At 41.9% G+C, this 71,822-nt stretch overlaps 1 protein-coding gene across 1 annotated transcript; it reads left to right on the forward strand.

Annotated features, from left to right (window-relative positions):
- Positions 1–10,415: 10,415 nt before the first annotated feature.
- Positions 10,416–51,511, forward strand: Smc3 (structural maintenance of chromosomes 3). The gene is made up of 29 exons (XM_006995130.4): positions 10,416–10,573; positions 11,446–11,521; positions 20,490–20,528; positions 21,932–21,999; positions 25,716–25,787; positions 26,128–26,207; positions 26,452–26,530; positions 29,438–29,555; positions 30,522–30,697; positions 31,239–31,319; positions 31,910–32,074; positions 32,309–32,430; positions 34,564–34,777; positions 35,007–35,110; positions 35,210–35,309; positions 35,807–35,967; positions 36,335–36,476; positions 37,871–38,021; positions 40,658–40,810; positions 42,436–42,587; positions 43,207–43,365; positions 45,105–45,212; positions 45,738–45,846; positions 46,326–46,573; positions 46,662–46,874; positions 47,133–47,324; positions 47,465–47,642; positions 49,269–49,375; positions 49,966–51,511. The coding sequence occupies exons 1-29, from the start codon at positions 10,559–10,561 to the stop codon at positions 50,035–50,037; spliced, it is 3,654 nt and encodes a 1,217-aa protein (XP_006995192.1). The 5' UTR covers positions 10,416–10,558; the 3' UTR covers positions 50,038–51,511.
- Positions 51,512–71,822: the final 20,311 nt, after the last annotated feature.

Genomic DNA, 71,822 nt, shown 5'->3' on the forward strand with positions numbered 1-71,822 from the left:
GGGAAAATAATCTCAAAATGGTAATGATCTATTGAATGTGTGTATTTTTAATTGATACAGAGAATTGCATTTCATGGTGCTCTGCTTTCATAACTAAATGAAAAATCATGAGTAAAATGGCATTTCCCTGCTTTTCGTGAACTTTTCCCTGCTTTTCAGTGGCTTTCAAGAGTAAAAACTGTTATGATTGCTTAAATGATCCGGTCCAGGAGGAGTGGACTCCAGTGATATATTGCAAGGTGTGATGTGTGTCAGAACTGTTTCCGTTCTGTTTGAGTAAGATTTTAGTAGAGGGCTACAGAGCTAGCTCAGCAGTTAAGAGCACTTGTTCCAGGTTTAATTTCTAGTGCCTATATGGTGGCTCACAACCTTCTGTAACTCCAGTTCCAGGGGCTCCAACACCCTCCTCTGACCTCAGCAGGTACCAAGCATGTAAGTATTACATACATGCATACATGCAAGCAAAGTACCCATACACATAAAACAAAATTTCAATTCAAAAAACTTAAAGAAGAGTGAGTTTAGTGGAAAGCCAGTCATGGGGCACAGGCCTCTAATTCCAGCAGCCAGGAGGCAGAGGCAAAAGGATCTCTGTTAGTTCGAGGCCAGCCTAGTTTACTTATAGAGTTCTAGAACAGCTAGGACTACATAGAGACACCTTGTCTGAAGAGAGAGGAGAGAGAGAGAAAGAGAGAGAGAGAGAGAGAGAGAGAGAGAGAGAGAGAGAAGAAGAAGAAGAAGAAGAAGAAGAAGAAGAAGAAGAAGAAGAGGGGGAGGGGAGGGGAGGGGAGTTGTGCTGTGGGATGGTCTGTATGTCAAGTTGCTCTGATTGGTCAATAAATAAAACATTGATTGGCCAGTGGCTAGGCAGGAAGTATAGGCGGGACTAACAGGAGAAAAGAAAGAACAGGAAGGCGAAGGCGGAAGGAGTCACTGCCAGCCGTTGCCATGACAAGCAGCATGTGAAGATGCTGGTAAGTTATGAGCCACGTGGCAAGGTATAGATTTATAGAAACGGATTAATTTAAGATATAAGAACAGTTAGCAAGAAGCCTAGCCACAGCCATACAGTTTGTAAGCAATATAAGTCTCTGTGTTTACTTGGTTGGGTCTGAGTGGCTGTGGGACTAGCCGGTGTAGATTTGTCCTGAGTGTGGGTCAGGCAAGAAAACTCTAGCTACAAATGGCACCCAACGTGTTGGCAAGAGTTTCCCCCTAAAACCTGAGAAAAAGATTTTAAAACGGAGCTAAAAACAGTTCCTAGTTGTTTCTCTCAAGTTAGTGGCAGCTTGCATGTTTGAGCTATTATGGTGGGTTTCTGGTGTGTGTGCTTGACCTGCAGTATGGCGGGAATGAGGCCTCTGCAAGTGGCACATTAAGCTGCATCTTTGTGGATTTAGCCTTTGCTAGTACAAAACAAAAAAAGAGGTTTCTGGGCTACATGCTGCTTTGATGGAAGCATAGACCCACTATTTCTGAGAGTTAATGGCTTCCAGAGCTGGCGGAAAACATTCCACCGCCATGTTGGAAAGCTGAACTGGGCAGAGCCAGCAGAAACAGCGCCGTTTCAGGCTTAGAAGGCTGCAGTTTAAAGCAATAGGCTCAAGGTAATATAAAAAATAAGCCATGTAAAAATGGCTACCACACAGAGAATCTGGATTATGTTCTTTGATATTTGTAACTGAAGAAAAACATTTGATTGCAAAAGCTGTTGAGTTATGCCAAAATGTATATTTTTAAAGGTACCTTGACTTCAAAATTTGAATATAAGGATATGTTGCTTTGGAAAAGAGGCTCTGCTTTTGTTTCCACAGAAAGCCAGAGGCTATGGGTTTGTTCCAGATTAAGATACATCAGGTTTGACCAGCCAAGACCCCCTGAAAGGTCTCCGATGACACCAAGGCCCAGATAATCCAAATTCCAGAACCATTTCAAGGCAACTGGCTCAGATGATACACCCTCATGGACTACTTCATAATCCTAAAATTTTCTTTGTGTCCCCATAAGATACATCGCCCCCCCTCCAACAGGAAGTAGTAAGAGAAGCTACACCCAAATTCCCAAATATACCAAGCTGGCTTTGGAGATGTGTAAAAGTTAAAACCTTCCTCTTTAAAAAAAAAGAAAAGAAAGAAAGAAAGAAAAAGGGAAGTGTTGTGGGATAGTTTGTATGTCAAATTATTCTGATTGGTTAATAGGTTAATAAATAAAACACTGATTGGCCAGTGACTAGGCAGGAAGTATAGGCGGGACTAACAGAGAGGAGAAAAGTAAGAACAGGAAGGCGGAAGGAGTCACTGCCAGCCGCTGCCATGACAAGTAGCATGTGAAGACACTGGTAAGCTACGAGCCACGTGGCAAGGTATAGATTTATAGAAATGGATTAATTTAAGATATAAGAACAGTTAGCAAGAAGCCTGCCACGGCCATACAGTTTGTAAGCAATATAAGTCTCTGTGTTTACTTGGTTGGGTCTGAGTGGCTGTGGGACTGGTGGGTGACATAGATTTGTCCTGACTGTGGGTCAGGCAGAAAAACTAGTTATAGAGGAGAGGAGAGGAGGAGAGTGTTTAGTAAAGGGTTGGTGTGGAGGTTTGAAGAAGAATGGTCCCCATAGGCTCATGCATTTGAGTGCTTAGTCACCAGAGAGTGGAATTGTTGGAAACGATTGGAAAGCATGGATTGTTGGAAGAAGTGTGTCACTGGTGGTGGGCTTTGAGGTTTCCAAAGCCTGCGCCAGGTCCAGCCCTCTCTGCCTCCTCTCTCCTACTGCCTGAGGATCAGGATGTAGAACTCGCAGCTGCTTGTCCAGTAGCAGGTCTGCTTTGTGCCACTGTGCTCCCTGCCATGATGATAATGGCCTAAGACCCTGAAACCATAGCAAGCCCAATTAAACACCTTCTTTTGTAAGAGTTGCCTTGGTCATGGTGTCTCATCACAGCAACAGAAACACTAACTTGTTAGTGGGAATCTAGTAGAGTCATTGTATCCAGGGCAAACATTAGAACGAAACAGTTGTTTCTCTCTGTATCTAGGGCAACACTAGAATGTGGTAGTTGTTTGCTGGAGGTACTTAGACTTTGGAGAAATCATAGTAGAGAACAGTGATTGTTTTCTGTGATTTATAGAGTTGTTTTTCTGAAGGGGTTCTCCATCCATTGCATTACTTTAGTCACAAGACTATGCTGGCACACTTGCATTATTGGGTACTGCAAACAGCACGTAATAAGGACTAATGGTTGCAGGAGTATAATGATTTCCTTCGGGGAACATATAGAATATATCAAAGGGTCTTTGGTATGAGGAACGTATTTTACCCAAAAAAATAACTTTTGTGTAATAATCAATAAATATGATTCTAAATGGCCATCCAAGCTTCAGTCCATCAGACGCTGGACTTTCCTGCTACTAGAGCCTACATTACATTCTGGAGCCTAAATTACATTCTTTGATCATCCGCACCACAGAGAACGACAACAGTCACTAAGACAGCTGGTGGGATGCTCAGAGAGTAAATAAATGTGCTTGTTGTGTAAGCCTGGTGACCTGCGTTCAGTCTCGGGACCCACCCCGAGGAGAGAACCAGTTCCATAAACTCGTCTTGTGACCTCCACGTGTGCACATACAAGCACACACAGACACAATAAATACATATATTTTAAAAGATTTGTTCGTTTTTATTTTGTGTTTATGGGTGGTTTGGCTGCACATATGTCTGTGGACCACACTGGTGCAGTGTCTGCAGAGTTCAGAAGAGGGTATGAGGTCCCTTGGAACTAGAGGTACAGATGGTTGTAAGCCTCCATGTGGGTGCTGGGAAGAGAACCCCAGTCCTCTACAAGAATAAGTGCTCTTAATGGCTAAGCCATCTCTCCACCCTCTTCCATCAATTTTTAGATCCTATGTCCTTTCTTTCGAAGTGTTTCTTCAGGGTTTGAACTTGCCTCTTTTACCTCCTATGTACTAGTTAGACAGTAGTGTTACTAGCTGTACTAGCTGGTACAACTCTACAAAAAGCATTTAGTTCTCGGAACCAATTCCTGCCTGCTTCCTGCAGTGGTCATTATGGGCTAAACCTCTACAACTGTAAGCAAGCCCCCAGTTAAATGCTTTCTTTTACAAGAGTTCCTTTGGTCATGGTGTCTCCTTACAGCAATTCAACAGTGACTAAGACAGAGACCAAGAGCATCTGCATTCATTAGTGCTCTCCTTTCTTGATGCTTTCATATTTGAGGATGTTTTTATTCAAAATCCTTATCTTCAGGTGTAGATGTAACCAACAGTCTTATTAAATAAGAAACACAGACCCAATGTAAAAGAGAAAGCCAAGAGGTCTCAGAGCTCAGAGCAAAAACCTTACCCTTCCTACGGTGCTCCTAGTTCTCTGAAAGAGACCTACTTCCTGTGTGTATGTCTTTAAATAGTCTTTCTGTTCTGCCTTCTCATTGGTTGTAAACCCAAGCACATGACTGCCTTGTCACTGCCTGTAAGTACAGCCCTCCAGGTCTTAAAGGCATATGTCTCCAATGCTGGCTGTATCCCCGAACACACAGAGATCTATGGGATTAAAGGCATGTGCCACCACTGCCACACTCTTTCTATGGCTCTAATAGCTCTGACCCCCGGGCAACTTTATTTATTAACATACAATTAAAATCACATTTCAGTACAAATAGAATACCACCATATTCAGGTCTTCACATTGCACTACTATGGGGATGGCATTCAGAAACTCTGCAGAGCACTCAACCCAGCTATATGTGGAGGCACTCTTTTGGCTGCCTAATTGTATGTGGTGGCTGTACAGGTGAGGGTCCTGTGTAGGATCAGGATCAGAGCATACAGAGTGAATGTACAATGGAAGAGGACTTCCAATTGGCTTACAGAGTAGTCCAACAATAGCTGTTCCACACTAGAGAGGCTGAGGACCTAGTAGTTGCTCAGCCTGTGAGGCTGGGTGTCTCAGCAGTCCCAATCTGGTGCCAAAGGCCTTGAGGAGTCCTAGAGAGTTACCTGGTCTTCAGTCCATGTTGGAAGCCCAAAGACACTGGTTCTAATATTAGGGAAGGACTCATCATCATCATCATCAACAACATCATCATTATCATCATCATCATCATCATCAGCAGCAGCAGCAGCAGCAGGAGAGATGAACTCACCAGTGACAGTGAAACCAAGCAAGCAAAAAAGCAAAGGTGTTCCTGCTTCCATGCCCTTTTAACTGGCCACTACTAGAAGGTGGCATCCACATTTATTGGGTGGGTCTTCCCATACAAATGACAGAGACTGATCCTCTGCAGGCATGCCATTAGGCTAACCTGATGTAGATAATAATTCACTGAGGCTCTCTGCCCAGGTGATTCAGGTTGTGTCAAGTTGACAATTTAGCCATCACAGTGGCATTGTCCTGGTAATCTAGTCATACAGGGGACATTGTCCTGGCTGTATGCTTGTATATGATGGCATTGTGTTACTTATTTAGGACAGAGGTTGGGCAGGAAGACACGGTCTTCCTCTCCAGATACCAGAATCACTAGCTTTCCTCTCCAGAAGCCATTATGGTGACTCTAAAACCATCTCAGATGACATAATATGACCAGGACTCCCAATGACTGCCTATTTTTCTTTTAATAAAGCAATCCCAAAGATAGCTGTGACCTCAGGCATGATCTGCAGACAGTAGGGATTTAATTTCATAACTTCTAGTTCTTTAGCTCAGTGTGTCTCTATAGCTGATGTTCACCTCAACATCTGGTCCAGAGATAATGCCACCTCTCTAGTTTCCTTCTCAAGGATGCACAAAATCAGAGGTGAGGGAAGGCCAGGTCAGCAGAGCATACATTTCAAAGTGTCTAAGTGTGCCTTTTTTTTCTTGCACAGCCATGATGGTCACATTTCTTGGTTAAAGATAAACTACTGACAAATGTGTAAGCTGCTGCTTAATTTCAAGAGATTATATGATACATTTTAGGTTGACCAACATTCTGCCTGTATAGAGGGTGACATCCAGGTTAGGCAACAAGTCAAAGGTGTGTAAACACTCACAATCAATGGAAGATTAAAGATACACAGCATAGTGGCTCTCTGTCTGTAATCCCAGTGCCCTAGAGGCGAGAGGATCAAGAGTTTCAGGCCACCTGGGCTGCACAGCAAGTTTCAGGCTAACTTGGTTGCATATGTTAAAAAAAAAAAATCCCACCCCAAACACAGGTCCTTAGAACAGCAAGCTGCAGATAGCTCCTTGCGTGTAAACTCCATCCGTAAGTGCTGTACCAATACAGCTCAATTCTCTGCTTCTCCTCTTTCTCTGAGGCGAAGGGGAGGCTGCACAGCCAAGTAGAGTTGAAATTCTGTTGGGAAGTCAAGCTTTCTGAAGGCAATTTTCAAGTTGCCCTGTGCTTTGCTATGACAATTTTAAGACACACTGTACTGATTTCCCCTGAGTTTCCCAGTGGGATTGACCCCAGAGGACCTACTGCTGGTGTTCTCTTTTCTCTGTCTCATCTCCCCTACCCCATTACTCTGCTGGCTGAGAGCACCTTTTGTATGAACTACCTGTACCCTTACTTTTCAGCTACTGTGACTGAGGTGCTATAAATGTTCACGTACAATTTTGTTCAACTTTTTGCACCAAAAACCCTACAACCTTCTTATTCCATATGCTTTGTAGACCTTGTGTTGTTTTCTTCTGTTAGCATTAAAAAGAAAAGTAATTCAGGGCCTGGAGAGATGGCTCAGAGGTTAAGAGTGCTGATTGCTCTCCCAGAGGTCATGAGTTCTGTTCCCAGCAACCACATCGGGGCTCACAACCACCTGTATTGAGATCTGGTGCCCTCTTCTGGCATGCAGGCATACATGCAGACAGAACACCATATACATAATAAATGAATAAATTTTAAAAACAGAACAAAAATCATTCATCTTTGTAGCATGCCTCAGTATTCTTTTTTATTGCTTAATGTCCACTTCACATCACTTGACATTAGGTGTCCTGTGTATTGTCAGAGCAGTCAGACATGAGCAGGCACTGTGGCAAGGACTGTGCTGTGCATTTTCATTTATAAGTTTTGGCTACTCTGTGCAAACGAATTGCTGAAGGAAACAACAGGGACAAAATTAAATTTTCCATCTCTTGGATTGTATTGTCATGGAGAGAGACAATAACTACATATAAACAAGGCAACAGATACATTTCTAAAATCACTATTTGATATTTTAGGGTTAAAAAATCTTTTCTTCCTACTTTTACAATCACACTAGCTAACTGTATAAAATGTGTAAAGGCCTAAGAAAGGAAGCAAAGTAGCATTGCCGTGGAAGCCATTGCGCAAGTTCTCTGGTTTCATTTTATTTTCAGATAGATAGAGTCTCATTCGAATCTGCTAGGTGGTAGAAGATGAACTTTTGATCACACCTCCACCTCCTGAGAGTTCTGGGGTCACAGATGTGTGCCACAGGCTAGTCCACACAATGCTGGGGAAGGGGCCGAGGACTTCTAAAGTGGCAATCCACGGAAGTCTTGGATCAGGACTTATTTATTAAAGGATGAATAGATATAACACAAGAATACAGAATGAAGTGGTGCAGCTACCTCTTCGTCCACCGGGGGGATGGGAAAAGGTCCAGATCAGGTCACCGAGCAGTGTCTGGGGGTCAGGGAGCCTTCCACCATCATAGAGAGTGTGCAAGCCTCCTCCTCAATTCTTATCTGGCCCTGTACCCAGAGAAGATCACGCCCATAGGGCTAGTCACCCCAATACTGTTGGCTAAACGGATAGAATTCCCACAATGCTTCCCCTCTTTTGTCTAATTAAGAAGGTTCTAATCTTAATATAAAACTATATATAAGAATAATTACCAAGTATTGTCCAGAAGAAAGAAAAGGTAATAAACAAAAATGGAACTATAACCAACAAGAACAAGATCAAGCAAGAAATACATTCTTGATGTCCAGACCACAGGTAGTTGGCAAATTACAGAGATTACTCCAGTAGTTGTCCTGATGAGTCTAAGTCTTGTACCTAATGTGCATTTAGCTAAGATTCAAGAGGACTGTAACTGTAATTATCCAGTCTTCAACTCCATCGAAGACCTGAGAAGGAAAGTAATATTACCCGAGTAAGCAGAAAGTGCAAACAAGAGACTTCGGAAAAATGCAAGGAGTGACAGAGACAGCTGGCTGCCTGGACAGTCAATGTTTTCCTGCAACGTTGGGGCATCCAACTTTGGCTACAGGCCTCGAATATCTGACAGACCATTTTCAGAAGCAAGAAAATTTGAAGGACTGTCCTACCCCATCTTGGCAAGGTTCAGCAGTAGCTTTTCCTTGGGTCCTGCTTGTCTGGAGTGGACAGCATGCTTACTGTCAGCAGCCAAGGCAAGGGCATTTTTTTCCCCAATAGGCCAGTTTTGCCAAGAAGAAAACAAACTCCATATGGAGTGTCTTCAGTGCCAACACCCTCTCGGGAATAGATCGGTGCTGACAGAATTCTAAGTTATTAAAGCATTTAAATGCCATATTTTCTAGGCTAGGAAGTGTTTAGAGATTACCTATCTTTGTGGAATATATCTCTGCACACCTAGAAAACCTAACTAACATAACTATAAGTATGACAAACATGGATGACTATTAACCTATATAGCTTAAAGACTAAAGCTTCACATCATGAAAATAAACAATCTCTAAACAGAGGTACAGTATAGGAACAATGACCTCAAAATTGTGACAATATACAAAAATATCTTAACCAGAGACAGAAAAGTATAGTGCAATATGCCAAAAATAACCTTAATTTGCATCAATATACAAAATATTCTAAACAGAAGTAGAAACATACATACAGTATGACAAAAATATTTTTACATTTGTATCAATATACAAAAAATTTTAAACAGATGTAGAAACATATATACAACAAAAATAATTTTGAATTTGTACAGCAGACTTCCTAAATCACCAGTCCTCATCCCTAGGAATTGAAGGCTTAGAACTCTGTTCACGAAATACCTAAAACCTCACATTAATCCCCAAGGGAAATTTTTAAATAGAACCATTTCCTTTTTTAAAACATATTTTTTCTTTCTTTTTCTCAAACTTTGGGTGGAATTTGGCCAATGTTTCAGATAAAGGATTCCCAGTGGAGCACAAGACAAGACTGGCAGTTGAGTCTAGAAATTAGGAGGGTGAGAACCACCTCAGGCAGCAGGAACGGAGACCAGGACCAAACTAGGCAGTCCCAAATTTTAGAGTGGCCCAGAACTATACGTCCTACATCGATAAGACAGTGAACATTAGTTGGATGTGGTGGCACACTCCTTTAATCCCAGCACTGGGGAGGCAGAGGCAGGTGGATCTCTGAGTTCAAGGCTAGTCTGCTCTACAGAGTGAGTTCCAGGAAAACCTAGGTCTGAAAGATCCTATACATTTAAGGATACCTACCACATTTCAAGAAATTGCTTTGTGGCATTGTGCAATCCTTTCTAGACTTGGAGATGTTATGGCTCACGGGATATTACCACATTATCATCATCATTATTATTATCATTATTATTATTTTCGAGACAGGGTTTCTGTGTAATAGCCCCAGCTGTCCTGGAATTCACTCTGTAGACCAGGATGGCCTCGAACTCACAGAGATCCGCCTGCCTCTGCCTCCCGAGCGCTGGGATTAAAGGCATTTTTGTGCCACCACGCCTAGCACATCATTAAATTTTAAGACTGATGTGGCGGTGCGGGCACATCTATTATCTCAGCACTTAAAGAGGAAGGATAAAGATAACGAGTTCAAGGCTATCCTCCGCTACAAGGCGAAGTCAAGGCCAGCCCTAGAGCTGGCCCCGGAAAAACAAAACAAAAACAATCTCCCCAGTCAAACACAAAACCTTCCAATTTTCTAGCGCGCTCCAGTCCTCTCGGAGCTGTCCGGAGGCTCAGAACCAGCAGGCGGCGCTCTAAGGTAATGAAGAGAATAATGGAGCCGCGGAGATTCCGAGCACCGAATTCCGGCCGTCTCAATGAGACCCACATTCAAGTCGGGCGCTAGCCCGCTAGGCCACCCTTATTAAGCAGCCGGGCGAGCGCGTGACCCCTGGCGCGCTCGGCGATTGGCTCCGCTCGGCTCCCTTCAGGCTTTGGCGCCGAGCAGGCCCCGCCCCCGGCGAGCGCGACCATAGTCCGCGCGGGCGGAGGTGGTTCGGGCCAGCCTTCCCGGCAAGGCTCCTCCGAGCCGGCGCCCCGGCTGGTTCTCAGCCGACCGTACGCTCCCAGACGGGTTATCCCGCGAAACCCGCCAGGGAGGGCCGCGGGAGAGCGGTCTTCGCTAGCCGACAGAGCGGGGCTGGCCCCGACCCCCCCCTGCGATCTGTGGCGATCCCGGAGTGGTTCCGCCCGGCCGCGGGCTCCGCCCCCGCGGCGGCCGCCATTTTGTTCGGCCGCAGGAGAGCGAGCGGGAGCGAGCGGAGCCCAGTGGGAGGGGGCTGGCCTGCGGCGCTCGGGTCTCTGCGGCCGCGCCGTCGCTGCTCTGAGGGGAAGCCTCTCCCTGCCGGGGGTCGCGGAGCCATGTACATCAAGCAGGTAGGGGCTGGCGCCCTGCGTCCTCACGGGCCGCGGGAGGCGGGGTGTCCCGGCGCGACCCGCGGGTGGGGGGGAGCGGGCCCCGGGCGGGCCGAGGGTCCCCGGCGGGCCGAGGGTCCCTCCGCAGCCCGAGCCTCCCCTCAGGGCGCGGGGCTGTGGAGCGGAGCAGCGCCGGGGGCGGCGGCTGGCGTGCAGAGGCCCGGCCTTCGCGGGCGCCGCGGGCTGCGAGCTCGTGAGGGGCTGCGGCGGGCCGCGTCCCGGTGCAGGGATGGCGGGCACAGGCCGCCGCGGGGGAGGGCGGCCTCGGGGCCGGGCTGCGCCGCAGGCTGTCACCACCCCGCCTTTGCCGGCCGGCCCCGCGAAGGGCGGACCCTCGTTGCAGAACGCGTCGCGCCCGATCGCTCAGTTGTTTACTTCTGTCAAAATGGTCTTCCCGCGCAGGAGCCCGCCGCAGGGGTGAGCCCGTGCGCACGCGTCTGGCCGTGCTTTTTCTGCCGGACGTGTCAGACTCTGAGCACCCCCTCCCTTTTTTTTTTCCCTGGTCTGACTGAAGGGTGCCCCCTCTGAGCTTGGAGTCGGGCAGGCTGGGACCCCCTCGCCGGCTTGCTACACCTTTAGATAGCGCTGCAGAGTTCGGTGTCGCAGGTTACCCTGCACAGCTCTTCATTTTGAGAGCTGCTTCTCCTCCCCCGTCCACGCTGCACCAGCCGTGGTTGCGGATAATCGGAAGGGCTTTGGCAGATCTTTAACGTGCACGCTCCAAAACGAAATGGAATGTTTCTGTCTGGTGTTAAACGAGAAGTGAGAAATGGAAAGAATGTTGCCATGGAAGTTCTTCTATGCGTGTTCTGAAGGCTGTCTCTCTTTACTAGGTGATTATCCAGGGTTTCCGAAGTTACCGAGATCAAACAATTGTAGATCCCTTCAGTTCTAAACATAATGTTATTGGTAAGTGTTCTTGGTTTTAATGTCAGATTTAGAGTTGATAGACAAGTGTACTCTGTCTCTAGGCCTAAGACGGAAATGTCTTTGAACATTAAGCATTTCTCTACGAAATTTCTTTCTCTTTTCTGCACCGATGAATTGCTTATTTTATAGAATAAAATGTTTAGATCACTCAGTCAGAGGTAAATCATTTTGGGGGCTGGTGGTGTGGGCTCAGTAGTAGAAGTGCTTGCCCAGCATGTGTGGGGGATGTTGATTGAGAGCCCTTTATGAGTGAGAGGGTGTTTTTGAAGCTTTGAGTTGTGATGACTGGGAGTTAGACGTTTGGCCTACTTTGTTCTGTTCAAGTGCTCACTATTGCTTTCTTTGAAAGGTGGCTTAGGCACAGGTTGTCCTCAGTCATTCCCTTGCCAATTTCTTTGTGAATGTGAGTTTTCATGGTAGACCCGAGTAGACATCATTCCTGTCTTGTAAGGCTGTTGGAAAGATTAAGAGAAGGTTGTTGTCATTAACAGTGCTTAGTTATTAAGATTTTTGTTTGTTTAAAGTCTCTATTTTGCTGTTAGAGCTGTTAACACATTCTGCTGAATTTTTAAAGGATGGATGAAATGAGTGCTTTTAGACATCAGAAACAGATTGTAGTATTGACAGTTTGGCTATTACAGGATCCTTGTTGCAGTTTGCTAGGTTGATGACTTAGACAGTTCTGGAGGATAGAAGTCTGTGTGTGTGTGTGTGTGTGTGTGTGTGTGTGTGTGTGTGTGTGTGGTGCGAGCATGATTGAGTTCTGATGAGGCCTCATTTCTGCCCAGTTGACAGCTAAGATATACATCAGGACCTCATCCAGCCTTAGTCACCTCCTAATTCAGTCCATGGGATAGATGAGGTTTGCATGCAGAATCAGTTGAGGGGAAATGATGAATGCCAGTGTTCATAGAAGGTCTTTAGAGAGTCAGACATTGTGTAAAATAATAAAGGAAAGCCAGATGTGGCCCAGACGATGTTCCAGCTACTTAGGAGGCTAAAGTGAGAGGATCGCTTGAGTTCAGGGATTCAGGACCAACCCAGTCAGTATAGCAGGACCTTGATATTAAAAAAGTAAAAACAAAAATTGGAGAGTAGGCTTTTTCTGCCCTCGGTACATGAGCTGCAACCCTTTGTGGGAATAGAGGAAACTGTTCTGTGTTCTAGCTACAAAAGATTATTAATTGAATCAATATGCTGTGGAAGTAGCAAGATTGTGCTAACATTTTGTTGCATTTTGATGTTTGCCAGTCTGAAAATATTTAGAAATGGGGAAAAAGAAACATTACTAGATTTTACATTATTTCTTTTCCTTCTAAGATGAAAAACACCTTAATGTTTCAGTTATATGGTTTTCTAGGTGATCTGTGAGATAGTGGTCCTTATCTAGAATTATGTGTCTTAAGGTCTGTTAAATATCTTTGTGTTAGTTGCTATCGGGCTTTGCTCAAAACATAACAGTTTCTTTTGAGAGGAAAATAAGAATTCTTTAATGTTTTAACTAAGATGTACTTGAAGTGGTTTTATTGGTACTTTTTTTTTTAATTAAAAAGATACTTTAATGTGAGAAACATGAAAAGTTTTTATTATGTGAATAAAGTAGAAAATAATTATGTAGTAAATTTGACTTTAAAAATAGTTAGGATCTAGAGAGATGGCTCAGCAGTTAAGATCACTTGTGGAGGACCCATTTGGTTCCCAGCACCCAAGTGATGGTTTATAACCATCCGTAATTCCAGTTTGAGGCACCAGGCACACACACACATGATGTACATTCATACATACAGGTAAAATACTCATACACAAATGATGAAATAAGTAAATCTTTAAAAAAAAAAAAAAGCTACTTTGGTTTAATGATTTTGATAAAAAAAAAAAAAAAAAAAAGATTTGGGCTGGAGAGGTGGCTCAGAGGTTAAGAGCACTGGCTGCTCTTCCAAAGGTCCTGAGTTCAATTCCCAGCAACCACATGGTGGCTCACAACCGTCTGTAATGAGATCTGGTGCCCTCTTCTGGCCCTCAGGGGTGCATGCAAGCAGAACACTGTATATATAATAAAAAAAAAAAAAAAAAAGATTTGAAAGCAAATATCTCTTGTGCTGATGTTTGAATCTGTGATAGTCCAAATACCGTTTACCTTGCATCTCCTTGTCCCCAGTCTTCAGATATAACCAAGTACCCATTGAAGGTTAATTAGAAGGGAAAAAGTTGCCCTTCTTAGCCCGTACAAACACTGTTTTCTTGTCATTGTTCCCTAAAGCAGTATAGTATGGTGGTTATATAGCCTTTCCTGGCAGAGTACAACAAAAGGATCAGAGTTTTAATCTCTTATTTAACCATAGCATTGGATATATAAATAATCCAGAGAGGACCTGTGTGTTTGTATGTATGTGTTATCACATTTTATTAAAGGGATTTGAGTATACTCAGATTTTGGTATCTGTGGCTGGAGAGGAGAGCCCTCTTAGAATCAATCCCCTATGGATATTATGGATGATTTGTATATACTTTTTAGGGTCCCTTCTGCCAGCCTTTTAATAAGAAGTATCTGTTAATAAATTCCTTTCTTTCTTTCTTTCTTTCTTTCTTTCTTTCTTTCTTTCTTTCTTTCTTTCTTTCTTTCTTTCTTTCTTTCTTTCATTTTGAGGCAGAGTTGCACTGTATAGCACAAGCTTGGCCTTAAATTTTTGATCCTCTTGCCTCAGCCTCCCATGTGCTGGGATTACAGGAATATATCATGTTCTGCTCCATATTGTTAATAAGAAAAACTAGGGGCTGGCGTGATGACTCAGTTGTTAGGAGCATTTGCTGCTATTCCAGAGAACCTGCATTGGGTTGCCAACACCCACATCAGGAGGTTGAAAACCACCTGTAATCCAGCTTTGAGGATCTTTTGGCTTCCTTGTGCACGCACGCACGCACACATGCACATACCTGGCACATAGATACACATAAATAAGTGTTAAATGAGAAAGACTTGCCTTAACCCTGATTTTTCTAGAAGACAGAAAAGACAGGCTTTAATGGAAGGTGCAATCTAAGGGCAACAGTGATGTGGAAAAGCTGATACCAACCTTTTCTTTGATTTATTTTGTCTTTTCTGTTGCTGTGATAATAAGTACTATGACTAAGGCAACTTCTAGAAAGAGTTTATTTGGGATGTACAGTTTCAGAGGGCTAGAGTCCATGACCATGGTGGCGAGAAGCATGGCTGCAGGCAGGAGTGGGACAGGAACAGTAGCTGAGTCCTCACACCTTGATATACAAGCACAAGGTAGAGCTAAGTGGGAATGGCACTCTGTGGGCTTCTGAAACCTCAAAGCCTGTCCCCTGTAACATACTTCCTCCAACAAGGCCTCACTTCCTAATCCTTCCCAAACAGTTCCACCAACTGGAGACCATTCTCATTCGAACTACCACAATGTGTATGATTGTTTTGCCTGCATTTGTGTCAGTCTACTGTGTTCATGCTTTATGCCTACAAAGTCAGAAATCTCCTGAAATTGGAGTTAAGACATGGTTGTGAACCACCATGTGGGTGCTAAGAAGTGAACCCAGGTCCTCTGTAATAACAACAAGGGCTCTTAACAACTGAGCCATCTCTCAGTTTTTTAAAGAGGACACATTTGGTTTGTTGTCATGTTGAATAACTTCCAAACAGATTTTCTGGACCTGCTATGCCTTGGAAAGGTCAGAAGAGAGAAGGCTGGAGAGGGATTTGTCTATCAATGGCTGCCATTCATAGGTCATAGTTTACTACATAAGGCATTTATTCCTTCAGGCTTTTGGAATGTTTTGCTCTGCATACAAAACTCGGAAGGAGTTGTGGATTTACAACTTCCTTTAGTTATCCACAGGCCTGGCTTGAATGTATGTCTGGAATAGGCTGAAACAACCTATTGGTTGTTTCCCAGTTGGGAGTCTATAGAAACTGTCAACTTCAGGATTCCATAAGTGTGTAGACTTATTTAAGCTTTATTAAATGAAAATGGGTTCTTCTTTCAACATGTTGACAATCTGCTATTTTTTTCACCCAGAATAAAAGTTTGTTTTTGTTACTTGAGGCAGTTTTTTATTTGTTTGTTTTTACTTTGTATCCCTGGCTGGCCTGGAAGTCCCTCTCTAGATCAGGTTGGCCTCACACTTGGCTGTAATACTGCTTCTGCCTTTTAAGTGTTAGGATTATAGATGTATATCACCATACCCAGCTAGAGTAATTTTATTTTTCATATAGTCTTGTGTAGCCCAGTCTGACATCAAACTCAAGGTCCTGCTGCCTCAGTGCTGGAGATTGAGCTGATCTGAAACTTGCTGCAATCCTCCTTTCTCTGCCTTCTGAGTACGAGAACTACAGGAATGTGCCACTATGCCTAGCTCAGCATAGTTCTTGAATGTCTTTCCGTTATTAAATGTCTAGCATCCTTTAAGATTTTAGTGTTTTATTCTATGAATAAGAATAAATTTTATAGAGATACTTAATTTTTTCCAGTTATCAATGAGTTATGACTTATTTTTAAGGTGGGTGTGTGTGCGCGCGCACACACACAGAAAGCATTAGAATTCCTGCAGCTGGAGTTAGAGGTGGTTGTGAGCCACCTGATGTGGGTGCTAGGAAACGAACTTTAGGTCCTCTATAGGAGCACTGTGCTCTTAACCATCTCTCTAGCTTCAGTTGTCATTTTAAGTACTTATACTTACTTGATGATCTTCTCAGCTTTTATTTAGGAATAATTTTGACTTCACAGAAAAATTTCCCAATGGGAATGAATGCCTAGTTTCAATCATTGTACTTTTTTCTCATTATACTTTTTAAACCCCTCACCAGGTATGTGCATTTTTTGCCTCTTACTTCAATGGGTACTTTGCAAGATAGGGATGTTCTTGTAGTCATTATCTTAAATAAGCTTAATGATATCATTCTCCACAGGTTTTAGTTTTTTTAATAGACCTAGAAGTATTTACAGGAACATCCCCCCCCATACAAGATCCAGTTTATTATTAACTCTTAGGTTTAATTGTCATGTTTCTTTAAGAGCCTTTAATCTGGAACACTTCAACAACCTTCATTTTTTTCAAAATTTATTTGATAATTTCATACATGTATATAATGAGCTTTCACAAAACTCCCTATTTCCCTTACCGTTGTTCCCACCACAGACTGAAGCCCTGCTTCCTGACAAGCCCTCTCCTACCTATTTTTCTTTTCCAATCCATTGAATTGAATTATGGTTGCTTACAGAAGTACGAGTCTGGGGCTGTTTAGTTATTTATTGGAGCCTGGCAACTTATCAGTGGCAGTACCACTGAAGAAAATGACACTTTCTCCTCAGTACACATTAACTACCTCAGTGAGTGATGGGGACTCAGGAGCTTGTTAGCCAACTGTGATGAAGTGATGCTGGGTCTAATCTTGTGCGGGTGATCATAGCTGCGGTGAATTGATGACTAGTGGCCATGTCATGTCTATAAGACATGCTTCCACAGCACTCCTTCCCATCCTCTCTGGCTTTTGCATTGTTTCTGCCTCCTCTTCTGTGATGTTCCCTGAGCCTTGAAGGATGATAGAGATGATCCATTTAGGGACGAGCACTTCATAGTCTGCCTTGAGCTAATTGTGAGTCACTGCATTAACCACTGCCCTTTACAGAACGAAGCTTCTCTGAAGAAGTCTGAGAGCAGCACTAATCTACAGGCGCAAACATAATGTTTAGTAGGCAGTTTTATACTGTTCCCATTTAGGGGCCGAAGAAATGGCCCAGCAATTAAGGGCACTGACTACTCCTTCAGATGACTCTGGTCCTAGCAACCACATGGTAGTTAACAACTGTCCGTAACTCGAGTTCCAGAGAATCTGATGCCCTTTTCTGAATCCCACAGACACCAGGTATGCGTGTAGTATCCAGATATTCTTGCAGTCAAAATACCCATACACATAAAAAACAAAATCTTAAGAACAAAACCAAAAAAACGGTCATGTCCATTTAGCAGAACTATAGTAGATTCTTCCCTGGGGCCTGTGACTACCTCAACCACAGCTTTTGTCTAAGTTTACAGTCCCAGACCTAAAGTCTCCACCTGTGGAGGGAGCCTCGCATCCAGCCAGAAAGCTGTTGGTTACCCTACAGTAGTCATGCCACTCTTACACCACTGGGCATATCTTACCAGACTGGTCATCATTGTAGTTTATGAGGCCCACAGCTGGGTTAGGACCGTTGATGACTTTTCTCCCCCAACATCTACTGTAGTACTTGGCAGGACTATGAAACTTATCCAGTCGAAAGGAAACTTCAGCTCAGATACAACTTGATTTCTCATTGTCTTGCAACCCGAGTATGTGGTGTCTTCAGCAGTAGCATCTTACAGTATGTTTGTAGTGGACAGCCAATTATATTGACAGTAGCCTGTAATGTTGGGGGGACTTGGGGCTTCCCTGATCAACAGCTTGTATCCTATATTTGGTACTAGAGTCTTCTTTTAATAACATTTGGCTACTGGGAGGTAGGAGCATTATCCACCCATGGAAGGTGTTTTCTATTTAAATTTATTTATTTACTTTTAATTTATTTGGTTTTGAGATAGTGCCTTGCTGTGTCGCCCAGACTACTATTAACTGGAAATCCCCATCCTTTAGCCTTCAGAGTGTTTAGATTACAGGTGTGTACCACTGTGCTTGGTATTTTTTGTCTTTTATAATGTTATTTCTGAAAAGTACTATAGTGTCCTGTGTTCTCACAGTATCATTTTTGGAGACAGGAAGTCAGTTGACTGCTTATTGGTGCTGTTGATACACTGTTAACTAATCAGGGTCATAGCCAATGTTTTCACTACCTTGGTTCCCCCCTCCCCACACACACACACTAGTACAGGGAGATACTTTTAGATCATGAAACTACTCTATTTTTAAATTTATTTTATTCTATTCTATGTATATGGGTGTTTTGCCTGCATGTCTGTAACACATGCATGCATGGTGACTGGAGATTAGAAGAAAGTATCAGATTCCCTGGAACTGGAGTTACAGACAGATGTGGGTGTTTGGAACTGAATTCAGGACCTCTGGAAGAGGAGCCAGTGCTTTTAAAAATTGTCTTTATGCTTAGCATTTATAGATGAGTTTTGTCTTTAGTCTGAGAGTTACAAAATGATTTTTCTATTTCTAGTATTCTTTGGCTTTTTATCACTTGACAGTAGGTGCTTCCTTCTAAGCAAGAGATCTCCTTATTTTTCTTACTATTACTGCTATAAACTAATGGATTATTCTTTCTACTAATCATCAAGGTGGCAGTTTGGTACTCATATTTCCTAGGATTTGGCCCGTGAAAGCCAAATGTGTGGAATTTCTGTCATTCAAATTCAGGTAGTGAAAAAGTTCCTTACAGAACTGGAGAGGTAACTCAGCAGTTAAGAGCACATTCTGCTTTTGTAGAGAACCAGTCGTCAGTTCCTAGCACTCTTTGCTCAAACTTGTTGTCGAGAGTACGCACACACGCGCGCACGCACACACACACACACATACACACACTTATAAATAAGATTTCTGCTAGGTGTGGTGGCGCACTCTCAGGGGAGGCAGAGACAGGTGGATCTCTGTGAGTTATGAGGCCAGCCTGGTCTACAAAGCAAGGCCCAGGACAGCCAGGGCTACACAGAGAAATCCTGTCTCAGGGGAAAAAAAAAGTGAAATATCTTTTAAAAACACGCCTTATAGCGGGCATGGTGATGCACAACTTTATTCCTGGAACTGGGAGGCAGAGGATCTCTTTGAGTTTGAGACCAGCCAAACAAAACAAAACACACACAAAAGAAGTGCCTTATAATTGTCTCCACTTTTGTGATTTCATTAGGCTGCATCAGTGTGTAGGGTTGATCATAAGTAGATAGCATGAGACAGTTAACAATATGTGAATCCAAATTGCTAAAAATATCGTGTATAATTTACATACAGTTTTTCGTGCATTTTTATGTTACCAATGTCAGGTAGCATTGCTCCCATTTAAACTGTTAGGGGAGAGAGCAAAAGAATCAACTCTGAGGGGTGCCTTAGTGGGTAAAGTGCTTGCTGGGCAGGCCTGAGACTGGAGTTCAGGTTTCAGTGCACATAGAAGTGGGGCCTGTCAGTGTGCATCTGTGACCTTAACACGGCTAGAGTTCAGCTGTATGGGGCTGGTAGTCGGGCTAGCTGAAATGGTGAGTTCCAGGTTCAGTGAGAGGCCACCTCAAAAATTAGGATGAGCAAGAGAGGAAGACACCTGTGTTGACTTTTGTCTTCCATGTGATGGGTGTACACACACACAACACACACTGAAAACTAACAAAAAGAAAAACTTTACAGTCAGGTGTGGTAGTGCGTGCCTATAATCTCAGCACCTGGAAAGCTGAGGCAGCAGGATTACAAAATTAGAAGCTAGCCTGTACTACATAGTGAGTACCAGACCAACCAGGGCTGTGTAGGAAGACCTGGTTTCAAAACAGAACAAGCAAAAACTACCTAAAAATTATATAAAGATTAAATTTAGTAGGTAATTACTGCTCTGTTTCTTTCTTTTCTTTCTTTTTGGTTTTTCGAGACAGGGTTTCTCTGTGTAGTTTTGGAGCCTGTCCTGGATCTCGCTCTGTAGACCAGGCTGGCCTCAAACTCAGAGAGATCCACCTGGCTCTGCCTCCTGGGTGCTGGGATTAAAGGCGTGTGCCACTGCTGCCTGGCTACAGCTGTTTCTTTTACCCACCATTTTTTAATTTCAATATTAAAGTGTTAAGAAGTTGCATTTAAAATTTTAAAGTAGAGGGCGGGGCATACCTGGGAGGACTGGAAAGTGAATATGCTTGGGGTTCGTGATATGAAATTCCCAAATTAAAAAAAAAGTTATGGAAATTTTTAAAAATAGATTTAGTAATTTTAAATTGACTTTTTTATATGAACTAATCTGTACTTTTTGAAATTTTATAGTGGGCAGAAATGGATCTGGAAAAAGCAACTTTTTTTATGGTAAGTATAGATTTTTGGATTTTAATTATATGAAGACTCAAGTGTCTTTCCATTCATACACACACACACACACACACATACACACACACATACACACATACATATATATGCATTAGTGTTTTGCCATGGATGTTGGGTCCATGGAACTGGAATTAGAGACAGTTGTGAGCTGCCATATGGGTGCTGGGAATCGAACTGGAGTCCTCTGGAAGAGCAGTCTGTGCTCTTAACTGCTGAGCCATCTCTCCAGCCCTCAAGTGTCTTTAATAGTTTATTAAAATGATTGATTTTTGAGATTATATCTGCACGAAACCTAAGAAGTCATACATAGTTGTGGTTTAGTGTAGCCGGTTAGCGTATGTGGGTCTGAATTTTCTGTCTTCGGTCTGGCTTTGTGAGAAAGCAGAAACACTTGTTCGGGGTATATCTTGGATGGATTCTGAGAAGGATAGAGCAGTGTAGTAAAAATACTGATACCCGTTTGAAGATGATAAAAATGTATTAAAAATAACATGCCTTTAACAAGTCCTTTGAGGAGAAAAAAAAATCAGTGGACTTGGACTATATAAGGAGGGGTTAAAAATGTTAGCTTAGTTAATAGTGCTTGTGAAACGGTTTAGTAGGAGTAAAGGTTCTGTCCCTTTACACATGTTCCTGAAGGATACTGAAAGTCCTGTAATGGTTGTAATTTGGTGATGGTCAGAGAGCAGATTGAAGTAAAGCATGCATCTCAGATCCCAGGGAAAGGAGGACAGTGCGAATCCACCCATCCCAGGTGAGGGTGAGTTGCAACCAGTCTGTCAAAGCGCATAACATCATACATGAGTGTTCCTCCCTCGTTCTTACACTGATGGTATTTTAGAAGATCTCTTGGGTAGATCTGGACCAGAATAGCTAAAATAACCGTATCTTGGACAGTGAGTGGTCCATCGGTTAGGTATTTTGTATGGAATGTAGGGCTAGTTCTCACAGAAGTGTGGTATAAGCAGTGCAGCAGGAGCTGGAAATTTGAAACAGTTCCCTGTATTTCTTAGTTCACAGAAATGTGTTCAGCTTTAGCAGTACATCATTGTACTGTTATTAGGCAAGAGGACTTTTTTTTAAGGTGATTAAAACCTTGTGTAGCCTGTTTATGTAGTTTGTTATTCTATAGTGCATGGCTTTATAGTGTTGACCTAATGTCTTTTTGTATTTCAGTGAAAGCTTAGTTTCTTGATATATGCCCCCTACCAGATTAGTCTGATATACTGGAAAATTGTCTGCAGTCATTTTGTTTATATGTGAAACAGTTTATCTGCAATGTCTATTACCTGATACGTTACATTCTGTTAAGATACAGGGTTATGAATAAGCTGTAAATCCTCCTTTGGAATGTACTAATAGCCTTATTTTTGTGTTTTTAGCCATTCAGTTTGTTCTTAGTGATGAATTCAGTCATCTTCGCCCGGAGCAGCGATTGGCTTTGTTGCATGTGAGTGAGACTCTTTAAGACATTCCTTGTTAAGTATTTTTAAGCATACATTGTCAGTCCTTGCTTTGAAAAAAAATTGCTGGGCATGGCAGCTCACTGTAATTGCAGCTCTTGAAAGATACAGGATTGCCTTGAGTTTGAGGCCACCCAGGGCTTTCATAGTTCCAAGCCAGCTTGAGCTACAGTGTGAGATCCTGTTTTTAAAAAGGGAGTTGGGTGAGGAAGGACTGGAAAGATAGTTCAATAGTTAAGAGCACTGGCTGCTCTTCCAGGGGTCTTGGCTCTATTTCCAGCACCCACATGGTGGCTCACAAACGTCTATATCTCCTTCTGGCCTCCAGGCACCAGGCACACATATGGTGTGTGATGCATATGCAGGCAAAACACCTGTACATGCAAAGTAAAGATAAATACATCTTTTTTAAAAAGTTCAAGTTACAAATCCTTTGTGAGCATGATGTGTAGTATTAATTCCTTAAGTGTGCTATTCTCTTATAAAATTTATTGTTCTACATCAGTGCCAGATAAAGGCCTAATAATTTCATAATAGTTAGAAGAAAGTTATATATATTCCTTCCATATGAACTTTTTTAGATTTTGCTTTTTAAAAATTATTGTGTGTGTGAATGTGGGTACATGTGCCAAGGTGTATGTATTATTAAGGTCAGAGGACTTTGGGGAGTTGGTTTCCCTTCTTGTGGGTTCCTAAGATAGAACTCAGGTCAGCAAGCTTGTATAGCAAGCACTCTTTTTATTTGGTGACCCATCTTGCCAGCCCTTCTTTGTTGCTTTTTGAGACCGTTTTCACTTGGTTGCTCAGGTTGGCTTCATACTTGTAATTCTCTTGCCTTTGCCTCCCACGTGCTGGAATTAGAGGTGTGAACCACCATTCCTGGCTTTATAAGTTGTTGGGTTTTTTTAAATTTTTATTTGTGTGTATGTGTGTACATATGCATGTGCCTGCCTGCTTCTCTGTTATGTGTATCAAATGAGTGCAGGTTGCTTGAGAAACTAGAGAGGGCATTGTATTCGTTGAAAGTGGAATTTCAGGTGATTATAAGCCACGCTGTGTGGGTGCTGGGAACTAAACCTAGGTCCTCGGCAAGAACAGTAGGTGTTCTTAACCACTGATCTATTTCTTCAGCCCATTTACATTTCTGTAAGACTGTTGGTTCTATAGACAGGTTTGCTGAGGACAAAGAAGAATTGCAGATTGGGGAGCCTTAAGATACACAGCTGGAAGTTGAGGGCATAGAGAAATTACCATTGCAAACCTAATGAAGTTCAGATTTGTATTAGTACCTCCTCTTTTCAATGTGGGAAACAGTATATTTAGGGCTAGTAATGTAGTTCAGTGGTAGAATGCTTGCCTAGCATGTTTGAGGTCATAGATTGATTCCTGTAGTTGATTTTTTATTTTACTCTTTGGGGACCCTCCACCCAGCTCCCAAATAAATAACACAGAGACTTATTTTTACTTAAAAATGTCCAGCCTTATCTTGGCTTAATTCTAGCTAGTTTTTCTAACTTAAATTAACCCGTTTGTCTTCTACATTTTGCCTCTAGGCTTTTTAACCTTTATTATTCTATATGTCTTTCTTCCTTTCTTACTGCGTGGCTGGCTGTGTGGCTGGCCCCTGGCATCCTCTCTTTTTCTCTTTTTTTTTTGTCTCCCCCCCCCCCAGGACTGAACCCAGGGGTGCTCTACCACTGAGCTAAAATCCCCCCCCCCCCCTTTGCTCTTGTTTCCCTATTCTGCATGCCAGCCTTGCCTATCCTCTCTCCTCTCGAGCTATTGGCCGTTCAGCTTTGTTAGACCAATCAGGTGTTTTAGACAGGCAAAGTAAAACAGCTTTACAGAGTTAAACAAATACAACATAAAAGAATGCAACACGTCTTTGCATCATTGAACAAATATTCTACAGCATAAACAAATGTAACACATTTTAAGCTAATATTCCTCATCAGATCCCCAGCACTACAAAACAAAACCTATAAGGAAAGTTGTTATAAATTTTATTAGGATAAGAAATTATAAATGGCTGTAATGATACACCACAATTTAGCTTGTTTACATATTGTATATAATTAGTTTTAAGATCAGATAATAAGATTGCACAGTATATCTAAATGATGTTTCTTACATATAGGAAGTCCTTTTTAATCAATGATTTTTTTTTTCCTTTTTGTTTTGTGTTTGTAGCCCAATAATCAAAACTGATACAGTATAGAACACTCGTTAGGCTTCTCAGATTGGCATTAAAAGAACGAATCTTTTAGGTGGGGGAGAGTGTGTTGGGGTAGGGTTAAAGGCCACATGTCAAGATCAGGTGTTTTCCTCTGTTGCTGTTTGCATTATTTTTTTGAGGTGAGGTCTCAGTGAGCTCCTGGGCGTCTTTCTTTGCCTTTTTTCCTGCCCTCCAAATACTGGGGTTACAGACATGGCTGTTGTGCCCAGCTTTTATGTGAGTGCTGTTTATTCAGACTCAGGTCCTCATGCTAGTTTTGCCTGCACTTCCCCATTTCTAGAAAATAAGTAGTGATTTGATACAATGAATGAGCTGAGCTGAGGAGATATGGTAAGTTATCTGGATTTGGTATATAGTTGTGTCACAGAGTGGTCTGAATGTGGCACCTTAAATGTGTGTGTTTCTGTTATCAGATTTAAAATCTCAAACTATGCCTCATGTGTTTAAAAAACAGATTTTCAGTAATCATCACACAGTTTCTTAGGGTTCCTTTCCAGTATCAAGATGAGGCTGTAAGAAAAGATCCTTAAGGTATATTACATATTAGCAAACTGGTAGAATTAGGTGGCTGCAGGCTATTGTGCCTTAATAAAGTAGCCCCAGAAAGTATGTCTGCATTAGCGTTATTGCTGTGATAAACTACCTAGCATAAACAACTTCAGGGCAGAAAGATTTATTTTGTTCATAGTTTCATAGTCCCTGGTCCTTGTTTCTGTTGCTCAGCCGCATAACGAGTCAGAGCATCATGGGAGTGGGAATGTCTGACAGGTCTACTCATTTCATGGTGGACAAGAAGCAGAGCTGGACATTGTGGCACACACCTTTAATCCCAGCACTTGGGAGGCAGAGACAACATGGATCTCTGAGTGGGAGGCCAGCCTGGGCTATATAGTGAGACTCTGTCTCAAAAAATGAAACAAAAAACAATGTCAGAGACCTGGGCCATAATACAGCCCTCAAAGATAGATCCCTACTACACTACTTCTTGTTTGGCCCTGCCTCAAATATAGTGGTCACATGAAGGTCCAAAACTTCAGTATGAGTCTTTTGGTAGGAATACTTCATATCCAAACCATAACAATATTTTGTCTTTATATTTTTTGTATAGTTCTTATTCAGAATAAAAAATATTTAGTAAGGAAGTTTTGCCATTCTGATTTAATGCCTTTAATATTTAGCACTCAGGATATGTACTAGTGTGGTGGAAGTTTTTCCTCCATTGAGTCATGCTTAGTATGCACTAAGCTTTGTGTGTGTTGTGGGGGGTTGCTTGTCTTAAGAAAGGGTCTTACTGTGTAGCCTAGGCTGATGAACTAAAAGTCAATCTCCCACCTTAGTCTCTCCGGTGCTGAAATCACAGGTGTACACCAGCGTGCCTATCTGTGCAGACTCTAAAATGGTATTAAGTAATATAAAAATACCACTTAAGTTAAAAATCTTCCATTTTTTTTTTTTTTTATGTTTTAGGAGGGTACAGGTCCTCGTGTTATTTCTGCTTTTGTGGAAATCATTTTTGACAATTCAGACAACCGGTTACCAGTAAGTGATAGTTAATTTCTTTTTAAAAATAATGTTGAGAATTTTATGCAATGGCTAATTTTTCAATGTTTAAAATTATAAGCACTGAAGATTTATAATTTAGTTTATGCTAAGGTAAATAAGTAGTTTGTCTATGGAGTTTGTGTTTAAATTTTAATGACTACTCTAGTAAACAAAGGAGTATGTAAAGCAATTGTAAGAAAAAATTTTTCTAAATATTCATAGTATCATCTTTAGAGAGATTGTTGTAATTCTAAAATAGTTGTGATCAAAGACTTTAAAATGAACTTACTTAAAAAGATGTCTACTTGACTATCTTTGGGCTTTTATTTTTTCTTAGATTGATAAAGAGGAAGTTTCACTTCGAAGAGTTATTGGTGCCAAAAAAGATCAGTATTTCCTAGATAAGAAGATGGTCACGTAAGCATTTGTCTTGATGTTTACAGTTTGTTCACAAAAAACACGAGATAAAACTACCTCATATTCAACAATCAGTTGTCAGTATGAACATGCAGTCCCTGGTTTCTCTGAGGGTTCAGTTTCTAACCTGTAGTTCCTAATGCTAACCTGTAGTTCCTAATGCTAAGTAACTCAGCAGCTAATTTGCTTATTGTTAGTTGCTTTAAAGATTATTTATCTTGAAATCTTCATTGTTTATTAACAGGAAAAATGATGTGATGAATCTCCTTGAAAGTGCTGGGTTTTCTCGAAGTAATCCCTATTACATTGTTAAACAAGGAAAGGTAAAACAGTTGTACGTCCTTTTTTGTAGAAATTATTTTTCTTGATATTGATTCCCCCTGAATGATTGAGTTTGATTTGTTGGTTCTAATTGTTAAGTTGGAACAAAAAAACTAGTCATTACTGTTTTATATTCATTGATGTATTTTGTATTGAAGTTAATGTTTTGCAGGGCTGTGAAGTACCAAATATATATATGGGTATTTTTGTTTATTTGTTTTTGTAGAAAGCCCTGGCTGTCCCAGAAGTCAATATATAGACCAGTTTCTCTGGTCTCAAACTAACAGAGATCTGACTGCCTCTCCCTCCCTAGTGCTGGAATTACCGGCTTGTGCCATCACTGGGCACTAGCTTTATATTACAAGAAATAGGTCAATAGATTAAGTAGATCTTGTTTATTAGTGACCTCTTGTTTATTAGTGACCTAGTGAGGTAGAATTTATTGGAAAACATTGACTTTTGGAAGTTACAGTGATCATACCTAAGACTATTACATAAGTTCTATAAAAATTACATTTGAAGCTGGGCAGTGGTGACACATGCCTTTAATCCTAGCACTTAGGAGGTAGAGGCAGGCGGATCTCTGTGAATTCTGGGACAGGTAGTACTGTCTCAAAAAAACAAGAAAAATTACGTTTGAAAAAATTACTTCCTAAAAGTAATGTTTCATTTAGTTTATTATGGAATTAAAATATTCAAAATCTTACATTGCAGAAAACATACCATAATGCTAAATATCATTTTCCCTTGAAATTTTTTTTATCAGCTAGACTATAAACTCTGGCTGATTATTCTACTGCTTCCTCATATAATTTTCATCTCAGAACTTATCTGTCAGTAGATTTGGGGGGGGTGTCTTTTTTTTAGAGTATTGTTTGATATGTGTACTTTTGATAAACCATAGTTTCTTAGCTCAGAACCAGCTTTTTTTTTTAAATGTAAAAGTGTAAGAATAACAATTTCTTTAATGCAGTGGTAGTATTTGATATCTAATGATTTGTATTAAGTGACATGCCATTTAGATTCTACCAGTATCTTTGTCTATTAAAACATACCATTCTTGTTATTTTTTTGTAACTTAAAATTTTAAAATTATTATGTGTGCATGGTGTGAGGATCCATGGTGCTATAGCTTACATGGGGAGGTCAGATGTAGGGTCTAGAATCTCGCTCCTGGCCACTACCCAGAGTTCCTCAGAGAAATGTTTCCCAGGAGTGAGGGATGAAAGATTTCTATAATAATTTCACACACGGGCAAAATGTTCTTCACTCTGTTGTGCTGTTTATTGTTCCATCAGTAACACGCTTCCAAGTTTATATATAGCAACTTGTTGGTAATAAGAAGGGCTGCCAGGTTATTTCTCAGGATCACAAGTATTCTTTGTAGATATGATAAAAGGCACATGTAACAGAAAACTTGTCAGCTTAATTGGCGGCCAGTCTCGGCTGCAGTTGTAAAAGTTGTGGCTTTTCTCTTCAAGGGGCAGCTACAAGTTACAAAGGGGAGAAACTAAACCATAGAGAGATCTGAGAAGAAGCAAAGAATATGTCCAGATATAACAATAATATCTGGACATGGTTAGTTGGTTAACAACCTTTTCTCTTAATCACCTGAATCTCAGGACCTAAATATAAACAGCCTCCTGAGCCTAAACTCTTGCATAAAAAAACTGGTGTAGAAGCATATACAAAGTGTTAATTGCTTTTTGAATCAGAGTGGGGAGGTGTTGGTAAGGTAGGGCTAGTGGAGGAAGCTTAGGGCAATATAGGTTGCTATTAATCTTTGAAGAAGGACTTTGGTATAACAAGGCCAGCTACCTGCAAATCCACCTTAGTGAAATCTGAAAGTTCTGTTTGTGATTTGTTCAGGACACTTTGGCCAAATTGCCCTGTCAGTAAGCCAGGGATAGAGAACAGGCTTCTAAGTTTCTCACCGTAATGTGGAGAGCTTGTTTTATTTACCAGAAAAACATAGTGTAGAGAGAAGTCATCTTCTTGACCATCCACAAATATATTTGCCCATAAGATTGAGATGTAATCATGAGGTTACAAGTATACATTTCATGAAAATGCATGGTAATGGGGAGAGAGAGATGGCTCAGTGGTTAAGAGTTCTGACTATTCTTGCAGTGTTCTTTTACAGTGGTATTCATCTTTTATACATTTTTTATATTGCCTAAGCGGGGAAAATGGTAGTATTTCATATATAAGATAGTGATACTAGTAAAAGAGACTGGTAAATAAAGGCGTTAGAGAGATGTTGACTATGGGGGCTGGGAGAGAGCTCAGTTGGTAAGGTGCCTGCTGTGTAGGTAGGAACAGTGTCTGGTGATCCCCAGCACCCATGTGAAAAGCCCAGTGCAGTGGCTCACCTTTGTAATACCAGTGCTGGAGAGGTGGAGAGGATTCCCAGGGCTGTCTCAAACAAGGTGAGCAGCTCTTAAAGAATAGACCTTTGATATCGCAGGCGTGTGTGCATATGTGCAACTACATATACCTGAGTATGCACACAAGAGAAATGGTCTGTTTACTATATATATGTTGGTTTAATCATAACCTGCTAAACACTTACCACATGCAAATTTGTATTAAATGTTTCAGAGCCAAGCATAGTGGTGCATTTTAGTAATAGGGAACGGAGGCAGGAGGATTGAACGTTTGAGGCCAGCTCCTAAACTACACAATGTAAGCAGTTCTTAAAAAAAGAGAGAGCCAGACGTGATGTTGCATGCCTGTGATCCCAGCACTCAGCAGAGGCAGGTGATGAGTCTGAGGCTAGGCTGGTCTATGTGATGAATTCCAGGACAGCCAGGGCTACATACATGGAACCTGTCTCAAAGAGCTGAACAATAAAGGAAAACCTAAAAATAGTCGTCAGTTGTTAATAATTATTTTTTCTGAAATTATAGATCAACCAAATGGCAACAGCACCAGATTCTCAGAGATTAAAGCTATTGAGAGAAGTAGCTGGTACTAGAGTGTATGATGAACGTAAGGAAGAAAGCATCTCCCTAATGAAAGAAACAGGTAAAATAAATGTGTTCTACTTAATTTTTATTGTCAGTTATTTTCTCGTTGTGTTAATAATAGTTAAAAAGTGTTGTCTGGACTCAGAAACACACTATATGGTAATTTTCCTGCATATTGAGTAGAGGGGAAATTAGTTTGAAGCAGTTTAAGGATTGAGGTTTGTAGTACTTCATCTTTGAATGAAGAAGGACTATTGTTAAGTAATAGGGCCTTTGCAAGTCAGCTAACTTGACTCTAGCTTCCTCAGAAGTGTTATCAATAAACTGCTCTGTTTTTCCCTCCCTTACAGATACTGGAAAAGGATCAGCTGTTACAAAGTTCTAAATTGTTCAGAAAAAAAGTAGATGTAGAATTTTTAACTTGAGGTCCTTACTAGTATATTTACTGTGGGAACCCTACTTTTTTTTTTTTTTTTCAAATGCTGGATCATATTATATAATGGCTTAGAGACAGTTCTAAGTTCAAAGTCAGTAAACTGACATGACTTTAGGCTTGATTTGTCTGGTCCCAAGACTTCCTGTCTGCAAAGTCCTGTTGCAGATTATGACATTTGTCTTGTAAATTAAGGTAATGTCATGACTGGATTATAGTAAGTTGTTTATATGGTAGCAGCATTCAGCACCCTTAATGATAAAACTGTGGATTAGTAATGCTGGTGGTAATTTCTTTTCCTTTACTATTGTGGGACCAGCACACTGATGTGAAAACAAAGTGTAAACTGGGATCCTCTGCCACATGTCAGAGTGACCGTTAGTGTGTAAATTTGTTCTCCAGTGCTTTTTGTTTAAAAAAAAAAATCAATCTTAATTGCTATTTTTACATCTTAGATTTCATTACCACATGATACCAAAAAAATAATGCTATACTCCTAGAAGGTAATTTTGATTTATATTTGACAAGTGATATTCCATGAAAATTATTCAGCATCATCTTCTTTCCATTGTTTTCTTTTTTATTTTGAAGAGGGCAAACGGGAAAAAATCAATGAGTTGTTAAAATACATTGAAGAGCGGTTACATACTCTAGAGGAGGAAAAGGAAGAACTCGCCCAGTATCAGAAGTGGGATAAAATGAGGCGTGCCCTGGAGTACACCATCTACAACCAGGAGCTCAATGAGACTCGGGCCAAGCTGGACGAGGTAAGATGCAACCTTTACATCAAAGTTGTTCTGATTTATGATCATGGTAACATCTCTGTATTTACCTTTTAGTGATTTTTAAATAGAAACTTTAAAATGAAAACCTTTTTATTTGTGTGTTTGAGACAATTTTACTTTAAGAACCAGGCTAGTTGTGACTACTGAGTGTTGGATTTACAGGAATTAGCCTCTCTACCAGGCCAAAAAGTAATAGATTCATTGGTTACTGTTTTCCTTTTGGTTACTGAAAAGGATGTTTAGAGCTCTCATTGTACCTAAAATACAGTGAGTGATTATGTCAGACCAGATATTTTTTTTCACATTTTAGAATATATTTTGTAAAATAATACTTATGATACTTTATACAAAAATTTAGTTTAGATTATCCTTGTTTTCTATTTAAAGGAAAACATAAAAGAAATTTTCTTTATAAAATTTTAAGTTAATTTTATGTTAGCTTTTTTTGGCAGTTGGAAAATAATTTTATAAAGTGTTAGACATACAAAATGAGTTAGAAATAGTAAGTTGTTTTGTTTTTCAGCTTTCTGCTAAGCGAGAAACAAGTGGAGAGAAATCTAGACAGTTAAGAGATGCCCAGCAGGATGCGAGAGATAAAATGGAGGTAAGATCATAAATAAGCTTCAGATCTATTATCTATCTATCTATCTATCTATCTATCTATCTATCTATCTATCTATCTATCTATCTATCTATCTATCTATCACCTATCTATCTGTTTTTTTCGAGACAGTGTTTCTCCGTGTAGTTTTGGTGCCTGTCCTGGATCTCACTCTGTAGACCAGGTTGGCTTTGCCTTACAAGTGCTGGGATTAAAGGTGTGAGCCACCACTGCCCAGCTTATTTATATTTTCAACATTGCAAACTTTTTGTACCAGAGTTGTGGGATGGTGACCGTAAAGGGAAGGGACAGAGATTGGATATTGGAACTTAATTGTTGGCTTTCAACTGAAAGAAAAAGATGGACCCAGCAAAGTGGTGTGTACGCTGCAATCCAGCAGCCTGAGTTCCATCTCTGGAACTGATTCCAGAACATTGTCCTCTGACCCTCACTTGTGCTCTGTGGCATGTGCACCCTCACAGTGTGTGTGCGTGCAGGTCCACGGACGTTTTGTAAAGAGATGTAGGTGGTTGGTCGTGTCGTGGTCCTTCCATTGTACTTGTGTTTCTGACCTGTTTACTCTTTCTGATTAGGATATTGAGCGCCAGGTTAGAGAACTGAAAACAAAAATTTCAGCTATGAAAGAAGAAAAAGAGCAGCTTAGTGCTGAGAGGCAAGAGCAGATTAAGCAAAGGACCAAGTTGGAACTTAAAGCCAAGGATTTACAAGATGAACTGGCAGGCAATAGTGAACAGCGGGTAAGTTAATGAATAAAAACTGTGTTGATAGAGCCACACGATAGAAGATAACCTTTTCTGTGATGGTTGAGTTTTTACAAAAGACTTGCCACATTTGATTTGTACTCAAGTATCAACTTAGTAAGTGTTCTTTTTATTAATAGTTTAGTTGTAGAATTGAGTTATTTTCATGAGGAGACATTTTTTGCTGATGTATAAATTAAGCAGATTGCATTTTACTTGCTTTATTTACAGAAACGTTTATTAAAAGAAAGGCAGAAGCTGCTTGAAAAAATAGAAGAAAAACAGAAAGAACTGGCAGAGACAGAACCTAAATTCAACAGCGTAAAAGAAAAAGAAGAGCGAGGAATTGCTAGGTCTGAGAATTTTCACCAACCATTAACCTTGCTGCGTAGTTGTTACCAGTGATCTCTGGGTGGTTCCAGGTTCTTGGTGTCTTGTTTAAAGAATTGGGAAAGATGCTCACACAAAAGAAAACAACCACTAGTTTTATTTAGAGCAAAGCAGAAATACCCATTTGAACACAAACAGGTAGTTATCAAGAGGTTGCTAAGGGGAGTAACTTCCGTTGTTTGAAGTGAGGCATACATGCAGCTCAGTGCAGGTAGGGGTCCCAGGTTGCCAACAGGTTGCTAGGTACACTGTTAGGAGAGGGCTGTGTGCATAGCCCAAGCCAAGTGGAGCCCATGTTGGTAAGCTCCTATATTTGCCTGCCTGAGTTCCTTTATAGAACCTACATATCTGTACGTTAAGGAGGTACTAGCATAATAAAGGCAAAAATCATAGACCTACTTCATATAAGCAATTTTAGTGATTACTGTGAGCCATGTGGTTTTTGTTTTTATTTTTGTTTTTGAGATTGGATCTCACTTTATAAGGCTAGTTTCTATGTGCCATCATACCCATGGTGCTTTTGTACCTATAAGGTCTAGAGTACTACTACTCAAAAGCCCTAGGAGGTTGGACATGCCTTTTCTTTTTGGAAGACAGTCTCACTTTAGAGCTCTAGCTAGCCTTGAACTCAGGTCTATCTGCCTCTGCCTCCCCAGTGCTGGGATTAAAGGCATGCACCATCATGCCCAGCTTCACTCTTTATTGTGTGTGTGATCTGCCATGGAGCATGTGGCAATCAGAAGACAATTTAAATTGGTTTTCTCCTGTCATGTGAGTTGTGGAATGGAGCTGATGTTCAAGTTTGTCATTAAGAGTCTCATCCCACTCAACCATCTCTTGCTGGCTTCTAGTATCTACTTTAAAAAACAAAAAACCCTGAGGTTCTGAGAGGTTTTGTTTTTTATTTTTGAATGACTGATCCTCCTGACCTGCTTAGAAAGGGCTGGAATTACAGGCATCTGCACTGTGTGTGTGCAACACCACACCCAGTATTTATACAGGTGCTAGGGATGAACCCAGGGTTTGCATGTTAGGCAAGCATCTCTACCAGAGGAGCTATATCCCCAGGAGAGGTTAGATAACTTAGTTAAGTTAACTGAATGTCAGAAAATCCAAGCAGCATCTTTTTGAGGGTTGGTGGTGAGGCCTGGGTCTCTTGTAGCTGAGGCTGGCCTTGAATTTCTCTTGCCTCAGCCTCAAGTTCAGTTGGGAACCAAAGGTACATACTACCATACCAGATCTAAATAACATCCTTCGTTTTGAATATTTTCCCCTTTCAGTACTGTTTTAACTTCCAAACATTTTAGTATTCATCTAGATTTCAATGTTTGCTTATTCCTTGTGATTTAGTATATTTTGTGGGTTTTTTCCCTGTTTTTCTTACATGCCTCGCAGGTGCTCTTCCACTCTCCTGTTGAATTAATCTCTCAGCTGTAGCCCCTTAAAATTTTTACGTCACTTGTATTTATTTTAGTGGACAACTTGTATTTATTTTAGTGGACAATTATTCATATTCTTTGGCAATCATTGTGTGAAGGTCTCCCTTTGTTTTATAGGGACATTTTAGGTAATCAGAACATTTATGTTCTGTATGTTAAAAACATTGTATTATTCTTTAGGGTGTCTTATTGTATAGTTGAAAATTCATGTATCAGTTAAATATTGTTAGATCATGTTTGAAAGTTTCTGAAGTAGGACAGTAACATTGTCTAGATTTAATGACCAAACCAGACCTTGGGTCTGTGTAAAATCCTTAGTGAAGGGATTATTCTACTTAATTTTAATTATGATATCCAAGTTCATTTGGTGTTACATAAAGCAAAAATAAGTAACACAAGGAGCTTTATTATTTAGCAGTTATTTTTATCACTTAATCCCCCTCCCCATTTATTTTATTGTGAGGTGTGGCTGTGCTTGTCACATGTGTAGAGGTCAGAGGACAACTTTTATGAGTGTTTTCTTTTTCCACCATATGGGTCCTGAGCCATCTCACCAGCCCTTAATTTTCTTTTAATGTAATTTTTAAAGGATAGTTTCTGCAGGATTGATAATGATTACAATTAATTTTATTTCTTGTTCTCTTCTATCTTCTATAGATTGGCTCAAGCTACCCAGGAAAGAACTGACCTTTATGCAAAGCAGGGTCGAGGAAGCCAGTTTACATCAAAGGAAGAAAGGGATAAGTGGATTAAAAAGGAGCTGAAGTCTTTAGATCAGGCTATTAATGACAAGAAAAGACAGATTGCTGCTATACATAAGGATCTGGAGGATACCGAGGCAAATAAAGAGAAAAATCTGGAGCAATATAATGTAAGAACAATTTTGCTTTTTTGGTTTTGGTTTGTCTGAGACATTGTTTTACTCTGTAGCTCAGGCTGTTTCTGGAACTCATTGGGTTTTTAGTAGCTTCTCTTATGTATAATCAATATATAATAAATTGGATATATTTAAGTTATGTCATTTGTTGAATTTCAATATGTATATGTTTATCTGCTTTTTGTCACTATGGATTAAATTGATAATGATTTTTTTCCCATAGAAACTGGATCAGGATCTCAATGAAGTCAAAGCTCGGGTTGAAGAACTGGACAGAAAATATTATGAAGTAAAAAATAAGAAAGATGAATTACAAAGTGAAAGAAAGTTAGTAGACCAAGATGCTGTGTTTTTACATGGTCTTTGTTTGGTTTCAGTACTTTTCTCTTAATTAAATACTGTGCACATCTCATTCTTACTGGTTAGTTACTTGTGGAGAGAGGAGAATGCAGAGCAACAAGCACTTGCTGCTAAAAGAGAAGACCTGGAAAAGAAGCAGCAACTTCTTAGAGCGGCAACAGGAAAGGTAGGTGGGGCTCTCATTTCCCCAGCCATCCGACAGTCAATATGTACAGTCTGAGTTCCACGCAGGAAAGAGATCACTCAGAATTATGAAGTAGTGGATTATGTGGGCAGGTTTTCTTTTGTTTGCTTTATACTTCTATTTTGCTCTGCTTGAGTTAAGGTCTCTCTGTGTAGCTCAGGCTGACCCTGAACTCATAGTCCTGCTCAGCTCGCTGAGTGCTGGAATCACAGGTGTGTGCCATCATACCTGGTTTATTACTTAACATTATTAATGAAAGCAATTTTGGTTGTTAAAGATCCCATTTTAAAGTTTGTCATCATAGAACAGAGCCCATAATAGTGTTAAATGTAGTTATATTTCAAGTAGATGATATGCTGGATAGTGTTTAATATTTAGTATTTTATATATAAGCATATATAAAATGGCATAATAGGCTCATTTCTTGCCAGCAAGAGTGTCTTTGGTGATGCTAATATTTTTCACTAACCGGTTTACAGGCTATTTTAAATGGAATAGACAGCATAAACAAAGTGCTAGACCATTTTCGTCGAAAAGGAATAAACCAACATGTTCAAAATGGCTATCATGGCATCGTAATGAATAATTTTGAGTGTGAGCCAGCTTTCTATACTTGTGTGGAAGTCACTGCTGGTAACAGGTGAGGTTTTGTTGTTGTTGTTGTTGTTGTCTTCCAGTCTGATATTTAAGTGGGTTTTGCTGTTGTTGTTCTTTTAAAGATGAAGAAATGAGGACAATGTAAAAACAATTTTGTGGTTTGTAGTACAATATGTCATCTATTACCTGCTTAGTTTTATATTTATCTCTCAAATTAAAGAAGGTAGATGCTAGATACTTGTTTCTAGAACTTGACCCTTTTGGGGCTCACCAGTTCATTGGAATGTTTTCAGTCTTTTCTCCAGACAAATTGATTGGATTGCATAGAAAAATGTGAACTGTGTGATCCTTAAATGCTTATAAACACCTTACAGTCTAGCAGTAAATATGTGTCTTATTCTGTTTTGTAGGTTATTTTATCACATTGTTGATTCAGATGAAGTCAGCACGAAGATTTTAATGGAGTTCAATAAAATGAATCTTCCTGGAGAAGTGACTTTTCTGCCTCTTAACAAGTTAGATGTGAGGGATACTGCCTATCCTGAAACCAATGTGAGTCCAAGTCTAGGTTGTTTTTTATTATAACATCTACTCGGTGTGTTTTGGTGCTTAGGTACTTTCCATTGCGATTCATTGATCTGTAAGGTAAACATGCTTTCTTTGCATGGAGTGTAGTTAGTGCTGGGTTGGGTTGAGGAGGGAAAGGTCACAGCCAAGTCATGAAACAATCATTGTATATGTGTTTATCATCTCAGTGACAGAGAGCAGGAGGCTTAGGAATTGGGGAAGAATTCCCCAAGAAACCTATCATATAAAAAGAGTATGTTGAGGGTTTTGAGATATGCTTTTAAAATAGTTTAAACTAAAAACATCTATTTTTGTTACTAGGTATATACACTTTAAATGGATTGCTGGCTTTGAAAATTTTAGTTGCTTTGAGGTATTTGATCTCAGAATGTTGATTGTTTTAGCAAACTTAGGCTCTAGGATTAAGACTGAACCTATATGAGAATGATCTGTAATTTAAGTAGAATATAGAGAGGCTTTCTTGCTTTTTTTTTTTTGTTTGTTTTTCGAGACAGGGTTTCTCTGTGTAGCTTTGCGCCTTTTCCTGGAACTCACTTGGTAGTCCAGGCTGGCCTCGAACTCACAGAGATCCGCCTGGCTCTGCCTCCCGAGTGCTGGGATTAAAGGCGTGTGCCACCACCGCTGGCAAGAAGGGGTTTCTTTACTAAGCCTACCTCACTATTTGGCTAGATTGACTTGTCCTGTAAGCTCCAGGGATCCACCTATCTCTAACTTCCCCACCTCCCCACATTCTCCAGGGCTGAGGCTACAGGTGTGTTTTGCCCTGCCTGGCTTCTTGTGTGAGTACTGGGGTTCTGAATTCAGGTCCTCAAGCTTTCACAGGAAGCCCTTTACCTGCTGAGCCACTCTCCTAGCCTGAAAATAAATATTATCTGAAAAAGTATTTTTCTGAATATCAATTTATATGTCTTTCATAACTAATTAGAACACCGAGGAAATAACTAGTTTTATATTTTTACCTTTTATGTCATATATACTGTCTCATCTTTCCATATATTTTCTCATTTAATCTTTACAACTACGTAAGGAAGGGGCTGTTGTTACAGTCTCGAAGTAGGTCTTAACTAGGTAAGTTAAGCACACATCTCCTGGCAGCAGAGCTAGGAGTTAAGCTTTCATGGTCAGGTCAGCTTAGAGTAGCTCTTCACAGTAACCAGCCGGTAAACCTTTGGCTACAGGGGAAGGATTTCCAGGCTGGTTCAGTACAATGATTTTTTTTCTCTACTGACTTCTGTATAAAAACCAGTAAATTGTAATATTTGTTTTCGTTTTTATTTCATAAAGAAATAGTTATAATTCCGTAAACAGTTTTTGATAAACTGTTTCACAGTATTTTTCCTAACATATTTTTGTTCTAGGATGCTATTCCTATGATCAGTAAACTGAGGTACAATCCCAGGTTTGACAAAGCTTTCAAACATGTGTTTGGGAAGACACTCATCTGTCGGAGCATGGAAGTTTCCACTCAGCTGGCTCGTGCTTTCACTATGGATTGTATTACTTTGGAAGGTTTGTAATAGTAATTAGCTTTAAACACACTCCAATGAGACATGTAATATGCAATGCGTAATGTGTCACTCGGGCTGTAAGCATATTGGGGAGTACTTCGTAGAGTTTAGTCATATTTTAAAAGCATTTGAAAATTCACGTCAGTTTCATCAATTTTTAAAATGGTTTAAATAAAAGTTGGTTTAAATAAAAGTACAGATTCTACTTGTAAGTGTAAGCGTTTGGTCTCTGGCATCATATGCTCCTTTGACTGTTGAACAACGAAGCCTATGGACCTTTTCTCAAAAATGAAAACAGTGGCTGGGCGGTGGTGGCGCATGCCTTTGATTCTAGTAGAGGCAGGCGGATCTCTAAGTTCAATGCCAGCCTGGTCTTATAGAGTGAGTTTCAAGACAGTCAGGCCTATACAGAAACCCTCTCTTAAAAAACAAAAAAACAAAAAAAAAAAGAAAGAAAAAAAAAAAAAACTTTCTAAGAAGCATCTGTTTATTAGGATAATTACCAAAATAATTTTAACATGATTTTTTTTAAATAATAGCAGTGGGTCTAAAACTTAAAAAAAAAACAAAAAACCAAAAACCAGAGTCTCAGCTGTGCATCTATGGCTAGCCTGGAACTCATAATGTAGAGTAGAGATCTACCCGCCTCTGCCTCCCAAATGCTGGGACTAAGGGCGTACACCACTGCACCTAGCTAACTACCAAATTTCAAAATTTTAAAACTTCATGTAAATAATATTTTGATATTTGTAACAAGTGTAATCTAACATAAAAATAACTTTTCTTTATAGGGAAGTCATGGGTGATGTTATTACCCTACTCAGATGTAATTAAATTTATCAGTATAATTCAGGATACTTACTTACTTACTTAATTATGTATGCAATGTTCTGGCTGCGTGTTTGCCTTCAGGCCAGAAGAGGGCACCAGATCTCATTACAGACGGTTGTGAGCCACCATGTGGTTGCTGGGAATTGAACTCAGGACCTCTGGAAGAGCAGCCAGTGCTCTTAACCTCTGAGCCATCTCTCCAGCCCCAGGATAAGAATTTTTAAGAATGTAGGTTTTAGTGTCCTCATTTTTGTTTAATTTCTCAAAGTAACATGCCCATATTGTTGTCAAACCATCTGAATGAAAATAAGCTGTAAACATTATTTCATCCTAGAACTTACTGAGTGTCTCTGAAGGACATTCTCCAGTCAGTACATGGTCACACCTAAAACTTTGAACATTAAAAGACACTGCCTCTTGTCTCCCTCCCGTTTTGGTGGGGCGGGGGTGGGGAATGATGACATAGGCTCTCACTGTGTAGCTCTAGCTGTCTCAGAACTCGTGATGTAGACCAGGCTGGCCCTGAACTCACAGATCCTCCTGCCTCTGCCTCCCAAGATTGAGATCAAAGGCGTGTGCTACCATGCCTGGCTTTTTCTCCCTTTTGCCTCCCTAGAAACTGAGAAAATGTCCCATTCTTTGGATTTATCATATTTATTCCTTCTCATTAGATTCTAGTTTAACATTTTTTTTTTTGGGGGGGGGGTTTCGAGACAGGGTTTCTCTGTGTAGCTTTGCGCCTTTTCCTGGAACTCACTTGGTAGTCCAGGCTGGCCTCGAACTCACAGAGATCCGCCTGGCTCTGCCTCCCGAGTGCTGGGATTAAAGGCATGCGCCACCACGCCCGCCCGGCTAGTTCAACATTCTTGATATGACTGCTGTGTAAGTGATATTTGTTTTTTAAGGTATCTGATAATGTGTCCCAATATTAATGATACTAAAGTTGATCATTAGCGTGTCTTTCAGGTCAAGATACTTTACTTCTTTGTATATAATGTGAGGTTATTTATAGGACTACATGAGCTGGTCACAATGGTACACACTTTTAATCCCAGCACTCAGGAGACAGGCAGGTGGATCTCTGAATTTCAGGCCGGCATGGTCTACATAACTAGTCCCAGGCTAGCCAGGACTGCATAGTGAGACCCTATCACTGAAAGATAGGTAGGGTGGGTGGGTAGTAAGTAGATTGATAGATAAATAGATTAATTGATAGATTGATAGTCTACGAGAATATCAGGTTCCCTGATAATTGCTTTTGTTTTTTTGTTTGTTTGGTTTTCCGAGACAGGGTTTCTCTGTGTAGCTTTGCGCCTTTTCCTGGAGCTCACTTGGTAGCCTAGGCTGGCCTTGAACTCACAGAGATCTGCCTGGCTCTGCCTCCTGAGTGCTGGGATTAAAAGGCCTGCACCACCAACGCCCGGCTCCCTGACAATTGCTTAAACATACTTTGTTAGTAAACATTTTTTGTTATTAATAACTCAGCGTTTCAAAGTGGTGTTTCTTTTCTCATTTACTATACCTGTTACTTTGGCAAAGAACCCTCCTCTCAGTTTTTTAAGTATTTGTAGATTCTTGTTTTAAATTCATCGTGGTTCCATATTTGTTCAAATTTTTGATGCTCAAATCTTCCCAAATTAAAGACTACCAATTTTAATATTGAAAAGTAGGGTTTTTTAAGAGTAGCTGGAATTCTTAAGTTACCCTTTTAAATCTCATGTCGTTAAAGCCCTTGGGTTAGTATTTCATTATAAGTTAGTATTTTAGTAGAAAGCTATGTATAGTAGTCTTATGTTTTGTTTACAGGTGATCAAGTCAGCCATCGAGGTGCTCTGACTGGAGGCTATTACGACACAAGAAAGTCTCGACTTGAGTTACAGAAAGATGTCAGAAAAGCAGAAGAGGAGTTGGGTGAGCTTGAAGCAAAGCTCAATGAAAACCTGCGCAGAAACATTGAAAATATCTTTTTGTTTTGTGCTTAACGCCATACTGTGGAGAAAGAACTGTATTTTAATTGCAGATACAATCTTGTGTGTTAGGTGGTTTTTTTGTTTTTCATATTGCATAGGGGAGCTTATACATTTCACTTTAGTTTTTATTTAAACATCAGAGCTTGTTTAGCTTCTGAAGACTAAGAGAAAACATTTAAAAAGTAATGCTGATTTTTGTTTCACTGTTACGTAGTTTTTACTAGTGAGTACTTTGAAGAGATAAAACTTGAGGAACAACAAAATTGAAGGTTGTCAGGCAGAGAGGAAATGGAAGGGAGCGCTGGCTGATGTTTCCTGGGGGAGGAGAGTCAGTAATGCTGTTGTAAACAGATGTCACATATGTCCACACTGGGAAATGTCCTTTAGTGTTTACTATCTTGGCAAAATTGTGTGCAGATTTAGTTTTAGTGGAGGTAATGACAACTGGTATCCAAATCTGAGTAACTAGTTCTTCCAGATAAGTTTAGTGCTACATGAAGGGTGGCTGGTTCAGCCACCAGAACACTTGTACATATGTGTTTCTTAAAACAGCCGTGGTGCTTTTGGTGTGTGCGTCCTGTTTGTCACCTAAGAGTGTGGATACCTGAATACAGGAATTTTCGCTGCTTCAGGACATCCGTAACTGAAAGGTATTTTTTTAACTGCGAGTTTGTAGTTCAAACAACATACAGAAAGAGACAAGTGCTTTAGCTTTGATCCTGCAGGGATCTGTGTATGATACTTTTAACTGCTTAAATGCAGCAAGATATAGGAGAGAGAATATGAGGAGGTATTAGATAAAGGATGCTGTGTGTTGGGTGCTGGCTCAGTGGGTCAGGTGCTTGGAGCATAGCAGGAAGACATGAGTTCAGATCTCCAGTACCCATGTGAAAAGCTGAGTGTAGCAGAGCTCTTGCTTACCCGAGCACTTGGAGAAGGATGGAGACAGGTGGATCCTAGGACTTTGTTGGCCAGCAAGTTTAACATACTGGTGCATTCCAGACACATGAAGAAATACTCTCTCAAAAAGTAATGGAGAAAGTAAAAGAAGACAACAGATGTTAACCTCTGGCCTTCACCCATATTTGTGCTGTACACCCCACCCTCATGCACACAAATACAAAGAGAAAGGATGTTGACAGCTGAAGCTGCTGTCTGTATTTGCCAGTCTATTTAGATTTAATTATTTCACATTAGGCAAGGCTGCTCTTCATAACTGACCCCTCAAAGCAGTGCCTTCAGCATAATAAATATATATCTTTTGAAAGAAAATATATTTGTGTGTGTGTGTGTATATGTGTGTATGCCCGTGTATACACACATATATGCTATTACTTGATTTTGCTTAACATATTTTAATCCTACTTTTTTGTTTTATTTGAGTAGAAGTAAAATAAATATGCATATTTAGAATAGAAAGTGTAATGGAAATGTTTCAAACTTACGACTGATCATTTTTAGTGATAGTATTTAGTTCAACGTTGTTGTGGTCCATAAATTTGGGGAAATTACTTAGGGGTAAAGGAGAGGGTGCATGATGATGTTTTGTAAGAACTAAAGGGAATCTAGAGTATGTGATGTGTTCACAAGAGAATTTTCCTTAGCCTTGTATATGGATTAATAATGAAATTGATCAGTTGATGAACCAAATGCAGCAGATAGAGACCCAACAAAGGAAATTTAAAGCATCCAGAGATAGCATATTGTCAGAGATGAAGATGCTAAAAGAGAAGAGGCAGCAGTCAGAGAAGACCTTTATGCCAAAGGTCCGTAAGTATGTCTTGTTACAGCTTCACTTTAGTGTAGACTTGCAGTGGATCATAGGTTGCACAGGTATCACTGATTTCATGCTTTGTGTATCAGTAGCAATAAGACAACACAGTGGAAGACAAAAAAGATGGTTCCTTAGTTCTGTTATTCAGAACATTATGTCACCTTCTGTTCTTATGAATATGCCTGAAGATTTTTATGTAGTTTAACCATGTAATATTTGTCCCTCCTCTCAGTTTTGCATTATAAATACCTACATAGCTCCAGTTACCAAACATAGTGTAGTGCCTGGAGTATATATACTTGGTGATGGAGTCTTGCCCAGCAGGGGTGATGTTGAGGCCCTGGATCCAACTCCCAGCACCAACAAGAGGGGAAAAATGTACTTAGTACATGTTTCTGTTGATTTCGGTTTTATTCCAGGAAACCTATCATAAGTTATAAATATCATAAGCACAAAAAGCATTCAGTAAACCTAACAGAAGCCTATATAGTACTTTAATAATTGCGTTGATATAGTTTAGCTCACTTAATGTATACATAGTTTGCAGTGTTTTGCTGTTTATATGTACTGTACTGTAGTGACTAATATTAATAAATTATAATCTTATATAGCAACGTAGCTTACAGAGCTTGGAGGCAAGTCTGCATGCTATGGAGTCTACCAGAGAATCACTGAAAGCAGAACTAGGAACTGATTTGCTTTCTCAACTCAGTCTAGAAGATCAGAAAAGAGTAGATGCACTGAACGATGAAATCCGTCAACTTCAGCAGGCAAGTACACATAACAGTGAAAAAAACCTGTTGAAAATGGGTTGTTGTCCAGAAGTACAGGAAGACCCTATCTCAAAATAAAGTATTTGATGCTAGGGGGTGTGGCACACGCCTTTAATCCCAATGCTTGGCAGAGTTCTCTGAGTTTGAGTTTAATCCCAATGCAGGCAGAGCTCTGTGAGTTTGAGGCCAGCCTGGTTTACAAAGCGAGTTCCAGGACAGCAGGGCTACACAGAGAAATCCTGTCTTGGGAAAACAAAAATTGAAAGAGAAGAATGTTAAGAAAACAGGAAAAGACAGACATGGCATTTGAATACCCATGAGAGTAAATAAGGTTTTGTTATGTTTGTCCAAGCTGTTCTGGATATCTTACATTGCTTTAGTCTCATTCAATACATGTTTATCATTAGTAACTGCAGTGGTCACTTTTGATAAAATGTATCAACAATCATGGCATTAGAGAGAAAGGGTTTCTTTTGGCGCACAGAGTAGTACAGTCCATCATGGCATCAGGAGCTCGAGGCAGCTGTCACTACATTGTAGCAGAGGGAAACAGATAACCGTGTTCAGCTCGCTTGCTTTTTATGTAGTTCAGATCCCCAGGCCATGGAGTGGTACCTCTCACATTCAGAGTAGATCTTCATATAACCTAAGAGATAATAACTGTCTCGCAAGCGTGACAAGAGCCTGTCAGGTGGAGGGTGTTTAGTCATCAGTGATGCTGCTAGCTTTCTATGCACTTAGATGTATATGTGTGGACATGTGGACACACGCCAATAATCAGCTTTGTGTATGACATTTTAATTACATTTAGTGTTTTTTTCTTATAGGGCTGTCCACATGTAGCCTAGTCTGGCCACTCATTGTGTGTGTAGGGTGGGGGTTGGGGTGTTGAGACAGCCCTTGGCTTGGGAGTTGGTTCTCTCCACCATGTGGATTCTGGGGTAGAACTCAGGTTTGGTAGTCTTGGCAGTAAATACTTTTATCCACTGAGCCATTTTGCCAGCCCAGGACTTGATTTTTATTTTAATACATAGTTGTAAACAATAGTCATCTCAAAAGATAAGAGAGATAAGAAAGTTGGTTTTAGTAGCATGTCTTTTATTCTTATTTAATGTATATGAGTGTTTTGCCTGTGTGTATGTATGTGCACTACTTAAATGCCTGGTGCTGGAGGCCAGAAGAGGGTGTCAGATCCCCTGGACCTAGAGATATAGACAGTTGTGAACCACTGTGTTGGTGTTCTTCAGCCCTCTTGGTAGCATGTCTTATAAAAAGCAAACTAGGAACAGAAACAATAACTTTAATTTTTTTTTTTTTTTAATTTCATGGCTGGACTTGGAGATTATAGAAAACAGCTTGTGAGAATCGGGTCTCTACTTGCACTGCGGGGGTTCCAGGGACTGGAACACTCCCATGTCAGCTCATTTGAGTACAAACAACAGGACAATAGATTTTTTTCTTTTCTTTCTTTCTTAAGCATTACTTTATTATTCTTTATGTGTGTGATGTTGGAGTGGGGCACATGTATATACCACAGTGTATATGTGGAGGGCAGAGGACAACTTTGTGGAGTTGATTGTCTGCTTCTACCTTTATGTGGGTTCCAGGATTGAAATCAAGTCATCAGACTGTGTGCAAGTGCCTTTACCTACCTGTTGAGGCATCTCTCTGGCCCTTAGCATTTCTTGACAATTTCATAATTCTGTGATTTTTTTTTTTAAATTCTATTATTCTAGGAAAACAGACAGCTGCTAAATGAAAGAATTAAACTAGAAGGTATTATTACTCGAGTAGAGACTTACCTGAATGAGAATCTGAGGAAGCGCTTGGACCAAGTAGAACAGGTACATTCTTTTCTGAGCTTCTTGCTAATCATAAGCTATAGAAAGTGTGTCAGTGAGCACTGATTGGAAGCATCAGTTAGGGACCAAAAGACCCACTGAGGATAATCCTTAGGTTGGAATTCTAGCACTGCCACCTAGTGTATGACTGGGGCAAGTCATTATTTAATATTTCTGTTCCCAGTTTTCTGTAGTGTAATATAGTATAATAGTGGTACCTGCTCTGTTTGATTGTAATCTTGTGTTCTAGATGCTTACATGCTCAGTGTCACTTTACAGTTACTTAGTAGTTAGGCACTCAGATTTACATCATTAAGTTTTTCCTCTGTAATGGCTGCTTCAGTTATTTTCAAGTATAAATACATACACGTATGAGACAGATGCTTCCTTAAATGTTCAATAATATTTTTAAACTCAAAATATTTTTAAACTTAAAATATATTTAATAATATATTTAAAATATAATATTTTTAAACTTAAAATATTTTTAAGGTTTAATTTCATTAAACTTTGTTCTTTGTGTTACAGGAACTTAATGAACTGAGAGAGACAGAAGGTGGTACTGTTCTTACTGCCACAACCTCAGAACTTGAAGCTATCAATAAAAGAGTAAAAGATACTATGGCAAGATCAGAAGGTAAATACTTAAATTTTTTTCAGTGTTTTGTTGAATTTAGTTTGTTTCGCAAAATTGTTTGCTGCAAAATGAAATACAGAAGTGACTTGTTAAAATGATTCTGGTAGTTTTATGAGACTAGTAGCATGTTCTGCATTTTATTTATTGGAGGAAAGTGTCGGAGGGAGAAGTGATGGTCCTCATCAGGCCATGCTCCAAAGTCATGTCCAGGTCCTAACTGTGTGTGATGGTCTAAAGGAGGGAATGTCATTACCTCTTTAAGTCATTCGTGATAGAATGTAGATATGCAAATGATTCTACAAATTTTCCTGTGGTAGTGCTCTGGAATTAGGTAATTTGTGAATTTCATAGTAAAATATAAACAGAGAAAACTTAAAGCCTACCTACTTTAGACAGTCTGACCATTAGTCTTTACTCAGATAACATTCTGATTATGAAATGAATCTTAATATCCTTACTTTTCTTTTTCCCCATCTTAGATTTGGATAATTCCATTGACAAAACAGAAGCTGGAATTAAAGAGCTCCAGAAAAGTATGGAGCGCTGGAAAAATATGGAGAAAGAACACATGGATGCTATAAATCATGACACTAAAGAGCTGGAGAAGATGACCAACCGGCAGGGCATGCTGCTGAAGAAGAAAGAGGAGTGCATGAAGAAGATCCGCGAGCTGGGCTCCCTTCCCCAGGAAGCCTTTGAGAAGTATCAGACACTGAGCCTTAAGCAGGTAAACCTATCTCCCTGCACTTCAGAGTTGTCCTTGCTAAATCCCCTCCAGTGTGTGCGGATATTAATCTAGCTTGTTTCTCTTCCAGTTGTTTCGAAAACTTGAGCAGTGCAACACAGAGTTGAAGAAGTACAGCCATGTTAACAAAAAAGCTTTAGATCAGTTTGTGAATTTCTCCGAGCAGAAAGAAAAGTTGATAAAGCGACAAGAAGAATTGGATAGAGGATACAAATCAATCATGGAATTAATGAATGTACTTGAACTTCGAAAATATGAAGCTATTCAGTTAACTTTCAAACAGGTATGTTCTGGTGGTAATGAAACCCCAAATAGGCAAAAGCTTCAGTTCTTCCTTTGTTTGAAGGTGGATTTAACATACAGGAACTAATGCAGCTTACTGGCCACTGACGTAGTGACCTGAGTGTTCCACACAGCTCTGGAGAGGGTCTGTTGTTTTGGCTAAGATTTAGAAATACCTCTTACTGCTTTTAAATATTGGTTTCAGACAGAATTATCCCTGGGCCACATTTGTATTTCAGTTGACATTTTTTTCTTTAAGGTATCCAAGAACTTCAGTGAAGTATTCCAGAAGTTAGTACCTGGTGGCAAGGCGACTCTGGTGATGAAGAAAGGGGATGTGGAGGGCAGTCAGTCTCAGGATGAAGGAGAAGGGAGCGGCGAAAGTGAGAGGGGCTCGGGGTCACAGAGCAGCGTGCCGTCGGTTGACCAGTTCACAGGAGTCGGGATTAGGGTAAAAACCCCTTTGCGTTCAGTTCTCCTTGGAGCTTTGCCAGAGTCGAATTTGTATTTGAATTGCTTATGTGCCGCTTAATTTTGAAGGGTGATGGTACCATCGCCCTTAGGATAGTAACACTCTTTGTGTTCTCGTAGGTATCATTTACGGGAAAGCAAGGTGAAATGAGAGAAATGCAGCAGCTTTCAGGCGGACAGAAATCTCTGGTGGCCCTTGCTCTGATTTTTGCCATTCAGAAATGTGACCCTGCTCCTTTTTACTTGTTTGATGAGATTGACCAAGCTTTGGATGCTCAGCACAGAAAAGCTGTCTCAGGTAGAGTTTTGATTTTCTGTTCGATAAGAACTTGCTATGCCTGGGGAGATGGGGAGTACAGTCCTACCATGCAAGCATGAGGGCCCAAGTTTGGACCTCTAGCACCCACCTAAAAGTTGGCCAGGGAACAAATGGAGTTTGGTCGAGAATCCTGGGAGGTCAAAGACCACCCAGTGTAGCCAAACCATGAGCTCCAGGTTCAGTGACAGACCTTATCTCAAAAAAAAAAGAAGATAAGGTGGAAGGCCAGGGAGAGTGGCAGGAAGACATTAGTATCAGGCTAAACATAGGCACACTGAAGAACTGGCTGGGCTAGGGATAGAGCTGGGGGTAGAGTGCTTAGCCAGCAAGCACAGTCTTGGACTTGATGCCCAGTTCTTCCTAAACCGGGCAAGGTGGCCCTTGTCTGTGTTCCTAGCATTTAGAAAGTGAGGCAGGAGGATCGGAAGTTTAAGACCAGCGGAAAGTGCGCATCAAGTTTGTGGCCAGCCTGGGATGCATTCAGCTCTGTCTCCAGAAATGTCTTAAAGATAATAGTAATGGTGGCTTAGCCCTTTCTTAGTGGCTTTTTGCCTGAAGTATTTGAGTAGATGTGTATATAAAATAAATAAAATAAAATAAATATTTTCTTTGAACAGTTTTAATAGTTTGGTATTAGACTGTTTTCAGAGTTTACTTTAGAGAAATAGATGTAATTAATTCTTCCACTTAATTGAAAATCTTTCAATTAAATTTTTATCCAAAAGCCTTAAAACTTGTAGTTTTTTGGCATTAAGGGTAGTACTTGTGTGTCTGGAGATGGCTCAGCAATTAGAGCATTGGCTGCTCTTTCAGGATCTGGGTTTGATTTCAAGCACCCTTGTGGCGACTCATGGCCATTCATAATTCCAGTTCCAGGGGATCCAACACCCTCTTCCGACTTCCAAGGAGAAGGGTACTGGGTACACACATGGTATACATGTATACATGCAGACAAAACATGTATACACACACACACACACACACACAAGATGTTCAGAAAGTAGTGCTTGCCATAAACTTAATTTTTTATTTGAGATGCCAAATCTGATCTTACATGTTAAAAGCTTTCGAATGGAGTAGTGGGCGTAGTTAGCATAGGATTTTATGTGTGCATGAGAAAATATTTGGCTCTGACATTTCTAATGTTAAAAGTCTTCTGTTTCGAATTTATTTTTGGTTTTTCATTTTGAGACAATGTCATATAGGAACCTTGGACAACTAATCCTCTAGCTTCCTTCCATGTGCTATGATTATAATATCACCATACTGGGTTAGAAGTTTCTTTATAGTAAATAAAAACATTATATTCTGTAGCTCTAAGACATACTAGGATGAAATGGTTTTTTTTTTAATTGTTTTTGTTGTTTTGAGACAAGGATCTCTGTGTAGTCCTGGCTGTCCTGGAACTCAATCTGTAGACCACACTGCTTCTGCCAAGGATTTTATTACTACTTTTGAAAAGTTAAGTTGATAATTTTTGTAGACAAAAAAAAAAAATCACAGCCTGCTTTAGCAGATTTGAATTTTAGGCAGGAATAAAAATAGTTGCTTTTAAAATTTCAGGTATGAGAAAGGAGATTTGTTAACTCAGTTTTGTTTTCACAGATATGATCATGGAACTAGCTGTGCATGCCCAGTTTATTACTACTACTTTTAGGCCTGAACTGCTTGAGTCAGCCGACAAATTCTATGGTGTAAAGTTCAGAAATAAGGTAATTTTATTTTGTATTATGTTGGTATTTTATGTTAGGTTGTATTATTTTGTATTAGGTTTCATTGTATTTTTTTTTTTGGTTTTATGTTACATTAGTGAAAGACTTAGAAAGTCATTGTTTAAATGATGACATCTTCCTAGAAAAAGGAAAAACTTTTAACTTTCATACCATTTGTTACCTTGATTTTCATTAAGTAAGAGAAAAAGAGTTGTGGATGTGGGTGGCCAAGTGCTTGTCTAGCATTTATAAGGCTTTAGGGTTTGATCCTTGCAGCCCCCAAACAACTGAAATGTAGCCCAGGCTGCCCTCAACTGGCAGTCCTGCCTCTGCCTCCCAAGTGCTGAGATCGTGGGTGCTGACACATGCCAAGCTGTAGAATGTTTTTTTTTATCCTTCCATGTTGAACAGACAGGGTTGTTCATAAAGACTTCCAACAGCCAGTGCTTCAGAATCACTTGACATGGTCGGTAAAATTAAAAATTTTGTGGGTGATTGCTATATATATTAGATACTACCCTATGCAGTACTAATAGTAACTGATATATTCCTTTAAGATCTAACAGACTTCAACATTTACTGTTCTTCAGGTCAGTCACATTGATGTGATCACAGCGGAGATGGCCAAAGATTTTGTAGAAGATGATACCACCCATGGTTAATTGAAAGATACTGCTTGTTGTCTTGGAAGATGTGTATAATAATGTGGTCTTCATACCCAGGAACTGTAAATTTTAAAACTAAATAATTGGTTATTATTGAGTTTTTGGATTTAGAATACACAGTCCTTTTATACTTGTCTTTGTATTTTATAAACTCCCCTGTAATGTTACATTTCTACGTATAGTTGAGGAATTTTATTTCCTACACAGCTTTTTGTAAAGTGTCTTCCTATTTTAAATCTTTTGAGATATTCTAAATATTCTTCTGAATTATTTTACCAGTTACACTTTTTATAGCTTCTATTAAATAGTTTGTGACTAATTTAGTGTAAATGTGGCTTTTTGTCATTGTAATGGTTAGAAACATTAAATATTTTGCATAAGAAAGTGTTGGTTTTCAGTTAATAGAGGATTGGAAAATGCAGTTCCATATTCTGTTAATTGCATCAGTGGGTGTTCAGTTCTGGCTGCAGGTTTTCATCTGTTGTGAACTTTTCAAATGGTCTTTCCTTGGGCAGTCCAGTCACAATCTAAAGGGAGTGCTGTCCCAACCACCTTGCTTGTAAATTCATCGGATGATGCTGAGTTTGACGGTTGCTAAACAGCCTGCTTTCACTCAGTATAGTAGTCCTTTGAACATTTTTGTCTGAGTGTGTGTCCATATACCCAGAAGAGGGTATCGGATCTCCTGGGGCTACTTATAGACATGTCTGAGCTTCTACTCAGACATGAACTTCGGCTCACTGGAAGAACAGCCAGTGCTCTTAGCCACTGAGCATCTCTCTAGCCACTCCCTTGGGACATAGTAAATTTAATATGATAGTGTATTTTAACAGAAGTCGTTGAGGGTTTGGGAAAGCAATTTTAAGTGGAATTTAAAATGCTGACTCAAAAAATGAGCCATGCAGTTTCCTGGATAAGTCAGGACAGTTTAAATAAGATGTTTTTAACTAGCCAGGAAGTAACTCAGTACTAGAATCCTTGTCTCCAATGTGCAAAGCCCATTCCCTAGTATCACAAAAAGAAGGTTCTGTTACTGAAGCCACATTCCCCATGAGGTCTTTGGGCATTTGGTTTGTTTACATGGTCTTGTCATTCATGTGTCATAAAATTTACCCTGTGTGCCTGTGCGCAATTCAGCATGTTTAGTATATTCACAGAATTGTACAGTCATTTCTATAATGTTAGAACTGTGGATGTGAGCTGACCCCTCAGCCTCTGGCAACCACAAATTGGCTCTTAGTCTTGTGCTATAGATTCGTTTGTTTTGGTGATTTCATGTGGATTCATACAATTCGGTAGCCCTTGTCACTGGCAGCTTTTAACTCAGCATAGTGTTTCAAGGTTCATCTGTGACGTAATGTGAACTATTCCTGCTGTGTGGATGTGCATTGAGGTTTGCTTATCCCTCAGCGGGGCTTGGAGGGTTGTTTTGTTTTTTAACTTTTACTTCTATAAATAATGCTGCTGTGAATGTCAGGTGTCTGTGAACTTTTGTTTCTCAGGACTGTGTCTAAGAATGGGGTTGTTTGGTCCTAGAGTAACTAATTTCAACATTTTGAGGAACTGTCAAGCTTTCCCAAAGGAGCTGACCATTGTTTCTAACTAATGTAGTTACTATTTTTCCATCTTTACTGACACTTGTTACTCCTTTTTCTTTTTAAAATAGTCATTCTTATGGATGTGAAGCAATGTCTCAGTAAAGGTTTTAATTTGCATTTCTCTGATTACCAATGATGTTAAGAACTTTCTGTGAGTTTGTCATTTGTATATCTTCTCTGGTGAAACTTTTGTTCATATCTTTTGTCTATCTTTAAATTCTGTTATTTGAATTCTTGAAGAATTCTTCTATTTATGTGTGTGTGTGCATATATTCTTGCCATGATGAGTATGGAGAGATGGGAGTTGGGTCTCTCCTTCCCCCATGTGGGTCTCAGGGGTGGAACTCACTCAGGTCGTCAGGCTTGGCAGCAAGAGCCTTTACCACTTAACCATCTGGCCAGCCTATTCTTGTCGAATTTTAAGAGGGCTTTTTAAAAGTGTTTGAAAAATTAGATTTACTTCAGGGTGTGTGTGTGTGTGTGTGTGTGTGTGTGTGTGTGTGTGTGTGTGTGTGTGAGAGAGAGAGAGAGAGAGAGAGTGAGTGAGTGTAAGGAGGACAACTTGCTAGAGTCATTTCTCCGCACCATATGGGATCTAAGGATTGACCCGAGGCCCTCAGGTTTGGTAGCAAGCATCTTTACCTGCTGAGCCATCTTACCAGCCCTAGGGGTTCTTTATTATTTTGGATACAAATCCTTTAAAAGGTATGTGCTGGTACATTTTTGTCCTACCTTGGGTGTGTGTGTGTGTGTGTGTGTGTGTGTGTGTGTGTGTGTGTGTGTGTGTGTGTGTGTGTGTGTGTTCTTAATATAGTGTCTTTTGAAGTGGGACATTAAAAACATCAGCCGGGCAGTGGTGGCACACACCCTTAATCCCAGAGGCAGGCAAATCTCTGTGGGTTCAAGGCCAGTTTGGTTTATAAAGTGAGTTCTAGGATGGCCAAGGCTACACAGGGAAATCCTGTCTTGAAAAAACAAAAAACAACAACAAAAAAAATCTGTGTGTCTGAATTTCCTTTTCCAGTAAGAATACCAGTCATGGGATTTAAGGCCTCATACTAACTTAGGGACCTCTTTAAGAACCTGCCTTTTTTGGTTACAGGTTCAACATGTGAATTTGGGGTCAGGGGCACAGTTCAGCCCCCAGTGGTTCCTGTGGTGTCTTTACCACCCAGCATGACTGTATGACCATCAATTAAAACTGCAGATTTTGCGCAGATTTCACCAGTGTGACTCAGTACTCCCCTTTTTGTTGCCTCAGATTCTGCAGAGTACATGACAGTTGTCTGTGTCCTCTGGTGTGTGGTTTTCTCCATCTTTGTTTCTTATAACTTGACAAGTAGGTAGATAGGTATTTGGAAATTGGTTGGTTTGAGAGAGGGTCTCACTATGTAGCGAACTCGCTCTGTAGACCAGGCTGGTCTTAAAACTCAGAGATCCAACTGCCTCTGCCTTCCGAGGGCAGCCTTCACAGTTCTGCAGAGAACTTTTCAGATACTGAATGTCCCTCAATTTGGGTTTATCTGATAGTTTTCTAGGGTGCATAGTAATACTACAGATGTGAAGTACCACCATATAAGCAGTGTGCATTCTTAATATGGTTTATCACCAGTCATAGTTATTTTAATCTGCCCAGGATTGCTGGGTTTCTCCATTGTAACTTGAACTTTACTCCTTCCTGCTGTGACCCTTCAGAGTGCCGCTTCACAGCTACACTGCTGGTCTCCTGTGACCTTGGCAAACTTGCGGTGTAACTTTCTTGGTAGAATATATGAGATTTTCTTTATTAGTAAGATCATTTGCAAGGGGACAGTTTTGTTTATTCTTTCCACCTATTTAACTTTGTTTTGCTTGCTCATATTTCCAGTGACTTGAAGTCATTATCTATGGAAGAATTTGTTTTAATAGGCACTCGTCCATTAATAGAACCTAGAAACACCAAAAGAGCCACTTTAAAGATATTAATGAAACTTTACATTGAATTTAAGGTGTACATTAACTTTAAGTCATGCCATAACAGTTTGTTATAGGCTGGATGCCCCAAGTCTACAAACCTTTAAATATTAAAAACCATAGATACATATATAACTGTGTGTGTGTGTGTGTGTGTGTGTGTGTGTGTGTGTGTGTGTGTGTGTGTACACTCACATGTGCCATGAGAGGTCAGATAAGTTTGTGGAGTCTGTTCTCTCCTTACATCTATAGTTGGGTTCCAGGAATCAAGCCTAGGTTGTCAGGCATGCAGAGGAAGTACCTTCATCTTCCTGATCCATCTTGTCAGCCCAAAGTCTGAAACTTTGTGAGTGGCATGTTGATGCCTAAGAAATTTAGGATCTAGGGATATGTTTTGGGGAGTTTTATCTGGTACCAGGGATTAAACCTGGATTTTGTGCATGTATTCCACCAGTGAGCTATATATCTCTAGCCACGAGCTCATCCTCAGTTATGTAGCCACAATAAATCTGAGAATCTAAACCTGAAGTTTTTATTTGAGTTGGAATTTAGCTCTAGTACATAAGCTAATCTCAAATTCTTGTTCAAGTGACTCCTCTACCTTGACCGTCACAGTAACTCAGACCATAGATACGCACCACTGTGCTGGGCTTAACGTATTCATGAAATCTGTGGTGTTTATGATGATTACCTCTGGAAATCAGCAAATGAAGCTTTTTTTCCAATTGTGAGATTAGATGGGTTAGGTGGAAAGTATAAATTCAGAAATGGGAAAAGACAAGCTGATTTTCGAATGATTTCTTAAATTAAGCATCAGTAAAGATGTTTTCAAACTCTTATTTAATGTTTATTATTCTAAAGGGTATTATTATTATTATTGGTTTTTTTCTCTTAACTCTAGAAGAACTAATTCCCTATTCGGCTCACGGAGCTTGCTGGTTGGTGTTGGGAAGAATCTTCACTGTCCCAGCTAATAGTCCTTACAGGCCACAGCAGCGACCTGCTGGCTTCACAGGAGCAGGCCACTGCCTGTAGGAGGGAGGGTCTGCCCTCTCTCTTAGGATGTTACTGGAAAAGGTAACACCAACGAAATCTCTTTTAGTGGCCTTGCCTGTGAATGTGCTATGGCCTTGGAGTCGGAATGTATTTAGTTCCAGAGTTGCATTTATTTGTTTTAGTTTAATACTTTTGATTTTACAGATAAAGAAATTTGAAGCCCAGATCAGGTAAGTGACCCAGATGGATACATTAGCATACTTAGAAACTGGGATAACCAGACCACGCTGTGGGTTCCCTTCTCCAGCGTGAACTGAGAATCAAGGAAACTCACCGGATTTGTGCGGCGTTGACTGACACAGCACACGGTCCTGCAGGTCACACAGAGACGTGTTTTAAGGTAACAGGTTATAGCCACCCTCAGTTTGTCCTCTCCCTGTGCCTCTTTTTTTAAAGAGCTCATCAGTTTAGGGACACTCAGGTCACTTTCCTCCATGTCTCGGGGACTGGGTTACTCCCAGCTGCCAGGCTTCTACATGGAAGGTGCCAGTGTTCTCCATAAATCTGCCACCATGCGGCCGTCAGTCTGCCCTTCCTAGAGACAGAGTGTCTCCTGGGTGTAAGAGGCCTTGTGGCAGCCAGTAACTACACAGGATATGAGGCAGCATGGAGATTAGGTTTGCAAAGAGAATGTGGATATATTTACTCTGTCACATTGGCACACTGGTGTGAGTCCTTTCCAGAGACATTAACGTTTGAACATTATCTTTGATGGGTTCTTTGTAACTGAGTATCTGCAAGCTGATTATCAAGCACATGTCAAAAGCAGCAATACCAAGACCTCTGCCTGAAATTATTCAGCCATTAAAAATGATGGCTCAGCTCTTAAGAGCACTTGCTGATTGGGTTCCCAGAGTCCACATCAGGTGACTCAGAAATAACTGCCTATAACTCAGTTCCAAGGTATCAGGCACCTTGTGGTGCACGTACAGACAAGCCAGTGTAGACATACCAAATAATAATGATGGTGATAATATACTAGAACAAAACTCAGCCCCAAAGACTGAAAACTCAGATGGGAAGAAAGCATACCACTATGAGAGACTGAGCCTGAAGGACATGGGTTTAGAGCCAAGTTATTTGGGACTAGTGTTACAGAGCCTGTGAATGTCTAATGCAAAGGTCAGTGCCACTTCTAAGGCAGAGACTTGCTGGGAGCAGTTTCCAGACAGCGTATCGGGCCACCTCACAGAGACCATGCTTTCTTCAGCTTTGTGCATGGTGCTCTTTTTTTTTTTTCCTCTCCAAGCTCTCTAAATCCGAAATTTTCCCCATAACCACTAGAGGGGGCCCTTACTACATGCCAACCCCTCCTGTTTGGGGTTTAATTTTTTTCAAACTAGCTCCTTGCTCGAGTTGCAGAAGTTGTGAGATCAAGGTGTGGTATAACTGAGACCTCAGGGGCAGAGCTTTATGAGCTAAGTGTTAACTGCTTGCAGCTCACTCATAAATTGGACACTTTTGGGCAAAGGTGTCTGGTGCTCACAACAGATGTGTCACTGTTTGGAAAACCGTGCAGCAGCTTGGGTGCTGTGAAGATGGCAGTCCTTCCTTGCAGCAGCCCTGCTTGTTCCCTGCAGAGCAGGGGTTTGCTCATTGGTTCCTCTGGCCTGTGCCTTCTGAGTCCTCATTTTTTTTTTTTTTTTTTTTTTTTTTTTTTTTTGGTTTTTCGAGACAGGGTTTCTCTGCGTAGCTTTGCGCCTTTCCTGGAGCTCACTTGGTAGTCCAGGCTGGCCTCGAACTCACAGAGATCCACCTGGCTCTGCCTCCCGAGTGCTGGGATTAAAGGCGTGCGCCACCACCGCCCGGCTCTGAGTCCTCATTTAAGGTCACATGTGTCCTAGTTCTCATTTCTAGCCTGGCATTCCTAAATCAGCAGTGTTCCCCTTTGTTATATTTCAATTTATAGTTGCTAAGTTCTCTCCCTCAGAGCATGATGGGAATCCTTGCTTGTTTTCTTCTTAGAGAACCTGCAGCTTTGGGAAAGGCATGCTTAACTTCAGGTTGTCCCCAAACCTAGATTGGGTACTGCTTTAGAGTATAGGGCTCCGGTGGGTGTGGTGGTGTGAACCTTTAATCCCAGTGCTGAGGAGCAGAGGTAGGTGGACCTATCTCTCTGAGTTGGAGGCCAGCCAAGACCACATAGTAAAACGCTGTCTCAAAAAAAGAAAAAAGAAAAACCTAAATAAGTAAATAAAGGGCTTAGGGCTTGAAATATGGCTCAGTGATAAAGAGCACTTTTTGGGGTTTTGTTTGTTTGTTTTTGAGATGGGGGGGGTGTCTCACAATGTATCCCTGGCTGGCCTGGAACTTTGTAGACTAGGCTAGCCTCCAGCTCACAGAGGTCCACTTACCTTTGTGTCTCAAGTACTGGGATAAAGGCTTGTGCCACTATGCCTCCCACCTCCCCCTTCTTTCTTTTTTACTTGTCGCCCTGGCAGAGGACCTGGGTTCAATTCCTAGTACCCACATGGTAGCTCACAACGTCCTGAAATTCCACTTCTGGGGGATTTGACATCCTCTTTTGGACTCAGGAACTGTGCACAGATGGATGTGCACAGATGGAGGTCCATACACATACCTTTGTAAAAAGGAATAAAGGATTCCCTCCATGGTGAACATGCCTAGAGGCCTGTCTTCATGCCTGTGCCAACACAATCCTGTCTGAGTGCCCAGCTGCAGTCACAGTGGCCTCAACCCATTTTCTATAATACTGACTGTTCTGAGCATGGCCTTGCTGGTGAAGTTATCTCTGTGGAGGAGAAACCACTAATGCCACATGTCAAGGGGGCTGTTTCTGTGGCTTCACCCCGTTTTTCTTGTGGACACTCTTAAGATGCCAATACTTGGTTGGGGAGAAAAGATACTTGGTTAGAAGTGATTTCTTAAGCCGGGCAGTGGTGGCGCACGCCTTTAATCCCAGCACTCGGGAGGCAGAGCCAGGCGGATCTCTGTGAGTGCGAGGCCAGCCTGGGCTACCAAGTGAGTTCCAGGAAAGGCGCAAAGCTACACAGAGAAACCCTGTCTCGAAAAACCAAAAAAAAAAAAAAAAAAAAAGAAGTGATTTCTTGACCCCACTGTGGCCAAAGCACGAGGATTCCAGTCTTTGAAAATGCTGCTGTACTGTCTTGAGGGATATGAGCTAGCCTGTATGAACCTATACAGTACAGATGGGCTTCTGTGTTTCATGAAAGGGATGGACTTTTAAGTGGGTGACAGTAACCCCAGGATGCAGAAGGAACCCACATTCCTCAATGTGAAGTAACTTACCAAACATGCTAGAAAATGGAGTTGAGAGCAGAGTCCCGGTTTTCAACTCCAAGTGAAGCCCCTGCCCACATTTACAACTAGAGCCACAAGGAAGGGAGAGGGGATCTTGGAACTGGCTGGTTTCAAAGCTGGCGGGGTATATGGAGCTTTGGTCCCTGCTGCTGGCCTTCCCTCTCCCGGGGATGCCACACAACAAAGGTTCCTGGGAGTTGAGGCTCTTCCACACAGTGTCTGGGCAGGAGACCCTCCTTGCCCTTCTCTCTGTTGGACCCTATGCTCTGTGGCCCGCTGGCACCTTCACTTCCTCCCCTCTGCCTTGGCCCTTGTCTTCTCATCCCACTTAGAAAAGGTTGTTCATGGGCCCTGCCTCTTGACCTCTGAACCTGCCGCTTAGAGCCTGGTTTCCTGGACGAACTTGGACTGAGCTCTGACTTGCAGCTCTGGAACATGTCTTCTGTTTTTTATTCTTGAGATCTATTATAATTCACCTTGTAGTGAGTATGGTGGCACACGTCTGTAATTCAAGCTCTTGGGAGGTAGAGGTGGAAAGAGTTCAAGGTCATCTTCAGCTATAGAGCCAGTTCAAAACAGAAACTTGGGACATTTGAGGTAGAGGGTAACACTGAAGTTGGCAGAACTGAGACAGTTCCTGATTGTCAAGGCAGGAAGTAGAGAGACATCTTGGGTTGTCCTACAACGCTGCCCATTTTCTGAGACTTCCAATCTCTTAGGATAGACAGGGTTAGAGGGAAGGTGGGGGCAGAGCTCTGGTCTGAGTGAACCCGTGCTTCCCCTCTGCCTTTCCCTTCAAAGTCTCATGTTTGTCTTTAGAGCAGACTGTAGTGTGACCTACTGTGTATTTCTGTGTTTGATGACGTTTGACTGTTTCTTGGTTTTGACATTTTAATCCACTGGGTGTTTGGGAGTAATTGGTAGCAATCACTTACTATGTACTGTGTGGTCTGTCAGGACACCCCTGCAAGACCTGTTCTTCCCATTTTCTAAAGAGAGGAACTGAGCCTCCCAAGCCTACAAAAGCCACTCTAAAAGGCTGTGTCATTCCCAGGTTCCACAAGATGCAGCGCCTCTGTCGGTGTGGATGGGTGGGCTCAAGCAACACTGCTTTCCCTGCTGTGCCTTCTGCAAACTCTTGTTGCCGTGATTCACTCTAGCCACCGAGCGTGGTGAGTGGGTGCTGGGGTGAAGCTGCACTCAGTGGCCAGTGGAGGGTGAGGCAGCTGGTGGCTGAAGAGGACTCCAGAACCTCCCTTAGGTGTAGGTGGGCAGGACAGGCTGCCAGTCCCTGCCTCATTTTCATGTTCTCTTGGGGGATTATGCTTTGGATCTGGAATGGCCCCCAGGCTTAAGTCTGCTTCTGTTCACCTGGAAGGGGTGGGGCCTGAAGCAGGGTGAGGTCACTGGGGGCAAGTCTTTGAAGATGACACCGTTCCTTGCCTCATGTTCCTGCCCTGACAGCCTCTTTACCCTGTGTGCCCCTGTGATGGGCTGAAATCCCTCTGAAACTGAGCCAAAATAAACATTTCCTCCCTCAGTCTGTCTCTTTCAAGTATTTTAGTCACAGTGATGAAAGGTAACTAATATAGGGCCTGGAGAGATGGCTCAGCCATTAACCCTGGCTACTCTTGCAGAGGACCACAGTTCTGTTCCCAGCACCCACATATGGCAGCTCATGGCCACCTGTAACTCCAACTCCAAGGATCTGGCACCCACATTCACAAGAACATACATATACACATACCAATAAATCTTGTTTAGAAAAACAAAAACTTTAAAAAAAAAAAAAGGCGGGGGGAAACTTATTTAGGCACTGGAGAGATGACTCAGAGTTTAAGAGCACTGGCTGTTCTTCAGAGGTCCTGAATTCAATTCCCAGGGTCCACATGGTGGCTCACAACCATCTACAATGGGATCTGGTGCCCTCTCCTGGCATGGGGGCATGCATGCAGGCAAAACACTGTATACATAATAAATAAATTTTTAAAAAAACTTACTTAAACTAATACATTATGGTTGGTGGAGTGTGATCCTCCCCTGCCCAAGGCCTAGGGATTCATAGGTAAGCCTGGCTAGCCAGGGGAATCTGTTGGCTTCAGAGCACAGTCAAGCCTACTAAAACCTTTGTTAGAGCAAACGCTGACTTGCAAAGTGGGAGAAATCTTTCCAGTGGTTTCTAGAGCACTTTTGCTGAAGCTAACATGAGCCCATCCAGTGCTTGTCTCTAGGCCATTGTGAATCTTGTCAAGGAAAGCAAGCCACAGTAGCCTTTCTCAGAATCCAGACTATCATAGGAGGTCTTCATTCTTGAACGGGATGTCTCTGGTCTTCGTCCACTGTCTTCCATGTTTGTGGGCACACCTTCCTCAAGCCCTTACCAGTAAGCAAGCCTTTTAGAACCCAACCTTTACCACATTAAACCTCCCTTTTTCCTCTTAAGGAATTGAATCTTGCTAGAAACCTTTGGTGGAGACCAGGTTTTCTTTTTTGTATGTTTGTTACTTGTGTGAATGTGTCTGTGAGGATAGTGCATGTGTGTGTTGGTGTACGTGTTTGCATGCATGCAGATGCCAGAAGAGAGCGTCGAGTGTCTCCTTTATCACTCCCTGCCTATTCCTTTGAGGCAGGTCTCTCCCTGAATCTGGGGCTCATGCTTTGTCTGCTAAGCTGAAAACCAGCAATTCCCTGTCTCCAGGGCTACAGGTCATTGTGGGGATGCTCTGCTTGTTAAATGAGTTCTGGGATCTGAACTGGGTCCTCAGGATTGTGGAGCACATTCTCTTAACAACTGAGCCATCTGTTAGCCCTGAGACCAGCTTTTCTTGTCCACCTCTCAGGTTTAGAAAGGTCCAGCAAAGTGGGGTGGCTGACACTTTGCCTTACCACTTGTCAGCAATGACACTTCTGTTTTGTTGTCCTCCCAAACATGCACACACCCCTCTGCACTCATACACCTACCCACTAACCACAACACCGTGCACATCATTACCAGGACATAGGCGCACAGCCCTCCCTCAAGCATAGTCTTTATCACCCATGGTAGCTTCTCCCCCACTTTTCACCCTCACGAGTCCTCCCATCTCAGTTCTGCCCTCCTCCCAAGATTTGAGATCTTCATTGATGTGTATGTTTGAAAGGACAATCTCAACTGCAGGGAATGGATGTCAGCAATCTATGCATCTTGTTAATGTGGGAAACCAGAAGGCTGACCAAAGTTCTTCAGGACACTAAGTCCTCTCAATGACAAGAATCATTTCCAATTTAGCAATTGTTCTACCACAAATCAGCTCCTTTTACAGAGTCCAGATTAATCAGGAAATAGTAGACCAAACAATTACCTTTAATCTTTTAGGAGGTCAGGTGACCCTGGGGTGGGGGCAGCTTCCCACATATGGCTGGCTATAAGAGTTTGCAGTATACTTGTGCCTTGTTTCAAGGGTTGGATACACTTTCTAAACATGAAGCCTCTCTGAAGTCTGACATGGAGTACATCGCTGCTGGGATCACAGGGTTGGCAGGCAAGGAGGCCAAAGGGTTCTTTAGGCCAAATGGAGCAGGGCAGGTGTGGGATGGGGGAAGGGAGGCTAAGGGTGAAGAGAAGTGGGTTACCATTTGTGCCGGAGGAATGCTAGAGCAGGGATTGATCGGGAGATGGATTTGTCAAGGATCCAGACAGAAAACCTATGAGTCAGATTCTACAATTTTTTCAGATAGAGAATCTTAAGTTTAGATTAAGAAAAGACCCAAAGCCCCCAAACTAAGTGAAGAGGTTCGTGGTTAGTCCAGCTCTGTGTCTCTTCACCCTGTAGAGCCCCAGAGGCCTGAGTGGGAGGTGGAGGTGACACTCACTGGCTGGGGCATGTGTGCATATACTAGCTGGGCGGCAGAGAGAGGGCTGGATGGGAAGTGGGAGGTGACTTCCTCCGCAGCAGGTGCAGAGCCCAGGCCTGGGACATATCCAAAGAAAGCCAACTGCAGGATTCCACACATCCCCATGGCAGGACCCTCTCCAGCACCAGCCGCCTTAGACACCAGGGAGCAGGCTCAGTGGGGTGGGCACAATGTCAGCAGCTGGCAGGGCCTTTGACAGATTGGAGCTCTGGCTTCCACGGCCCCAGGAAAGATGGGTTCCTGCCCTCCTGTGGACTAGAAGGGGGAGGAGGAAATGGGGGCCCTGGGTCTGTGGTGGTGGCAGCTGTGGCGGGGCCTGAGGGGGGCTTGAGCTGGTGAAGAGCGGCTGGCTTAGTCCTCTTTCTTCTTCCTGGGGGCAAGCAGCTTTGTGGGGCTTTGGGACCTCTGTACACACTGCACCTACAGCACGGATGTAACGTTGCTGTGGGATGTTCTGTATGTCCTGTGGGAGCCCTTCTTGGGTTCTTTGTGGCGTTACCCAGCAGGTCCGCATAGAGGATGATTAGGACCATGGGCCTGAGTGCAGGTGTCTGAGATGGTCTGCACTTGGCTGTGCTGGGGGATGGTCTGTATGTCAAGTTGTTCTGATTGATCAATAAATAAAACCTGATCGGCTGTGGCTAGGCAGGAAGGATAGGCGGGACTAACAGAGAGGAGAAATAAAAGGACAGGAAGGCAGAAGGACTGACTGCCAGATGCCGCCATGACCAGCAGCATGTGAAGATGCCGGTGGGCCACCAGCCACGTGGCAAGGTATAGATTTATGGAAATGGATTAATTTAAGCTATAAGCACAGTTAGCAAGAAGCCTGCCACGGCCATACAGTTTATAAGTGATATAAGCGTCTGAGTGATTATTTTATAAGTGGATTGTGGGACTGGCAGGTGACAAAGATTTGTCCTGACTGTGGGCAAGGCAGAAAACTCTAGCTACATAACCTCACGAGCACAGCCTGCCTGAGCGGCAGACAGATCCCCCATGGATTGAAAAGAATGGGTCTTGAACCTCAGTTTTGTCCTTGATCACATGGACTTGGGGAGTTTGCTGAATCTTTGTCCTCATTTCTTCTCTGGCAACATGGGGGACATCATATGAATCTGTCCTCAAAGACAGTTCAAGAATCAAGAATTGAGTGAAAACAAACTGCTAGAATACAAGTTATTCCATAAAGAGTGAAGCTGTAGTCTCCACACATGCGTGTGTACATGCGTGTGTGCATGCCCATCTAAGATTTGTCATATCGTATTTGGAGTCTAGGGAGAGTTGGGTTTGGTTTTAGTTTTTTAGGCAGGGTGGGTCTCTGTGGCCCTGGCTGGCCTAGAACTTACAGAGATCTGCTTCTGTCTCCTGAGTGTGGTTAAAGGCATATACAGTTTTTTCTTTTCAGGGGCAATTCTAAGAAGAGTTTTTTGTTTTACAAATCCAATTTGAATTGGGTTCCAGGAGTTTAAGGACAGCCTAGAAAACATGGAGAAACCCTATCCTCTAAATAATAAGTAAATAATTCGTGCTTAGAACGTGTATAAAATCCAGGAGTATATGAGCTCACTCTAGAAAGAACCCAGCAGGCAGCTTTTCAAGATAATTATCACACTGTGTCTATTTTTGTGTAACAAATGGCACCAAAGCTCAGATCAGAACACCCGCCATCTTATCACATCTATGATTCTGTGGGTCAGGGATCTGGGCAGGGCTCAGCTAAGTGGCTCTTCTCAGCATGTGGCATTAGTAGTGGTCACTTAAGTAAGATTGAGTTGTCAGATGTCCAAAGTAACTTCACTCTGGTGGGTTGTCAGGCGACTCAGAAGCCTGGCCAGGCTGGCGGCAAGGCAGCCAGAGAGAGCAAGTGATTTCTCTGGCAACGAGCTGGATTTACAGAAAAGCGCAGGGATGCAATGGAGTGCTAACAAATGGCTACGGTCTAGGCTTTTAATGACCTAGCTTGGGAAGTCCCAGATTCTCACTTCCACCTCATCCAATTTGTCTAGCAGGGTGCAATGCCCAGCCTAGTTCCTGGGATGCAGTGTTGGAGCCAGATCTCCATGGAGGAACAACAGACATTTTTCCGTCATCTTTAACCCAGTACAGTTACCCCAAGAAAGGATCATTTTGTTTCTTTTGTCTTTGGAGACAGGCTTTTGTGATGTAGTCTAAGCTGGTCTTAAATCTGAGACCCTCTTCCTGGGTCCCAGAGTGCCAGATTACAGCCGTGTGCCATGCCTGGCTCCAAAATGAATCTTACAGAGTTTTTCTGCTTTTAGAACCTTCCCAGTGGCATCTTGGGGGAGTAGGAAGAGTCCTGAACTGGCCATCAGGAAGCCCGAGTTCCAGTACAGCCAACCATCACTTGAACAAGGATTTCTGTTAGCTGTGCTGAGAACACAGAGGAGATAGTAAAAATATTCCTTAGTTCTATGTCTCAGACACCATCCTGTACCTCTTCTTACTGTGGTGACCTTAGGCACATCACATCCTTTTTTAATGCCAAAAATAAGGAGATTGGACTTGCTGCCCATGAGCCTGTTCCCAGCACCAGTTTCCTGGGATCGGAGATATGCTTCTAGGCAACTCGGGATACTGAGAGAGAATTCCTGGTTGTTTTTCTTTAGCAAGATCACAGAAAAGCAGCTCCAGGAGGCTCGTTTGGCACATGGTTATCTATTTAGAAATAAATTCACGGCAAGAGACCTTTAAATTCTCAGCTTTTCCAGAGACCAGGGACAGGAAGGGGCATTCAGGAAGGAATCCTGTTCCTTTCTTAGAAGCATAAAGCCTCACTTGATTTGTAAACTGGTGTGATGGGTACTCGGGAGATGCACACGCGGCTAAGCCAACAGGTGAGGCAGCAGCAGTCCATTGGTTCTGTGTCTGTCTTCTTACCCAGATCCCCAGAGCAGGCAGGCAGTCCAGACGGGTCTCCAGAAAGCCCAGCAGACCACAAAAGTCCAAGGCTCCCTTTGGACCACCCTGGTGTCTGCTTCTCTGGATGTTCATGCTCAGGCTATCCGGAGGAAAGCAGGAGGCAGCCAGGCTGGCCACCGGTGGAGATGGGGGAGGGTGAGCAAAGAGTGTTCTGGCCAGGAGCCAGGGCTGTGGGATTTATAATCATCCTGGGGCCTGTAAATACTTCAAGGGGCTTTTTTATTTTGAGGCCATGAGTAATTGAGCCAACTGTGCCCTGTCTCCCACAGCCTGGCCCTGCCTCCTCCCACTCACAAACACACACTCATTTACACCTGTTACACACACGCACACACACAGACCCACCTGTACACAAAAGGGCCTGGAGGAGTTTTGTATGGAGGGCTTGTAATCTGTTACACAATGTGACGTGTGGCGAGTTAGAGTGCTCTTCATGTACTACCTCATTTAATTCTGACACCAGCTCCTTAAGGGGGCCCTACGACCCCCATGTTTGTAGGTATGATGGTTAAGCATGATTGCTTGCGTGAATCTGGAACTAGCTAAAAGACACATGACTGGGTACTCCTTTGAGGAGTTTTCTTGGTCAGATTGCTTGATGTTCGAAGACCCACTTAGCGATGGGCAGCTTTTCCCAGTGGCAGCCCAGATAAAGGAGAGGAAAGCAGTCTTCTGCCAGCTCGCCTTCACTCGGAAGCAAGCTCTTCATGTGCTGCTCTCCCTCTGCTGTGTTCCTTCACTGGTATTAGGACCCAGCTTCCGGCTTCCAGAGTGCACTGAAGACCAGCAGCTCTCCAGGAACCCTACGGGCCTTCCAGACCAGATTGGGACTGTGGAGGCATCTGGTCAACTACCAGGTTCTCAGCTTCTCCAGGGTGAGGCAGCCACTGTGGGACCACCCAGACCCGTGTGTGAGCCACTATAATAAATCCCCCTACAACAAATATTCCTTCTCTTGGTTCTGTTCCTCTAGAGGGCCCTGACTAATACAGTGGGTAAAGGAACTGGCAAAGCCAAGGGGGAGCGAATTACCTCCCCAGAGACCCGCAGCTAGTGAGTAGCCAGGAGGGAACCTGAGCCCTTCCCTGCTCCCTCTCCGCTCAGGCTGGCAGGTGGCAATGCCTGTTATCATCTCCCTTTGGCATCTGATAAGGAAACTGGGCTTAAAACAAGTATACATCATAAAAGATTAATAAATGCAACAAATTAAAAAAACAAATAAACAAAATAGGTGATGGCACACGCCTTTAATACCAGCACTTGGGAGTCAGAGGCAGGCAGATCTCTGTGCTTGAGGCTAGCCTGGTCTACGGATTGAATTCCAGGCCAGCCAGGTTACATAGAGAAGCCCTGTCTTGAAAGACAAAACAAAAAACTCTAACCCTATGTGACCTCAAAAGTATACAATCAGCAAAGATAAAAGACATAAAGTTGTGTCAATATTAGGCATAAGGCTAAGCTCCATAATATACAAAGAGTTCTTACTCAAAAGAAAAAGACCAAGGGCCTGGCAAGATGGCTAACAGGTAGAGACACTTGCTATCAAATCCGATGACCTGAGTTCTATTCCAGGTGGAAGGGGAGAACCAACTTGTACAAGTTGTCCTCTGACCTCCACTCTCACTCCATGCTAACACACAAATATATATGCACAAAAACTTTAAATGTCATTAAGTTCTTTTTTTAAGAGAAAGGCTAATACCCAATTTAAAAAGGAGCAAATGATGAAGACCATACTTAGGAAAAACAAACACAGCCCAGCATGGTGGTGCATGCCTTTGATCCCAGCCCTTGGGAGGCAGAGGCAAATGGATTTTGAGTTCAAGGCTAGCCTGGTTCACAGAGCAAGTTGCAGGATAGCCAGGGCTACACAGAGAAACCTGGTCTTGAAAAAAAAAAAAAAAAAAGGTATAAAATAAGCAACACAAGGAACTCAAATTCACTTACAAAATGAGTAACAATCAGATTGGGAAAATACAGACCACACTATTTCAGTTTTAAAAATGGATGACAGCTTTCAACAGGTACTTCGCAAAAGCCAACACCCACTGGAAGTCTTCAGAGGCTACAAACAAAAGTCATGTGTTGCCATCACCCACTAAAATACATACTCCTCCCTCATCTGTTGTTTCACTGTCCTGATTTTGGATACATGCGATTAATTGTGATCTGAAAATATCAAATTGAAAATTCCAGAAACAACAAATAAGTTTGAAATTACACGCTATTCTGAGAAACATGAAATGTTACACTGTCTTCATCCTCCCATCTCATGCCGATTCTCCCTGTGTACAGTGTTCATGAGGTACATGCTACCCACCTCTTGATCACCTACTTTTGGTTATCAGAGGGGCTGTTGGGTATCATAGTGCTGGTGCCCAGGCCACTCTTATTTTGCTTAATACTACGAGCTCTAAAAAAAAAAAAAAAAAAAAAAAAAATCGTAAGAGTAATGATGCCAATTTGGATACGCCTGAGAGACGCCTAAAAGTGCTTCCTTTAAGTTGAAAGGCAAAAATTCTTGCCAGGTGGTGGTGGCTTATGCCTTTAATCCCAGTACTTGGAAGGCAGAGCTAGGCGGATCTCTGTGAGTTCGAGGCCAGCCTGTTCTACAGAGTGAGATCCAGGACAGGCACCAAAACTACACGGAGAAACCCGGTCTCACAAAACCAAAAAAAATATAAAAAAAATGGGAAAGGTGTGTGCCATGATAGATAGCTTCATGCAGGGTGGTGGTGGTGGCGGTGGCGGCGGCGGCGGCGGCGGCGGCGGCGGCGGCGGCGGCGGCGCACGCCTTTAATCCCAGCACTCGGGAGGCAGAGCCAGGAGGATCTTCATGAGTTCGAGGCCAGCCTGGTCTACAGAGTGAGTTCCAGGAAAGACGCAAAGCTACACAGAATAGCCCTGTCTCAAAAAAAACAAAAAACAAAACAACAACAACAAAAATCTCAAGAAAGAAAGAAAATGTCTTCTGAGGTTGTTAAGATCTATGGTATGATTCTTCTATCCAGGGAACTGTGAAGAAGGAAGAGGGCGTCTGTGCTGGCTTAGCACCCACACCTCAACCTGTGATTGCTACCTCCACAGCGTGTGATAAGGATTTAATTAGAGTGGGAAGGTATTAACTTTGTGGCTGGAAGACAAGAACAGGAAATGAGACCCAACTGATGACGTCAGAAGGACTGAGGCTACTTCATCTCATGTAGACTTGTGTCATCCATCCTGCATCCTCACAGGACATCTGCATGCTCTCAGAAGAACCAGCTTCGTCTTCACTATAACACTTGATTATAGTTCTATTATTATCATATCTATTATTACACCTAATCTATAAATTAAACTTTATTGTATGTATGTGTGTGGGGGGGTCTCTCTAGGGTTCAATACTCCTGAGGCTTCAGGTACCCCCTCGGTCCTCCATTGCATTCTCATGCATTGGTCCTCCATTGCATCCTCATGCATTGGTCCTCCATTGCATCCTCATGCATAGCTAGGCTGCTGCAGGTGGGAGCTGTCACTGTCATAGAAGCAGACTTCAGAAGGTGGCAGGGCAGTGAAGGGGCCTCAATAAGCATGACAGAGTCTAGAAGCCATGCAGGTTAGCCCCATCGTGTTCCTGAGGTGTGCAAGGCCACTTCTGCTTCCACGCTGGACTTCTTAATTAATAAGGCCAATCATATTGCCATTAGAACATTTATTGGGGTCATCAAAGGGATCAGGTATCTGTCAGTGAGTTCTGGAATACAGGAAGTACTGCTACCTCTTGGAACACAGAGGGCCATTGGGGTTCCTCTTCTCTCATGGGTGTTGGAGAGGTGGACCTGGAAGTGAGAATCTACTCTTGGTGAGGTGCAAGGAACCCTTTATAAGTTCCTTCATGGTGCCAGCTTGCAGAGTCTGGACTCCCTGAACACACCTGGCCCCTAAGGGTGCTAGCCTTAAAGTTAGAATTTCTACTTCCTTCACTGGGTCTCTTAGTGTGAGGAGCCAGGCAAGTGGGTCAAAGATGGAGCCTCTTCACCACCTGCACAGACATGTCTGGTTGCTTGTGCTTGCCAGGGGAAGGCTGACCCTGTGGCCACCTTTCTGCTCCTGCCCTCGAGATCTCAGCAGATAAAGAAAAATCGCAATCTCTAAGTCCAGACAGTCTTGACCTTTAGGTTTGTGTGGCTGGGCTGAGTTCCCTCCCCTCTGAAGTCTTCAGCTTCTTCCTGTATCAAATGAAGCCCACAGTGCCTGTCTTGAGCATCCCTTGTTCTGGCGGCTGATGTTTGCTGAGTGCTTGCTGGGGCAAAGCTGTTTTTAAATCTTGCCTGTGCTGCTCGTTGGCCGGGGAATCTTATGAAAACTTGCTTTAGTGTCTGCTAGAGTGTGGGTTTGGTAATTTGTTTCAACTGCACTTGTCTAAAGTGACTTTCCCTTCCCCTTTCCTTCCTCTCCCTTCCCATCATCCCCCTTTATTTTTATGGTGCGAGGAGGCAGGGCCCAGAGCCTTGTACATGCTAAGCTAACACTACACTGAGCCGTACGGCCAGCCTGCACTTTGTTTTTGGAAGGCATTCTTACTAGAGGTAGGATTATGAGGTGGCAGGGCCTTTCGTTCAGTACTTAAGACAGCAGCTGAATTTCCTCAAGTGCATTGTATGTCTCCTCCTTTTCTGAGAGCTGGGATCACTGCATTTTCTAATTCCATTGTTCTTTTCTCTCTCTCTCTCTCTCTCTCTCTCTCTCTCTCTCTCTCTCTCTCTCTCTCCAAGGTCTCATGAATTCCAGGATGGCTGGGAACTTACTGTAGCCAAGAATGACCTTGAACTACAGCCCCTCCTGCCTCCATTTCTCCAGTGCTAAGATTAGAGATGTGTGTCACTTTGGCCGGTGTATGTAGTGCTGGACAAGCACTGCCCCAACTGAGCTACCTCCCGACCTTCCCGTCTCTTCTTTCTGGGTTTCATTTCAGTTTCTATTGCTGCTCCGTCTTCAAGCTCATTCATCTTTTCTTCCACAATGCCCAGTGGCATTTATTATGTCTTGATCATTGTGGTGTCTCTCCAAGTTCTGTTTGAGCCTTTGGATGCCTTTTGCATCTCTGCTTAATTTTTTGAGCAGCTAGACTGGAGTTCCAAGCATCATTTCCTGTCTCTGCTAATCCTGGCCTATGTGTCACTTCTCCCGCGGGTCAGTGGGTTGTGATCGCTCTCTGTGGTTTGTGTTTTCTGTCTCTACATGCCTAGAAATCATTCAGTGGATGTCAGACACTGTGAACTGTATCTGTTGCCTGCTGGATCTCTCTGTAGCCCTACACACCTTGTTCCTTGGAATCATCCTGATTCTTAGTTTTTTATTTCTTCTGCGATCCAGGGTGTTACTCAGGCTGATTACTCCTTACTGGTAAGTTAGGAACTTTCTTCCTGAGCACTCTGCCCAGTGCCCTGTGGGTCCGTTTTCCCAGTGTGCCCAGTGGGACCAGGCTTCTGACAGTCCTGTGTGGGAGCCAGACACTGTTCTTTCGAGTCCTGGCAGATAGATCTGCCCTCAGGTAGCCTCCTCTCTCCAACTCGTAGATCAACCCTGCTGAGTACTCGAGGGACCATCTCTGATCCTCGAGTTTCTCCATCTGTGCACTTCTGTCTCTGGCACTCAGTCCCATGACCTCTAGCTTTTCAGACTGTCAGCTCTGTGTCCCCAACTCAGGGACTCCATGAGGCTCCACTCCAACTCCCCTATCTCCTAGTTAACTTGACACATCTCCTGTCAACTCGACACAGCACAGAGTTATCTGAGAGCTTGTCTTGATTAGTTGACAAGAGGCAATGTCTGTGGGACACTCATTGCTAGTGGATATAGGAGGCCTGGCCCACTGTGGGTGGTCTCACCCCTGGGCAAGTGGGTCTGGGTTGTATCAAAAGGGTAGCTGAGCAAAGGTAGCTGAGAGCGTGCCAGTGAGCAACCTTATTCCATGGTTCCTGCCTCTGCCCCTGCTTGAGTTCCTGCCCTGACTTCCCTCAGTGATGAACTGTGACCTGGAAGTGTAAGCTAAAATAACTCTTACTTATCCAAGTTGTTTGGGGCATGGTGTATTACAACAACGTAATTAGAACACGCTCCTTGGCCAGTGGTGTAGAAGAGTCCTTAGGGCGGTGAGGTGTAGCCGTGATGGGGCTCATCGGGGTGCGTGAGTCCGTTTCAAGGACTGTTTCTTTGGTTCCTTGTGTCAAATGTCTTGAACCCCATTGTTTCATTTCTGATTCTGTTTTTCTTGTGGCTGTTTCCAGCAAGAGGCTAATTCTAGTCTCTGTTGTTCTCTTGGCCAAAAATAAAATTCTGATTTTTTTAATCATTTTTTTATCATTTACCATTTTAACATTATTAATTAGTTCTTTTCAGTTCTCACATCTATGTTTTTTTGTTAATCTTTGGAGATGCATACATACATGCATGTATGCATATATGAGCAGCCTGAACATGCTATTGAATAATTTTGTCAGATAACATTATTTTATTTATATTAAATCATTTTTCCTGTAGTTTGATTTTGTTGACTTTCTTCATTAGGATTAGATTTCTCTTTTTTGAGATTTTATTTATTTTTATATGTGTGTAAGTATTTGCCTACATGTTTGTCTGTGTACCACCTGTCCTTGGAGGCTAGAAGAAGGTGTTATATTCCCTGGAACTGTAGATAGAAATGGTTGTGAGCCACCACATGTATACTGAGAATTGACCCAGGGTCCTCTGGAGGAGCAGCCAATGCTATTAACTGTTGAGCCATCTCTCCAGCCCAGGGCTAGATTTCTTTTTTGTTTTTTGTTTTGTTTTGCTTTTTCAAGACAGGGTTTCTCTGTGTAACAGCCCTGGCTGTCTTGGAACTCTCTTTGTAGACCAGGCTGGCCTTGAACTCACAGAGATCTGCCTGTCTCTGCCTCCTAAATGCTAAAGGCTTGTGGCACCACCACCTAGCTTAGATTTCTTTACATGCTTAAAAATGTTAGTTTCAGGCTTATTTGAAATAGCTGTGGAGAGATTTATTGTGTTTTCAAGCACAGATTAGTTTCCCGG

This window comes from Peromyscus maniculatus, chromosome 1 (genome assembly GCF_049852395.1).
Source record: "Peromyscus maniculatus bairdii isolate BWxNUB_F1_BW_parent chromosome 1, HU_Pman_BW_mat_3.1, whole genome shotgun sequence".
NCBI classification, from domain to species: Eukaryota; Metazoa; Chordata; class Mammalia; order Rodentia; family Cricetidae; genus Peromyscus; species Peromyscus maniculatus.

Excerpts from the sequence above, each read along its gene's own strand:
- Smc3 (XM_006995130.4), top strand. Across the intron at positions 20,529-21,931 it reads AAAAAGCAACTTTTTTTATG|CCATTCAGTTTGTTCTTAGT; the intron begins GTAAGTATAGAT and ends TTGTGTTTTTAG. Across the intron at positions 30,698-31,238 it reads CTCGGGCCAAGCTGGACGAG|CTTTCTGCTAAGCGAGAAAC; the intron begins GTAAGATGCAAC and ends TTTGTTTTTCAG.